The sequence below is a fragment of the Macaca thibetana genome, chromosome 4, assembly GCF_024542745.1.
Source record: "Macaca thibetana thibetana isolate TM-01 chromosome 4, ASM2454274v1, whole genome shotgun sequence".
In the NCBI taxonomy this organism is placed as follows: domain Eukaryota; kingdom Metazoa; phylum Chordata; class Mammalia; order Primates; family Cercopithecidae; genus Macaca; species Macaca thibetana.
The window spans coordinates 165,877,898-165,949,986 of NC_065581.1; the positions used below are offsets into that span (position 1 = coordinate 165,877,898).

Here is a 72,089-nt window from a genome sequence, read left to right on the forward strand (position 1 = left end):
GTGTTTTAAGCTTCTGGAGGACAGAGCCCATGCTTCCTGAATCTTCCTGTTTTCCTCACTTCCTAGGGTGCATCTAGCACATATGGGAAGTTCAAGAATTCTGCAGGCTTCATTTTTCTGGCTTTTTCTGTCACTGAAATGTCTTCCTGAGGGGCACACTTTCCAGGCACGCTTTTGACCTTACAGGGAAAATTGCATCTTGAGGTTGCTCTCTGAGTTCTATTTTTTCCTGGCTTCCTCCTCAATGGGAACTCAGTAAGAAGTGGAGACAGCAGGAGCGCCTCCCTTTCCTCCGAAAAGGAAGTTAACATAGTTAACGACAGAGGCTCCATCCTCTGGGGTAACCTTGAGAGCGAGTGAGGAGCTCTGGCAGTCACCACAGCTACTTGAGCCTCCCAGAGGAATCTTGCCTTTGGGGTGGCAGTGGCCACGTCTTGGATGGCTCTTCCCCAAAGGCCAGGACTGGGGTGAGCCCATACACATGACCCCCATGGCCACCCCATGCCCCAGGGCTCAGGGAGGGCTCCAGGAAGGTTTTGACAGTGTCAGTTGGGGCAGGTGAGGGGAGAAAGGACCCGCGAGTGGGGGTCACCTTTCTCAGCCTCTGCCCTGCACAGGGTGCTGGGAGGACCAGCCTTCTGGCATCCGGTTGTGATGGTACCCGGCGCATCTGCTTCCTGCCCCCCTGCACCTCACCACCCTGGGCACAGAACTGCTAAACGTGACTCAGGAAAAGGAACTTTCCCACATCGCTTCACTTCGTTGATTTTCAACAGCAGGAAAAATTTTACTCACTGATCTGACAAATAAATAAGTGGTTATATCTGAGCGTGTCTGTGTGTGTGTGCAGGTGGGTATACACGTGTGTATCTAGGCATGTGTACATGTGACTGTATGTGTGGGTGTGCATGAGGGTGTGTGTGTGTGTGTGAGGATGTGTGTAGACTGAGTATGTGTGTGTGTGAGCATAAGAGTACATAAGCATGTGTGTGCACATGTATGTATACATTTGTGTGTGCATGTGTGTTTATATTTGTGTAAGTTCAAGTGTATACATTTGTGTGTGCTAATGTTTATATTTATGTGTGTATTTGTGTGCATGTGTGCATGCGTTTGTGTATGTACACATGTGTATATACATTTGTGTGTTCACGTGTGTGTATAGTTGTAAGTGTGCATGTTTATATTTGTGAGTATGTGCATGCATTTGTGTGAATGTTTATATTTATGTGTGTGCACGTGTGTATGCATTTGTGTGTCCATGTTTATATTTGTGTGTATATGTGTATGCATTTGTGTGAGCATGTGTGTGCACGTATGTTTGTGTGTGCACGTGTGTGGATGCATTTGTGTGTGCATGGGTGTGTTTGTGTGCACATATGTACATACAGTTGTGTGTATATTTGTTTGCACATATGTGTATTTTGTAGGTGTACATAGGTGAATACATTTGTGCATGCACATATGTGTATGCATTTATGTGTATTTGTGTATACATATGTGTATATGTTTTGTGTGTGCATGTGTATTTATGTGTGCAAATGTGTGTGCACATGTGTATATACATTTGTGTGTGCATGTGTGTACATGTTTGTGCACATGTGCATTAAAATCTGTGTGGGCACATGTGTGTATGCATTTGTATTTGGTATAATTCTAAGCATATGTGTGAGCAGCGTTAAAATCTGTGTGGGCACATGTGTGTATGCATTTGTATTTGGTATAATTCTAAGCATATGTGTGCGCATGTGTGTGTGCATGTGTATACACTTGTGTTTGCATTTGTGTATTTGTGTATGCATGTGAATATACACTTGTGTGTGCATGTGTGTATTTCGTCAGTGTGTGTATACATTTGTGTACGTGTATTTGTGTGATTGCATGAGCATATGTGTGAAAGTGTGTATGAGGGTGTGTGTGCTTGTGTGTATGTTTGTGTGTGCATGTATATATATTTGTGTGTGCACTTTTGTGTGTATTTGTGTGTATATTCGTGTGCATGTGTGTATACATGTGTGTATACATTTTGGAATATATTTGTATGTGATTGCATGAGCACATGTGTGAGCATGTGTATGTGGGTGTGTGTGCATGTGTGTGTACATTTGTGTGTTTTCATGTGTATATATTTGTGAGTGTGTGTGCATGTATATATTTCTGTGTGTATACATTTGTGTGTATTTGTGTGTGTTGCATGAGCGTATGTGTGATCATGTGTATGAGGATGCGTGTGCATGTGTGTGAGTGGGTGTGTATACGTTTGTGTGTGTATATTAGTGTGTATATGTGTAAGCATGAGTGTGTGTGCATGCGTGTGTATAGACATTTACGTGTGTGCATGTGTGTATGTTTGTGTGATTGTGTGCGTGCATGTGTACATCCATCTTGTCCTTTGTCCCCCACTGGAGGACGCAGTGTGACTGTGGCCTCCATTCTGCCCCTGCTGCTTGCTGGCTGCCCAGGGAAGATCAAATGGCAGCAGATGTCCTGCCTCGTTGTTGGCATTTTGCTCCAATTTGCTGGGTTTTTATTGAAATCACTTCTTTTTATAGCGGTGTGAGATCTGGATTTTGTGATTAAGTGTGAAGCAGATTTATCTCCTTAACAGTGAGAGATACCCCCAGGTGCTGCAGAATTAACTTGGATCCAGGCTCTTCTAGGGGCCAAGTTGCCCGCACCGGGAGAGCTGCACTTCTTTCTTCAGGGTCCTACCCTCCCTGGCTGCAGAATTTACTTGGAAGGTGAAAGGCAGACATTTTCGGGGCCACCAACAGACTTCCTGAACTTTCACTGATGAGAAGTCAAACACTTCTGGGAGAGCGGCCATGTGATCCAAAAAGAGGAGCCAGGAAAAAGGAACAGATGGAGGCATGAGGTAAGTGCTTTTTAGCACTCGAAGAAATCAGGAAGATTTTCAGAAACGGGAATCAGGAATCTGGAAGGAAAGCTCGGAATAACACGGTTGTTTCCTGCACAGTGGAAGGCCCTGGGCTGCGCCTCCCTTCACCTGTGATCTGTGTCAACGGGCCCCTTGCTGCAGGTGTTGGGGGTGGTCGTTTTCTATACGGAACCTCACACCCCGAATGGCTGTCAGTGTGTGTGTGGAGACTCAGGAGTCACCTGTGCAGGGCTTGTGAGTTTCCTAAAGAAAGAGACCGACCATGTTTTCAAAACTGTGCCTCCGGAGTCCACTCCTTCTCCATGGGTGTGCAGGTGCCAAGCCACAACCTCCACCCTGCTCTTCCTCCTGTGTCTCTTCCCCCCATGTCTGTGCAAATACAAGTGTCTTTGCATCTGAGTGGGAGGGTCTTCATGGGTTGACAGCACATCTGAGCTGTTGGTCACCTACAGTGTGCATAATGACTGGCACTGGTCTCCCCTTTCTTGATATGGCAGCAGGTAAGCATCTTCGTTGGAGACACACTGCTGTCAAAAGAGAGAAGGACCCCTGGCTCTAGCAGCCCTACTCACTGGAATCACCAGCTTTGTGCCTGGAATTTGGCTGCAGGAAAACACTCTTCTCTCCCACAGAGAGGGCTGGATGGTGCCCATGGCCAGGGTGCCATGCAGCATGTTCATCTGCCCCAGATCATCTGTGGATGGAGTGTGGGTGATGACCCTTCAGGTTACACCTTCCCCGGATCATCAGTGGATGGAGTGTGGGTGACGATCCTTCAGGTTACACCTGCCCTAGACCATCTGTGGCTGGAGAGTGGGTGATGATCCTTCAGATTACACCTGCCCCGGGTCATCTGTGGGTGGAGTGTGGGTGATGACCTTCAGGTTACGCCTGCCCCGGGTCATCTGTGAGTGGAGTGTGGGTGACGATCCTTCAGGTTACACCTGCCCCAGGTTATCTGTGGATGGAGTGTGGGTGATGATCCTTCAGGTTACACCTGCCTTGGGTCATCTGTGGATGGAGAGTGAGTGATGATCCTTCAGGTTACACCTGCCCCAGGTTATCTGTGGATGGAGTGTGGGTGACGATCCTTCAGGTTACACCTGCCCCAGGTCATTTGTGGGTGGAGCATGGGTGATGATGCTTCATGGGGATCCTCCTGGAGGCACTGCTCACACTGCTCACAGCTATGGTGAAGTTCATTAACTTAAACGCATTTCACGTGTTGGTGCTTGGATTCTCCAACCATGTGACCCTGTTAATGAAGGCACCCTGCAATCAGAACAGAAGCTCTGGGTCTGGACTTGATGACTGTCATCCAGAGTGAGTGCCATCACAGGGGAGCAATGGGCCTCCTTGCAGGGCACCAGGAAAGCGGGACGATGTCAGAACCAGAAGCCGGTCAGCTCCCACTGCACCTTCTCGCTCGCACATTCCTGCACCTTTTGCTGGAAGATATTTGTCATTTAGCTACCTAGAAGGGATGAGATGAGGACAAATGGGGCTTATAAAAGAAAAGTTAAGGGCGGGCACTGTGGCTCATGCCTGTAATCTCAGCACTTTGGGAGGCCGAGGTAGGCAGATCACAAGGTCAACAGATCAAGACCATCCTGGCCAACATGGTGAAACCCCCGTCTCTACTAAAAATACAAAAATTAGCTGGGTGTAGTGGTGCACACCTGTAGTCCCAGCTACTTGGGAGGCTGAGGCAGGAGAATCACTTGAACCTGAGAGGCGGAGGTTGCAGTGAGCCGAAATTGTGCCACTGCACTCCAGCCTGGGTGACAGAACGAGACTCTATCTTACAAAAAAAAAAAGAGAGAAAGAAAAAAGAAGAAGAAAAAAGAACAGAAAAGTTAAACTGCTTTTTTCTTTCCTGCTCTGCATGGCTTTCTAGCTGACTGGTCTCCGGTCAGTTAATGGGCGCTGAGCTGCCACGATGGGTATTTACCCCCCATTCAATCATCCTGCCTCTCGCTTGTGTTTCTTTGAAAGCTTCCTTTCCCCTTCATCCAGGCTCTGATGGTGAGACTTCCTCTTAACCAGAATCCAGAATGGTGGAGCGAATCTCCCAAAACCATTCAGCACTAGCCCAGTGGTCCCTCAGAAACCCTCGTTTTGTAGGGACAGCCTTAGCCTTAAAGACCCCCAACAGCCTCAGAATCAGAGGGGGTGCCTGGTCTTCCTCTGGGGATGCTACCATCCTCACCTGGGAGCCAGGGGCAGCCTACAGCTCAGCTCTTAGTGGAGGCAGCATGGAGTCATTGTGACGCAAAGTGAGGACACAGTCCTTGCCCTGTAACTCATGTGTTGAGAGTTTTACAGATAATAAGGCCACATCTCTACTTCAGAGCTTCCACTCAGTCCCAGGGAGACCCTGCTGCTGGGGCCAGATCCAGCACAAGTGCCCACTCAGCACCCCGCGGCCAGGGGAGGCAGCAAGACTAAGCAGAATCCCATGGGCTCCAGCCAGTAGTTTCTAGGAGCAACTGTCCAGGGCTCCCTCAATATCTAAGAACAGGGAATCCCCCACATCACCAAAGGAAGGCAGTGCTGGCTTCTGAGCTTCTGTGCATTGGGCACAGGAAAGAAGGCACGGTTCCCCTGGTCATGCTTTTCGAGGGGGTCACCCAAGACCTGGCACAGTCCCCATTGTCCCTGAGGGAGGAGACAAAGCTTCACGCTGAGCACCTCCCGGCTATGTGCACTAGTGCGTGGCCCACCTCCTGACCCCACAGGCCAGAACATGGGAAAAGTCAGTATCAGGCAGGGGGGTTTCCTCCCCAGAAGTGGAATGACGAGCCTGCCATTTGGCTCAAGAGTTTCAGGGTTGCAGTTGACTGGGGTTATCTGTGGACTTCATTGCTGCTGTCGTCAACTGAGAATGTTTTGCAGCTTGACTTTCATTGATCACTTAATATCAGACTTTCTGGGTCCATAGTGAAATAAGAAGCTTTAAATGAGAAATCACTTTCTGTGTTTTTGAAGATGATATTTTGTTCTGAGTTTAAATGAACTCTTGTGACATTTGGTTTAGCAGAGAGGAAATAGAGATGTCTGACAAGACACCAAATCACTAAGCTAAAGGGAAAAGCCAAGCTGAGAATTGCTTAGGGCAAAACTGCCTCCCATTTTTTTCAAAGTCATCCCTCTGCAGCTGGGCGTGGTGGCTCGCACCTGCAATCCCAGCACTTTGGGAGCCCAATGCAGGCAAATCACCTGAGGTCAGGAGTTTGAGACCAGCCTGAACAACATGGTGAAACCTCATCTCTACTAAAAACGCAAAAAATTAGCCGGGTGTGGTGGTGGGCACCTGTAATCCCAGCTACTCAGGAGGCTGAGGCAGGAGAATCGCTTGAACCCAGGAGGCGGAGGTTGCAGTGAGCCGAGATCGCACCACTGCAGTCCAGCCTGGGTGACAGAGCAAGACTCTGTCTCAAACAACAACGACGACGACAAAACAAAGTCATCCCTCTGCTCCCTGAAATAAATGCAGATCTGACTGCCTCCTCTGGAGAGGTTAATCAGAAACTCAAAACAATGCAACCATTTGTCTCTTATCTACCCGTGACCTGGAAGCCGCCTCCCCACTTCCAGTCTTCCCACCTTTACTTCCGGTTGTCCCACCTTTCCGGACCAAACCAATGGTCATCTTGCATTTATTGATTGATGTCTCGTCTCCCTAAAATGTATAAAACCAAGCTGTGCTAGGACCTCCCTGAGCACATGTGGTCAGGACCTCCTGAGACTGTGTTACAGGTGCACGTCCTTAACTGTGGCAAAATAAACTTCCTAAATTCACTGAGACCCATCTCAGTTATTCAGCATTCATGGATGTGTGATGCCTCCTGGGTTCTCTGCATTCCTACTGACCCCCTCCCCACGCCTCTCCACTGGTCTTGTTAGATGATAAATGTTGACCTGCTCTAAGTCAGAATTTGTTCCCAGCCTCTGAGAGTTCCTCTCTCTCTCATCCACATGCACACTCTGAACTGAATGAGAGTGCCAGGACCTTCCCCCTGTTGTGCGGCAGTCTGTAATAACAGTGTGCCATCTGCACCATCCAGGGAATTGATTTAGGGACCCGAAATAGCCTGGTGTCATTTGCACTGTCATGATGTGCTGGTCGAAACTGCTGTGAGCTCTAAGCTTGGCTCCTGGTTTAAATAAAGTACCGGATTGAAGCATCTTCACTTTTTGGCATTTACTGTCAATATCTCTAAGGGCCAAAGCTCAAATTTAAAATACCACACTTGGTCTGAAATCATCTTGATAGGATTAATTCATGTTTTTATCACTCTAAAGAAAATAATGTTGAAATATGCCAAATATAAAACTTAGGTACAGAGAGAGGACCTTACTCACTACACCTTCCTGTTTCTCTGGGTTTGTTTGTTTTCTATGCTGTGTTACATCCTTGAAATGGCGTTCCAACGTCTGATCGCTGAACTGCCTGCCTTAAGTCTGTAAATCTTTCTTGAGATACTGTTGTCCTGATCCTTCTCAGGCAGTGGGTGCATGGCCTGAGAGTCCATTTGCAGAAGCTGACCACAGTGAACAGAGCAGGAACGCTGAACACTAACTTACCCAATAGAAGTGTGAGCCCGGGACCCCGCATGACCCAGATGTCCAAACGGCAGACCTAGGAGATTCCTCCACCCAATAGCAGTGTGAGCCAGGGGCCCCATGTGACCCAGATGTCCAAACGGCAGACCTAGGAGTTCCTCTAGCGCACATCTCCTGTGACAAAGGAATCTAGAGGCTTAAGGACTCTGCAGGAACTGTAGCTTCTGCCTGCTACAACAATTCCCAGCAAGAGTTGGCTTAAAAACACAGATTAGAAATTATGAATATGCACTCCACCGACCTTGATCTAAGAGGACAATTCAAATCTGACCCAGGTAAACAAAAGGCAGTCATGAAGAATCCAGCAGTGAAAACATTCCTAGGAAAAGACAGGCCAGAGTAGAACCTCCCCGTTCAAAGATGGATCCAACCCAGCAAGGAACGTGTAGAATGTTCCTGATCAGAAACAGAGGCCGGTAGGGATGGAGAGAGGGAGGGAGCAAGAAGCGGGAAGAGAAAGAGAAGGAAAGGGAGGGAGGGAGGAGAATAGAGGGTATCAGTAGGACATGAGAAACACAGCAATAAAAAGTACTGTGGGAAAGAAGAGATATTTTTAAATAATACAAACATCAAAGCATAACAGACAAAATACTACAGAAGGGAAAATTAAACTAGTTTCAGACTTATCCTCAGTATTCACAATTGCCTAAGACAAAGAAACGAGTGGAAAGAGGGAACGAGATCTCAAATCACACAGGCCCTCTGCACGTCATTTACATGAAAATGCAACAAAGTGACCTGATCGAATAGACAAAAACTTGGGTATTATAGCACTCATGAACCCTTTTAAAACATCTTCTTAATTTGAATAATGTAGTCAAATAAAACAAGTGAAAACAAAGAACTCCTACTTTTTTTCTTCCTCTTCCCTTCTCTCTCTCTCTCTCTCTCTCTTTAATATTTATTAGTTCAGGCTGGGTGCAGTAACTCATGCCTGTAATCCCATCACTTTGGGAGGAGGGTCACTTGAGGACAGTAGTTCAAGACTAGTCTGGGCAACACGGCAAGACCTCGTCTCTAAAACAATAATTTAAAAATGAATTAGCTAGGCATGGTGGCAGATGCCTGTAGTCTCAGCTATTCAGGAGGCTAAGGAGAAAGGATAGGTTGAGCCCAGGAGTCTGAGACTGCAGTTAGCTATGATCGTGCCACTGTACTCTAGCCTGCGTGACAGAGCAAGACCCTGGAGACCCTGTTCCAAAAAAATATTTTAAAATAGGCCGAGCGCCGTGGCTTAACCATGTAATGCCAGCACTTTGGGAGGCTGAGGCGGGTGGATCATGAGGTCAAGAGTTCAAGACCAGCATGGCCAGCATAGTGAAACCCCATCTCTACTAAAAATACGAACAATTAACCAGGCATGGTGGCGGACACCTGTAATCCCTACTGGGGAGGCTGAGGGAGGAAAATTGCTTGAACCTGGGAGGCGGAGATTGCAGTGAATGGAGATCATGCCACTGCACTCCAGCCTGGGAGACAGTGCGAGACTCTGTCTCAAAATAAACCCAGAGTTCCCTTCCCTTCCTTTTCTTTTTCTTCCTTGACACAGTCAGGGTCAGAGGGCTTTACAAGGCCAGAATCTCAGAGGGAGTCAGGACCGAGGAGAAAATTCTAAAATCTATCAGACTTTTCTAAAAGACCAAAGGCTGTAAAAGGAATTCTATTTTAGAAGTGATTGAGATTGCTACCAAACCATTATCTTCTTCTATCATGGGAACAGAGCCCGGGAGAGGACCGGGCTACAGAACTAGGGTGCATTTCCCAACCCCCTTGCTGCTACAGGAGATCATGGGGCCCAGTGCTCACAGGGAAACATGAGGGAAGTGGTACAACCGCTGCTCACTTCCTTAAGAGGAAGACTCCGGCCTTCCCATCGGAAGCCACGTGTTGAAGGTGGTGGAGCCGCCATCATCCAGGTTATTTTAATGACTTCTGGGAGCGGAGCTACCTGAAATTCTAGAACATTACCTTGGACTGTTCATTGAGATGTAGATATATTTGTTGCTGTTGTTCTTTAAGTCCTAATTGTGGTAGATCAATTGGTTACATCAACTTTAACTTTTACCCTATATAGAGGAAAAAATTAACACCATAAACTGCACATGACTTTTCTCTTAATCCAAGGGAATTGCAACCAGGAACTTAAACGTGTCACTGGGTTGGAGAAGAGCCCCTAAAGATAATTCTTCAGATTTACATTTTTCCTTGAGAAAACATCCTTCTTCCATCCTCTGCTTTGCAATCATTTTTGGATAGATCCAGCCCCTGCCCAGAAGAGTTGGCCATCTCCATGACTCATGCTCCCAGATCTGATTGATGGCACCTAAGAAAAATTCTAGTGCTCTTGTTTAACAAAGAATAACTAGAATGTCTGGAAATACAGAATATAGTCAAGGCACCTAAAGACTCAAGGAAAGTATTAAACAGCAGATTAGACCAGCAGCTCAGTGAACTGGAAGACAGACAGAAAAGATTAGTAAGAATGTAGCACAGAGGTAAATGAGAAAATAAAAATGAAAGACTGAGAGATATGGAAGGTAAGATGAGAGGGTCCAATGTATATCATGCATCCCATAGGAAGTTGGAAGATGAGAGAGAAGAAATTAATTCAGTATTAATGGCTGAGAATGTCCCCAAATTAAAGAAAGCCATGGATCTCAGATTGAAGGAAGTCATGAAATACCAATCGAGATCCATTAAAATAGAATTATACCTGGACATATCAAGGAAAAACTGAATAGCATCAAAGACAAAAGAAAAACCTTTAAAACAACCGGAGGCTGGGCACAGTGGCTCACTCTGTAATCCCAAAACTTTGGGAGGCCGAGGTGGGTGGATCACCTGAGGTCAAGAGTTCAAGACTAGCCTGGCCAACATGGTGAAGCCCTGTCTCTACTAAAAATAAAAAATTAGCTGGGCATGGTGCCAGGTGCCTTTAATCCCAGCTACTCCGGAGACTGAGGCAGGAGAATCTCTTGAACCCAGGAGACAGAGGTTGCAGTGAGCCAAGGTCACACACTGCACTCCAGCCTCGGCAACAACAGCAAAACTCAGTCAAAAAAAAAAAAGAGAGAGAGAGAGAGAAAGACATATTACTAGCAAACCAAAAGGCAATATTTTTCCTGTCAATTGGACTGACACCAGATTTCCACAAACTATGTTGAGCTAAACTACTGTTTAATAGGGAGAGAGAGAAAGACATTTTTAGACAATGACTAGAAGAACTTACCACTTGTGGAGCTCTGCTGAAATGACAACTATGGATGAGTTTCCCGAGTAAGAAGCAAACGAAAACCAGAAAGAAAAATGGGATTCACTAGGAATGCTGAGTAATGCAATATACAAAAGTATTGGTAAATGTGAACACTGATGATAAAAAAATCAATAATAATAATAATAACAAATACAACAATGGTGGCCATGAAGACTCTAAGGGCTTAATAACAGCCTGAAACTACAATACCAGCCCAGTAACAAAGAAGGTCAGCCAAGGCTGTAGACACTAAAGTGTTCCGAGGTCCACCTGTTCTTCAGAGGAGGGTACGGAGATTGGTTTTTTAGGTCTTATTATGTGGAATAGGCTAAAATTTTTTGAGTAAGCACTAAAATAATAGATACAACTTCTAGGCCCTGAAGGAAAAGAGGGAATAAAACACAATCATTTCAATCAAAGACGAAAAACTAAATACTAATAAAAAAAAAAAAAAAGCAAGGACAATCATGGCAAATGGAGGGAACAGAATGGCATGGTGGCGGGAAGTCCACAGACACGAAGAACACGGGAAAGACACGCAGTCGCCGCTCGCCGGGTGAGACCGCCGTGGTCTTCCGTCACTGTGCCCAGAGGCATCGTCTGGTAGGAGCCTTCTGGGCCTCAGCATGGACTCGGCAGTGGCAGATCTGACTGGGAACCTGAGAAATCACTGCCCTGGGGATTCTCACTCAGATGGTCTAAAGACCATGCTTTGAGAAACGCTGCTGAAACATGAAAGAAACAGTCTATCCTTCTGTTTGCAAGGCCTTCCACTCACAATAAAATCTGCATTTCACACAATTATACAGAACGAGGTTCGTGTAATGAGTTCATGCTCTCCCTCCCCTCTCTAGTAGTGTGGCGGGTCTGTTGGGAGTAAAAGCCTTGGCCTCCTAAAAGTTGCAACCATAGACCAAGACTAAGCTTTCTGCTTCCTTATAAAGGCCCACCTCAACTCCCCCCGCCCCTTCCCATCCTCTGATGGGGGAGGGCAGAGCAAGGCAGGTGTGGAACCTGGAGGTGCACACTCACGCACATCTCTATGACCACGCTGCTTCACTCCTGAGGATCCATCCAAAGAAATCGTCACGAAGTCCACAAAGATTTACAAAGATCTCTATTGTAGCATGGTTTGTAATAGCAAAAATTGGAAAGAACCCAAATATCAATCAACAGGGATTTCGTTAAATAAATCATGGTGGAGCCATGCAAGGCAGCCGTTAAAAAGAATAAAACAGATCAATAGGCATTGATGTGCAAAGAAGTCTGAGACATATTATTCAGTTAAAAAAAAATGTACCAGAGCCATATGTAGAGCATGATCCAGTTCTTACAGGAATGAACTCATGTGCCCCCTTTGCCTCAGAACAGGCAGAGAGAAACAAAACCTGAAGGGTGTTTAGCAGTCACTGGCTCGAGGGGCAGTGGAGATGATGAAAGTGTTTAATTTCTGATCTTTTCTCCACTGTTTAAGTTTTTTGTTCGATATTTTTAACTGGGCTGTATTTCTTTTACAGACAGGAAAAAAGCAATAAAGAGTTTTTTAATGTAAAGTTATCTTTATATGAGTTTTTAAAATTGCTATTGTTCTTTGTAATAAGAAGGGATTTATCCTGACACCTCCGGCTGTATGTGATTTGTTTCTCTACTGAAAATCTTCGTCTTCAGGATTATTGCTGTTGCACGATCCAACAGGGCCACGTTCTCCTTTTCTCTCTTTTTTTTTTTTTTTTTTTTTTTGGGGGGGCCTTTTATTTGTAGAGGGAGGAGTATGGTCTGTGAAAGACACATTTGGCAAAGGATTCTTTTTGTTTTGGCAAAGAATTACTTTTTAACATATACTAAAAGGTATTCTTATTCAAACAAAGCCCTCAGAAATGCAAAACCAGTTTCATTTATTATAAGATTTGTGTACACGTGATTTATACTGACAGAAAACACTGAGATAATCTAAATAACTTCTTTACACCCTTCACAATCCTTACACAACATTCACATCCCATAAAAACCTTTGTTTCATGAATGAATCACAGAATACTCTCTTGGTGATGGCGAGTCAGTGCTGTGGGTCCGTGAACGTTGGCTGCACCTCTGAGGGCTGTCTCCAGGCGGCCACTCTGGAACTGCTGGCCACTCTCCTCCTTTCAATCACACCATCTGGCTGCACACGGAGCATCTGTTCTGAGCTGCAGACTCAGGACGGTGGCCTTGCCCCTGCCATCATGGCGCACCATCTCCTTCTGTCTGTTCTTTTAATATTTTAAAGAGAGCCATTAATTTTCAGCAGGAAAAGACTTTTTGCTTTTCTACTTTCCTGAGCAATGAGCTAGATGCAAGGGCAGAAATTTCTTTAAAGTGAGGTTCGAAGGTTGTAAACAGGTATATGTCCAAACTACCAGCCTCCAGTTCCTCTGCCACCGGAGTCCGTCCTACAGGTCAGGGCAATGGGGTCTCAGGTGCCTCGGTGCTCACAGACCCTTGTAAGCAGTTCCTCGGCCTGTGCCCACCCCTACCCAGGGAACCACAGGAGGGTAGAAATTGTTACCCACGTAGAGCTCTTATCACCTCCTAAGCACTTTGCAGTCACTATTTAACATAACACGTACACCATAAGATAATTACAATTTCCCCCTCCTTTCAGAATTAGGGCGATTAGAGGGCTTGCAGGGGTCACATGGTCAGTCTACACCGCAGCTGAGGTTTGAACCCAGGCTGTCTGTTTCTGGGTACCAGACGCTCAACCACCAGGCCCCAGGGTATGGGTTGGTGGGCAGCCTGGAATAGGACTAGTAAAAAAACACCTGCTCTCAGACAGGGATGCTCCAGCCTGGATCAGCCACTAAGTGACCCAAGGCAGAAGCGAAAGGCACCTTTAGAAGAAACACGCGAGTCCCAGGAGATGTCATGGCACCTGTGGGAAGAGCCGGGCAGCGTCACGGAGACCCTCACGACACTGTGAGGGCAGTGTGGGCAGCCCAGCACGTGGCAGCTGTGTGGTCCCCATCCCATCTCCATCTATGTCACTCAACCACTGCGAAGGCCTGCGTGTGGAGCAAGAACAGGCGGGGAGAGGAGACCCCTCTGTGGTCAGAGGGTCTGACATCAACAGGGCCACACGTCCCCTGCCAGGCAGCAATATTCCCCACACGGGCAGGAGCAGGCTGTGCATGCCCACAGCTGAGTACCCTGGGGCAGCGTCCAGAACCTGTCCCCACCGGCCTGGACGCCGTGCCTCCAGCCCCTCCCTCTGCAGCAACCAGGTCTAGGGTCGAGGCCACAGTCCACCCTCCAAGCACTGGACAGCCTGCAGGGCCATACAACGTGGAGCCTGCTCTGCAGAACCAACAATTCCCTGGAGCTGGGAGATTGCAGAGGGCCCCCACCCTGGCTGCTGTCGAGGTTCCCAGATCCAGCAATGAAAGCAAGGCCCCGCAGTGGGGGCTCTACGGCCCTAGACATAAAAGCCCCACACTGGGGCCTCTGCCAGACTTGCCCTGTGAGTAGAGCCGGGTCCCCAGCCTCCACCGTCCTTTGCTCTCTTCTTCCCCCATGAGAACACAGACGGAGGGGATGTGAGGAGTCTCCCCCAGCTCCAGTCACAGGGACCACTTCTTCCTGCTGACAGGACCAAGATTGTGTTCCAATTCCCACCCATCCTCACACCCTCTCATCTTGTGGGGTTTCCTCCCCCAGCTGCAGGGAGGCCAGCTGGATTAGCCTGACTGGCTGGTCCCCAGCCTGGCGTGCATCAGAAACACCTGGGGGCCCGGCTTCATGTGGACTGCAGGGCCCACCCCGAGCTCTGCTGCTCTGGGGCTGCGGTTCTAACACGCTCTGCCCTGGCAGGGCCACAGCCGTGCAGCTCTCAGCGCCTGATGGTGCCTCCTCTAAGGAAAGTACTGGGTTCCAGGTGAGGACGGGGCTCACAGCCCAGTTGGGCTAGAGAGAAGGACTCAGGTTCCCCGTGGCTGGGGTTGAGTCCTGTCTCTGACAACACCCAAAACTTCTTCTCATCTCTGACTACAGGAGCCAGCCTGGGGCCAAAGCTGACCCTGGGACAGCAAGGGTGGTGACAGGAGCCCAGCCTGATGCCACGGCTAAGCCCTGGCTCATCGCCCTCCCAGAGTGACGCCCGCCCTGTGCTTCCTGCTTCCTGGTCTGTGAAGTAAGACATTTCCTCTTTTCTTTTAAAACCAGCTTGAGTCAGAGTTTCTGTCTCTTGTAGCTGAAAGCACCACCTATTTCCTTTCATGGCTAAAATCCATTTACCCGCAGTCCTAGAACCATATAATCCAGCATACAACCACTGGAGGAAACTGGAGTCAGCTACAGACCTTCCTCCACACCTCACGGTGGAGGGGACTCTGGACAAGGGGCCGTCCCCGGGGAGCTTGCAGGAGCCTGTGTCATCCGGAACAGAATGCCAGTCAGGGTCTTGAACCCTCACGCTTTTGTTTTAAGATGTCCTTCAGAACCATTAGTACACGGAAATGTTATCTTCTAGGCCTATTAGGAGATTATGGGGGAAACAAAGTACTGTATTTTAAAAGAAAGTACTGCAGGCCTGTGATTTGGTAGTTATTTTTACTTAAGAAAAAATGCTATACTGAGTTTTTAAGTTGAGTTAACTTAAGAAAAAAGTATCAGGTAAATAATGCTGTATGTGGTAAGAAAATACGGCTGAAATTATGGGGATGGAAAAAAATGACTAAAGTCGGAGAATCGTAGAGCATGAGTAACACACCGTAGATGACCGGGTGTCCCCTGTGGAAATGAGACGAGGAGCTCCCAAAAAAGGAGCTGTGGAGAGCAATGCAAATGCATCTCGCCTTGCCTTTACCTCTCCCAGAGTCAGTGTGAGGGAGCGACTCGGCAAAATACTGTCAGCACTCAGGAGAAGACTCACGCACAAAACATGCAGGTGAAGATGGCCTCAGGTTTCCACTGTGCAGTGCTGGGCACCAGAGCCCGATGAACAGCAGGGTCCAGGAAGGAGGGAAAATGGGGTCCTCAGGGCCCAGCCCAGGCAAATCTTCCTCCCTGTGTAGACAGGCTTGCATGTTTAACATCGCATTCTTGCCCACTGGTCAATAAAGAGAACTTAATCAAAAGCAGTAGGAATTATGTCAAATATGCAAGAGCGTACGAAGTATACACCTTCCTGGGAAAATGAACTGCAAAATACATTCAGCCAACTGAGATAAGAAGCAAAGATTAGCTCAAAAATGCAAAAGTCCCACTATAGAAATGTTGGCCAAGTCCACCGAGACTGGTTAAAATAAGTGCTATAAGAGACTTCTACACATAAAAATTAGCTGGCCGTGGTGGCAGGTGCCTGTAGTCCCAGCTACTCGGGAGGCTGAGACAGGAGAATCACTTGAACCTGGGAGGTGGAAGTTGCAGTGAGCCAAGATGGCACCATTGCATTCCAGCCTGGGTGACAGAGCGAGACTCCATCTCAAAAAAAGCAAGGAAGGAAGGAGAGAGGGAGGGAGGGAAGGAAGAAGGAAGGAAGCAAGGAAAGGAAGGAAGGAAGAAAGGAAGGAAGGAAGGAAGGAAGGAAACTTCTAAATCTATTTATGATACTCAGTTCCTATAAAATCTACAAAATAAAAATTTGACTAGAGAAATGATCAGGAACAGGAACCCCAGATTAAATGAGTGCAAGGCCAGACGGGGAGCACGGGAGCGTGAGGAGAGTAAATGTCCTTCCGCAGCCTTTCTCCCAAAACCTACACACACGCCACATCTCATGGAGTGATATTTCACAAATATGTCAGGTAATTATTTTGAAAAGCTTAAACATACCCAGTCGTGTAACTTTAAATAAGCTGCGTGATCTTGTAAAATGACAAAGATAGTGACGGCAGAGAACATAGTCTGTTCACAAATACCAAAGTAAGATATGTCACATGGTAACCTAAAGAAAAAAGACCCCAAAAAAGATGCATGATGTGGAAGATAAGCTCTTCGGTTAGAGAGTATGTTTGATTCATGCTCTCCAATTCTCAAACTTTAGTAATTGTTTTCTATCACCACACTTTAAACCATGTTTTCTTACCATATATAGTATTATTTACCTTATACTTTTTTTAGTTGACTCATTTTTCAACTTAAAAACTCAGCGTAGCATTTTTCTTAAGTAAAATTAATTACCAAAGCATGGGCCTGCAGTACTTTCTTTTAAAATATAGTACTTTCTTTTCTCTAATATCCATTAAAATCAAATTATTCTGCATGCATTACCTGAAATGATTTCTCAAAACACCAATGATCTGTCTTCCACACCTGGGAAACACTTGTCAAGCACTTAATAAATAGTACTTGATAAGTTTAACTTATTTGCTTTCTATTTATCATAGATCACAAAGAACAATGATGGCCGGGCACTGTGGCTCACGCCTGTAATCCCAGCACTTTGGGAGGCCGAGACGGGTGGATCATTTGAGGTCAGGAGTTCACGACCAGCCTGGCCAAATGGTGAAACCCCATCTCTACTAAAAATACAAAAATTAGCCAGGCGGTAGTGGCGCACACCTGTAATCCCAGCTACTCAAGAGGCTGAGGCAGGAGAATTGCTCGAGCCTGGAAGGTGGAGTGAGCCGAGATCACGCCACTGCCTGGGCGACAGAGTGAGATCCTGTCTCAACAACAACAACAACAACAACAACAACAACAAAAGAACAACGATAGTTTTAGCAATTATGTGGCTTTTGAAATTTAAAGCTTTAAACGCAGAGCCGACAATCAACCATGAAGAAGAGTAACACGCTAAAAATTCACACACGAACACTTATACTGAAATACAGTCAGGTGTCACCTAATGAGCCTAATGATGGGGATACATTCTGAGAAATGCGTCATTCAGCAATTTCATCAGAGTGCACCAACGCACAGCTGGGTGGAGCAGCCCACTACACACCGGGGCTGCATGGTGGAGCCTGTTGCTCCAGGGCTGCAGACTTGTGCCCTATGTGACTGTGTGGAATACTGCGGGCAACTGTAACACAATGGTAAGTGTTTGTGTATCTAAACATAAGAAAGGGACAATAAAAATACAGTACCAAAGATTAAAAATGCTGCACCTGTTTAGGGCACTTACCATGAATGGGGCTTGTAGAACGGGAAGTTGCTCTGGGTGAGTCAGTGAGTGTGTGGAGCATGAATATGAAGTCCCAGGTCGTGACCAGAACTACTGCAGGCTTTATAAACACTGTACAATTAGGATATATTAAATGTATGCAAAATGTTTCCTTTCTGAATTAATAGATTAACCTTAGATTACTGTAACTTTTTTATGTTATAAACTTAATTTTTTTAACTTTTTGACTCTTTGATAACACTTGGCTTAAAACACATTATACAGCTGTACAAAATTATTTATTTCTTTATATTCTCATTCTATAAGCTTTTTTCTACTTTTAATTTTTTTAACTTTTAAAATGATTTTGTTAAAAACAAAGACGCAAACACACAGTGGCCTAGGCCCACACGGGTCAGGGTCCTCGGTGTCACTGTCTTCCCCTCCACATCTGGTGCCACCGGAAGGTCTGCAGAGGCAAAGACACGCACGGAGCCATCCCCTCCTGTCAGGACAAGGCCTTCTTCTGGACACCTCCCACAGGACCTGCCTGCAGCTGCTTTACAATTAACTTGTTTTCTAATTAGTAGGAGGAGTACACTCTAAGATAACAATGAAATGTATAGTAGAGTACGCATCATCATTATCAAGTACAATGTGCTATGCACAACTGTACAAGCTATACGTTTATACGACTGGTAACGCAGCAGGTCTGCTTATGCCAGCATCACTGCAGACGTGTGAGAAATGTGTTGTGCGATGACATCACGAGGCAGTAGAAGTCTTCCAGCTTCATGATCATCTCAGAGGCCCACCGTTGTCTGTGCCATCCATGATGGACTGAAACGTTGCTAAGCGACTCACGACTGCACAAAGAATAAGAGCCTCACTGCTTCTTTCTGTTGCCTGCTGGACCCCGGCAATGGGTGTGCAGCCATGGACCCACTCCACGGTGAGTACGGGTGATCACTGCATTCACTGCATGGTGTGTGTGCGGCCATGGACCCACTCCACGGTGAGTACGGGTCATCACTGCATTCACTGCGTGGTGTGTGTGTGGCCATGGACCCACTCCACGGTGAGTACGGGTGATCACTGCATTCACTGCGTGGTGTGTGTACGGCCATGGACCCACTCCACGGTGAGTACGGGTGATCACTGCATTCACTGCGTGGTGTGTGTACGGCCATGGACCCACTCCACGGTGAGTACGGGTCATCACTGCATTCACTGCATGGTGTGTGCGCGGCCATGGACCCACTCCACGGTGAGTACAGGTCATCACTGCGTGGTGTGTGTGTGGCCATGGACCCACTCCACGGTGAGTACAGGTCATCACTGCATTCACTGCATGGTGTGTGTGCAGCCATGGACCCACTCCATAGTGAGTACGGGTCATCACTGCATGGTGTGTGTGTGGCCATGGACCCACTCCACAGTGTGTGTGTAGTCACGGAACCACTCCACAGGGCGTATGTGGCCAATGAAGAAGGTGGGCATGGTTCAGGGCAGAGCTCAGCTCCTGACAGCCTGGGCTTAGCTGTTGAGGAACTGGGCTTGGACACGCTTGGCCTGTGGAGGGCTGACCCACAGCTCCTGGCCTCACTGCCCCCCATGTCCCACTGTTGGCACCCTTTGAAGACATTTCAGGAGGCCCCATGCCTGCCACTCTCCCAGGCCCGTGTCCCAGCTACACCAGCCTCCTCTGTTTCTAAGCAAGCCAGGTCCCTCCAGCCTCAGGCCCCGAGTGTTCCACGCTATTGGTAGCTGCCCCCACCCATGCGATTCCTCCCTCCTAAGACTGTCTCAGGCAGATGTCTCCATCTCCCACACAGCCCAAATGCCCAGGGAAGGCTGAGCCTCTCTCAGTGGAGGGAGCCGGCCTCTGGAAGGCAGCCCCAGGTCCCAGCCCAGACACAGAGTCAGCCCTGGGAGGGGAGGGGGTTCCAGGGAGACTCCTCCTAGTTCTGGAAAGACTCCTCCCAGCTCCGGAGAGACTCCTCCCAGCTCTGGAGAGACTCCTCCCACTTCCAGAGAGACTCCTCCCCCCTTCCAGAGAGACTCCTCCCAGTTCCAGAAAGACTCCTCCTCATTCCGGAGATACTCATCCCAGCTCTGGAGAGACTCCTCCTCGTTCCAGAGAGACTCCTCCTCATTCCAGAGAGACTCCTCTCAGTTCTGGAGAGACTCCTCCCAGTTCCAGAGAGACTCCTCCCAGCTCCAGAGAGACTCCTCCCAGCTCCAGAGAGACTCCTCCTCATTCCAGAGAGACTCCTCTCAGTTCTGGAGAGACTCCTCCCAGCTCCAGAGAGACTCCTCCTCATTCCAGAGAGACTCCTCTCAGTTCTGGAGAGACTCCTCCCAGCTCCAGAGAGACTCCTCCCAGTTCCAGAGAGACTCCTCCCAGCTCCAGAGAGACTCCTCCCAGTTCCGGAGAGACTCGTCCCAGCTCCAGAGAGACTCCTCATCATTCCAGAGAGACTCCTCCCAGCTCCAGAGAGATTCCCCCCAGCTCCGGGAACGCATCTGAACGTGGTTGGCTAGTTTTCCTCTGGCCACTGCCAGGCCCCTGGATGAAGGTTCAGCCAGCAGGGGAAGACATAGCACAGCAGCCCCAGCAGACCCCAGGGTCAGCACAGAGCCCCTGCCCGGGGTCAGCCTGAGGCCCACCCTCCTCTGGCAGCTGTCGCAGGTCCTATTGCTTCAAACCACTATACTCCAAGCTCCTGGTTTTACTGCCAAATGCACAACACCAAGACGGCTTGAAATACTTTTTCACTGGTCTTGATGAGAGTCTTCAGGAAGCTTCCTCAAGCGTGAACTCCTACTCTCTCTTCATGTGGTAGGTCCAATGTCTCCTCCTCAGAGTGGCCTTCTCTGAATCCCCTTTATTTCTCTCCCTCACAGGGAAAGCCCTGTTTATTTTGTGTCTCCACCACCCAAACACAGAAGAAAGGTCTTGAGAGGGGTGTTTGGTAGGCCTCTCTGACCACAGCATCCTCAGAGCCCCTGAACTAGAGCTGGTGGAGGAAGGACCAAACCAGGAATCTACTTTTTCTTCTTTGTTATTTCTTTATTTAATATTAATTGCAAACAAATTTGTAATTACAAGCATACTAAAAAATCTTTTATTAAGAGGCATGCACACTTTGCAGCTTCCAGGTGTCTGAGTTTACTGGTTCCACTTTTCAAAAGGCTGTCACACAACACTGGAGAGAAGCCCCCAGCTGCCGAGCAGGAGTAGGAGGAGGGCCAGGCCACAGGACGGCACCTGGGAGGCGCCAGCCACAGAGAACACGCACACACGCCTGACGGCTCGAGCTACACCAAGTGCATATCCTTAAAGAACGGAGGTGCAGATCTGGGCAGGGCAAGCTCAGTGTTGGTTAGTTAAGAGGTTCTGCGCATCTCAGGCAGCCAGGCCTCTGGGTCGAGAGAGGCTGCGACGGTCCCACCGTCACATTCAGATCTAACCATGGCCAGTGGAAGAGGAAGAGATGTGTCTTCTCGGGCTGTTTTCTTAGGGACTAGCAAACCTTGTTCAGGCCCTGTCCACACAGGTCCTCACAAATACCAGTGCCAGAATTGGGCCACACAAGCCCCCCATGCTGGTACCTGTGGTTGGCAGAGACAGACATGCACCCCAGGAGGAGAACACCATGCAACTGGAGTTAAAATGAAAACCCCTTTCTTCTAGAAGCACAGAGGACGCATTTCAAATGAGGAAGCTTTGTGCTGCTGATGATGCGTGAAACAGAACTCTGCACCCGTGGGATGTGGGCACAGGACCCGGCCCCAGCTTCCTAGAAAGCAGCTGGATGGGTACAGGGCAGGGAGGCTGCCACCTGCCTTTGGCCCAGGACCTCCATCTCTAAGAATACATCTTAAGGAAAGAAGTAAAGTGCATATGAGCAAAAATATTATGTATTGATATGTTCATTGCATTAATATTTTAAAAATTCAAATATCCAAAATTGGAATGCTTATACAAATTTTGAACTATACAAATAACCCAATATTTACATGTTATTACATTGATATTTAAGAACAGTGTTCATTAAAATGAACAACAAACGTATACCCTTCAATGAAAAAAATTACATACCGTATAATGTCGACACTTGAAAAAGGAGTATATAGAAAAATAAAGGCACCCCTGCCAAGTGTTAATAATAGTTTTCTCTGCAGGGTAGACTTCAGAGTGATTTTCTGTATTTACACATCTTTATCCCTCTATTGTTTCCATTATCAGTTATCTATGGCCACAGTGGTAACCACAAGAAATAACCACAAACCTCTGTGCATGTAACCACCACCACCGGTGCCTGCTCACCGTCGAGGTGGTGTTGGGGCAGGGCTGCGATCTGAGCTGGGGCGGAGGAGAATGAATGTATCTGCTCAGCCAGTCGGCGGGGTGGCTTCGCTGAGCTTTGCCAAGCCCCCTCCCATGACAGGTGGGCCCCGCAGAGACTCTCAGCTCGTGACAGTACAGGGCTTTGTGGGAACTGCAAGAGCTCAGGGCGTCTTGAGCGTAGGCTGGGCCAGGCCCCCATCCTACTGGCCAAAGCAAGACAGAGGCTGCCCGGCCTCCAAAGGTGGGGAAGGAGCCCCCTGTTGATGAGAGGGGCTGCAGTTCGTTGCAGGGACGGGGCGGCAGGATGAGGACCTGCAGCTGGCTTTACTTCAGTCCACGATTGAGACCCGGGTGCCGTTCCCAACAGCTGTTCCCACCATAGCCTGAAAACCCAGGTATTTGCTGCCTCAATTTCCATGGCCAGTAGGGTAGTCACGTGGCCAGCTCTGGCCAATGAGACCAAGGGTAAGTCCAGCGGGGTGAGATTCTGGGGATCATTCTTCCTCCATGATTTAAAACAATAACAAAAAAAAAGAAAAAGAAAAAAAAGAGAAAGAAAGAAAAAAGGAGGGAGAGGAAGCAGCGCACAAGACACCCCCAGCCCCTACCGCCCACAGAAGCTTCCCTGCACCTGACCTTCCTATGCGGCCCGGTGAGGGAGGCCATGAGGCCCAGACACAGGCGTGAACGTGCAGCTGAGGAAGCCAGGAGAACAGCCCCCAAGTGTCTCCTCGAGGGTTTTAGGGGAGAAATCAATGCCCGTGGTTGAAGCCACAGTGAGCACGCCTCAGTGACTGGATTCCCTGTGCCTCTCAAGACATAGCACAGCCTACACGTCCATCCGGGAAAGGCATAACTGAAGAAGAAAGCATTTAAGCAAGAAACAGATAAGTCAAAAGTCTTATAAAAGTGGGAAGGCTCTAAATGATTACAACATAACACAGAAGTTGCTTGGCAGTTTAAAATTTCACTCCCAGACAAAACTATAGTCAACCGAAGGGTATGACCTGGCTGACATGTTGTCCTGATTATTTCATGCTCTAAGTCTGCAGAAAGTGACCGTACCTCAGGCAGACATCTTACACAGCTCCTCGTCGGCGGAGTTTCCTGTGAAAACGCAGGCGGCCTGGCACCGGGGCAGACGGGAAAGTCGGCAGCAGGGAAAGGGGCTTCGTGCTTTTCTCTCGTAGGAAGAAAGGAGCAAAGCAATTCTCTGAAACTGGAACGAACACGGTGCCTTAAGGTCACTTTATTTTCAAGTAGAAAATGGTCTCGAACATTGCAAAGGGAAAGGAAGGTAGGATTTGCTGAGAGGGGTATCACATCAAGAACCAAGAACATCCAGGGAAAGTCGGTACTTCCCAAATGCCCACATAATCAGTCACTGAAGAGACGGCGTGATGAGCAAACTCTGGTCTATCCGAGGCCGGGGAAGCTGGCTCAGAAGCAGCAGCTGGAGAACCACACGTATGACAGCTGTGGCATTTTGCTAAATATGCTGTCGTGATGCCCGATGGCAAGAAGGAAAGAGCTTAGCGTGTGATGGGGGGGTGGTAGACACCCCAACAATGCTCAGGGGGGAGGCTGAGCCTCTGCAGCCAGGTGCACCTCTTGACAGGGCAGGGCCAAGCCTCAGCCATTTACATCCAGACAAAGCAAGACGGGGTGCCTGTGTTGGCCTTGACCAAATGAGCATGTTTTATCTGAAACAGAGTCCATAGGGTAGAGGTGCTTGACACTAGCCTGCTTCATGAATACCTTCCAGGTAAGAGGCTACATCTGGGCTGGTCCAGGGCCGCTGGACACTCGCAGTCAGCCCAGCGAGGCAGCAGGAGCGCCAGCAGGACTCAGCGTCGAGCTCCTGGATTCAGAAACGACCAAGAATCGTGAAACATCTACGTATTCACCAAGGACGCAAACAGGGCTGCAGCCATCTCTAGAAAGCTCCTGGAAATCTTCCTGCAGCCTAGAAAAATGTTACCTGAACCACTGCAGGAAGATCCCGGGGCCAAGACAGGGTTCCCGCTCCACTGAGACCCCAGCCCCGCAGGCTCCCATCCCATCCACACCTGCCCTAGGCTGCCCTGGACCCATGAAGGGCCCAGGCACACCCCACAGCTGCAGGCACCCCAAAGCATGGCGCTGCATCCAGGGAGTCCCTTCCCAGGCCAACATCCTTGGGTGACACCTGTTGAATTTTGTTTTGATGATTCTTTCCTTTCAGGGTTATAACTTCTATACCTTTTTCTTGGCATGTTTCTGTAGCCCAGGTCCAGGAATAGATTACGCAAGAGAGCGTTTGGCATCTGCCCAGCAGCCTGTGAATAGCTTATACTTTTTCTGCTGTCCCACAGGAACTGTGTGTACCTCTGCAGGATGCAGACCCACAGGGATGGGGACAGCAGGAAGAGCAAGAGAGGCATAGAAGGGAAGGTCAGTGGAGGGCCTCCAAGCCGTCGCAAGGCAGTCTCCATTGTCACGTTCAGGCTGGGAAGGGAGGGAGAGTGAACAAGGAAGGGGTCCCAAGAGGAGCAGCCGCAGGGGAAGAAGGAAAGGATGTAAAGCTTCCAACAGAATCGTTCAGCAGGGGAAAGACGTCATTCCTCATCCACCCTTGGTTCACGGCTGAAGCTTCTATCACAAAAGACGGATGGACAAGAGGAAAGTGCATGTTTTACTTAATCTAAGTTTTATGTGACACAGGAGTCTTCATAAGGAAATGCCAACCCAAAGAAACAGGTGAGCCTGAGCGTGTTTCATAGGAGGTTTGGTGAAAATGGGACGGTGGAGGGAAAGAACAGAATGAAGCGTCGTGATCTACTGGCAGCAGAGCGGGGGGACCTGGCAGGCCTGTGTGGCCCTCAGCTCCTGAGCTAAGGAAGCTCCACTCCACCCCACGGGGTGGCCACCTCTCACAGGCGGGGCTCCTAGACCAGCTTCCCAGGAGGGCCAGAGACTCCTGCCTGGCTGTTATGATCTAAGTCAGGAGAGGACGAGGGAAGGTGAGTGTGGCTTCCTGCTTCTGCACTTTTCTCAAATTCCTGCAGCTGAGAATGTCGGGGGGTGAACCTCGTCACCCATCACACCCCACAGCCTGTGAACCAGCCTGGCAGTTGCCAGACAGCACAGCTCAGAGGCCAGGGTGGCTGGTCCCCATTCATGTGGAGAGATGGCTCTCATGGGAACGGGTGGGCAGGTGCTCCTGGGGGCAGCTCAGGCTCCTGACAAATGTCCACCTGGGAGGTGGCTCTCGGGTCCAGGGTGCTGCTGGGTGCCCGGCACAGAGCTAAGTCCTCGATATTCATCATCCTGATCCAAAGCTCTCCCTCCTCCAAATAACCTCCCAGATGCACTGGTGAAGGCCCTGGGGAGACAGGAGGAGTTATTTTTTAAAAGAAAAGGAAAAAGAGAACCGGGAACATTGAGGGCAATGCCATCATCCAAGAAGTTCTCTGGGGCTCCAGCAAGCCACGCTGGCCTCATTGTACAGGCATCACATGGTAACTTCAGGCTCTTAAATATTCCTGTCTTCTCTCGTGGAAGCTTATCACAGAGAGAGCGCGGGCGAGCAATTACCTCCTCCTAATTTCCGTCACATCTTGGCACCTTCCATGCAGCTGGAGTTATCTTTGTGATGCACGCTTTTTATGAAGAATGAATCGGAGTCCTCGGGAAGCAAGTGCTCACCAGGGGACAGATGCGAACAAGTTCTCCCTTTCACACATGCATGGCAACCCCAGTGCCTTTGCGGGGTCTTTCCTGGTGGGTTTTGTGGTCACGCAGCCTGTGCTGTAGCGTGTGTGCATGCAGACCCCGCACCCGCCGGAGAGAGCCCAGCAGAGCCATCTTAGTGACGCTGAGAGCCAGCTCCTTCTCCGTGTTTCCAGGAAAAGCTACCAAAGAGGCCCTGCCAAGGAAATGAAGAGTCCTCACCACCTGGAATTTGCATAAAACAAAGGAAGAAAAGTAGAATATTCTAGAAAGTCAGTTGGAAATTTAAGTATAATGACAGGTTTCAGGGGAGTTAGGGATCGTTCTGAACTTTTATAATTCTCAATATGATGGCATTATTATATACTAGGTGAAAAAAAATCATGTGACAAAACCAGAATTTAACAGAAATGTCAGGTTTTGATGTGCAAATTGAATAATGCGCACAAAGAAGTCATGTAATTAGAATTTCTCAATAAAAGGTAGAAAGCTGAGTCCAATTAATATTTTTAATAATTATTTTAAATTCTAGTAAGTGGTGGCCTGTGCCTCTGAGTCCCCTAAGTATGGTCTATTAATAGAAGGTCACAAAAAAAGCGAGGAAGTGAAGAGTAATGATATCAGAAGTCATGATCTGAATATTTCATTTGTATGTTTTGCAGTTGAGGGTTGCTGCGGCGTAGGAGAGCAGGCCGGGCATTTGAGGGGGAAAAAAAGAATTTGGCTCCAGGCTGGCTTCTCAAACAAGCCATGTAATTACCCCCAGCCCGTGTGCTCCTGTGCATGTAGAGACGAAGCTGGCTCGCAGAGCTGCTGGGAAAGAAGCTGAATGACATACAGGTGGTGGGGGGGGCTCCTCTTTCCCTCCTTGGGGGTTGACTGTGCTGAGGTTACTGAGCAAAGTTCTTTACTTTTCCTGTAACCCACTATTTATAAAGCTTTCCACTTCTGGCTATCTTCCCAGCCCAGGTAGCTACTTAATGTATGCAACAGACCTAATCTGGAAGTGGATTTTCATTTCGAGTAACCATGGCAGGCACATCGCCACCATCATTCAAGCTGGTAGCATCCCCACTTGAGGGGTAAGAGACCGAATAACGGAGCGTTTGCATGAGTGGTGGACTCAGGATGGGACCCCAAACCTTTTGCTTCTAATTCCACAGCTTGTTTCCATAAGAATTCACTTACTGAACTTGCACTGATGTGTTTGTTCACTGCCTGTGTGTTGTCTACTAGGTGCTGGGCACACTTGTGAACTGAAGAGAATCAAAACCCTTCCTTTGTGGAATTTGCCTTCTAGCAAGAGAAACAGATAAGGAGCAGGAAATAGGAGCACAGTGTAGGGTGTGAACAGTGACAATAAAACCGGCGGAGGTGCCAGGGAGAGTTGCAATTTGAAATGAAGTGCCAGGGTGGGCCTCACCAGAAGCCGCAGCTGAGCAGGGGAGCCGAGCAGAGATGTGCTTCCAGGAGGACCCTTCTAGGAAGAGGGAGGTCAGCACAGAGAGATGGGGCCTAGGGAGCCGCCTGTTATTCTGAAGGAGAGAGCAAGCCATTGTGGGAATCCCCTTCCTGAGAATAAGCAGAGGTTAAGCAAGGAGACTGAGAAATAATGCATTGCATAATGGAGGGTGAATGAGGGTGGCTGGGACTGGCGGGGAAGCTGGAGCAGCAGCGGGCTCTGGGTCTGAGCTGTGAAAGCGGAGACAGAATTTCCTGACAGGCTGGATGTGGGCGGGGAGAAGGAAAAGGGCCAGGGTGGCTCCCGGGTTGGAAGTTCCTCCCCTGGACAGGCTGGGATAGGGAGGCTGCTGGTGGCACGGGCTGGGTGAGGGTCCTTGGTGGGTGCCAGCAGAGCTGTCCCCATTCCATGGACCCACTGCCTGCTGGCTTCTGCCCTCCCCACCAGCTTCTGCCCACCCCACCCACCCCCAGCACTCAGGGTTCTCCTTGCCTCAGAGCTGGCCTGATTCTGCCAGGCCAGGGGCACTGCCAGGGCTGGGATGTGGATGGCAGGTGGCACGGGCCGGGGTGGACAGGGAACACCTGTGAGCCCTCCCATCAGGCATGCTGAGATGGGGTTCGGAAGACAAGTTTGGAAAAGAGAGGCGTCAAGGTCATCAATGCATGAAGGGGTTTAAACCCACAAGCCTGGACAAGACCACCAAGAAGGGAAAAGCAAGGCCCCAGGGACTGAGGCCTAGACCATGGCCACCGCGAGAGGTCGAAGGACCCAAAGGGGCAGCAGAGGAGGCAGAGGTGGGTGCGCAGGTCAGGAGGCGGCAAGAGCCCTGGAGGGTGGGGCACAGGAAGCCACACAGGCGGGGGTTGGAAGCAGGCTCGCCAGGCACTGGCCTCCACTTCAGCCCACGGCGTCCTGGGCTGCACTCCTACTATTTACCCAAGTCCAGGGAGCCAGGACCCCTCCCACAAGAGCTACGTGAAGCGGGTGACTACTTACAGATAGGCATCGAGGAACCACAGGAGCCCAGGGCTCGTAGCCAGGCAGTCTCCCAGGCTCAGGGAAGTGGCCGGGGCAGAGAGGTCTCACCTGAAAGTGCCCCACTTGCACTGTGGCTGAGGACCCCAGAAAGCATCCCGCCCTGGGTTTTATACCTGGGCGTTCCAGGACTCACTGGGATAAAGCGGGCAAGGCCATCCTGGTTTTAGAAGGGCTGAAACAGAGGGAGGCGATTGCAGCCAGCCCCTCCCATCTCAGGACCATGAATTCCCAGCATATTCTGCCGTGACTCAGGGGAACACAATGAGTGGTAGAGAGGGCTGGGTCTGTCTGAGACCATGCGGGGTCTCCAGGGGCAGAGACCTGTGTGTCAGAGGCTGGTGGAAGTCACCTGGGAGGAAGCCTAGGAATTGAGCATTGTGGGGATGAGCAGTGTGGAAATGACATTTGCATTTTACATTATATTTAAAACACACTAAGGGTCCTTCTCCAAATAAAGCCAGACCACAGAAACATCCTGTAAAACCTAATAAAACTGAACAATAAGCAATCAGTGAAAACCAGTTTTAAAACACAATAGTAACATCCAAAAAAGACTAGCTTCATGTCACCATCTTTTAAAAGTGAAGTCCAGGAGGAAAAAGTATGGGAATCAACAACAGGTTCCTCTCCCTGAGAAACAGAACCTTGGGGAAGAGGGTAAGCGGACAGTATTCTGAGCTTTTTCATGAATAAACCTAAATTCAAAAAGAACTGGTCAGCAGTTGAAGGAGAGTCTCTGGGGTTAAAGCCCTCACCTACCTCTTACCTCCAAGGAGCCCCAGAGATGAGCAGGAGGAAGAGCTGGAGAGGAAAATGGGATGACCAACTGACCACAGTTGTCCAGGGCAGAATATTCTATAGCAGTAAACACATTAGGATAGAGGGAAGAAACTGGAAAGAGAACAAGACTCCTGCAGGCGAAGGGATCCTGCAGGACATCCAGGGGCAGCTCCCCACCTCCCCATCCCCCTCTTTCTCTGCTTCCACTGGATTGGGAGGAGCCCACACAGGGGTCCTTGTCTCTGGCAGAGGACAAATCGGGGCAATAAACGGAAACCCAAGGGCATCGCCTGCAGAACTGGCTGTGCCCTGAACTTGCAAGAGTTCCTCCATCATCCCAGACTACTAACAAAAATTGCACAAAGACGAGAGTTTCCAGCTGTACCTTCAAGCCCCACCAGAGCAGGGAGGACACAGAACCCATCAGTCCCAGGGAAGTTTCACATTCTGTTTAGTCAGAGAGAAGACTCACAGGGCTTCCCACGTTGATTGAGCTCAAAAAGAAGGAAGGCAGGAAGCGAGGGAGGGCGGCTAGAAGAGAGAAAGGCAGCCAGACAGGCACAGGAGTATCTAGACATAGTACAGCTGAGAAGAAAAAAAAAGAGAGAGAGGAAAATGGCATGCAAAATACAAAGGTTAAACCTACTGTTGCAGCATACTGCAAGAAGTAAAAAAAAAAAAAAAAAAAAAAAAAAAAAAAAAAAAAAAAAAAAAAGCTTCCAATAATAAATAATGTGAAAGTTAGCTAAAAATAAAGAGCGTAAGAATTCACTGAGAAAAGAATTCAAAAATAAAATGAGACAACTGGAATAAAATGCAAAGAAAAATTGAAGAGATACAGAAATAAATTGAGGCTAGTAATTCTTCATTAGATAAATAATACCTATATCGGAAACCACAAGGAGCCAGATAAACACAGCTAAATCTTGATTAGGTACGTGCAGGTAGGGCTTATTGATATTCACAGATAATACAATGAAAAAAAGGACAAGGGAAAAGAAAGGAATTTTAATTGGAACCACAAGAACATGTGAGCGGCTCTCTCTGAATTTTTATAGGTTTTAACAAGTGGTCAAAAATAACAATTTCCTATGATTCAACCTAATTAAATATGAAGACGAGCCCAATACAGGGACAACTGGTATATCTGAAACAGAAATAAATAGAACAGAAAAGAATATATGGATAAAATTGGAACAATTTCCCTGAACAAACCAAGTCTGCATCTGCAGATTAAAGGGACATGTTACTCCTGTTCCAGGAACAACTGGTTCACAGCCGTTCCTCATCGAGACACACCCGAGTGGAGTCACTGAGTCTCCAGGGTGAGAAAATGTCGTGTGAGTGTCCAGGCCGGGGAAAAGCCACCTGCGAGGCAGAGGCGTCCGCTGCCCAGCTTCGCCCGCGCCAGGCATTCTGGGTCAGGTGCCAGCTCCTCTTGAGGGAAGAGACACCCAAGAGTGATGGCAGACCCTTGAACAGCTTGTGGGCTAGCAGTGTGGACCCCCATGCAATTAAAACAAATCTGCTTAACTTTTGACTCCTCAAAAATGTAGCTCCTCATAGCCTACGGTTGACCAAAAGCCTTGTTGATAACACACACAGTTGATTAACACCTATTTTGTGTGTTATTGATATCATATACTACGTTCTTATAATAAAGTGAGCTAGAAGAAAGAAAACGTTATTAAGAAAATAGTGAGGAAGAGAAAAGACATTTACTATTCCTGAAGCGGTGATGGATCGTCATAAGGTCTTCATCCTCATCGTCTTCACGCTGGGGAGGCCGTGGAGGAGGAGGAAGAGGAGGGTGGCAGAGGCGGAAGAAAATCCATGTACGAGTGGATCCGCGCAGCTCAAACCCCTGTTGTTTAAGGCTCAACCGTACATAGAACCTGCTAAGGTGGATTCTCAACCACAGAAGAATTCCACCACTATAGCACCCAGGAGCCCTTCTCGAGAAAAAAAGTACTTGATGACAAAAATTTAGCCATACAGCAGTTGAATCATTAAAATGTTAAAATTCAGGCATGAAGAAGCTGGAATGAAAATGCTGAATGCATCTGAATGTGGAAGGGTCTCAAATGAAATACATGGTAATTGTAGCACAGAACAAAACGTAGATGATATAAAATGTAAGTCTGTAAAAATAGTCCACCCAACAAAAGTCATAGGGGAGAAAGAAAAGAGGGTAGGAGATGTAAGTTGTGCAAATTCAAAGGGAAGAAATCAACAGATCTTGTTAAAGTTATAACACTAGATTTAAAAAAAAAAAAAAAAAAAAAAAAAAAGGTTGACCCTAACACCAGCTTTGTAGCTTAACTTTTGAATTTTAGATTTTTAGGAAAAATCACTAATATCACTTATGAAGAAAACACACATATTCACTCATCCATTTCCTTTGCATTCAGTTTTAGATTAATTTTCTTCAGTTAAATACAAGTAATATAAAATCTAATGCATGATGTATTTCATTTGTGTAAAATTATTTCTATCTACTTTTCTGGTAGAAGGTACGCATTGCAAAAGCTCTAAAATGATGTTTATGAAACATTAACCGTAGTGATTCCCAAGAAGTGTGGTGATTCATCAAGAGCTGAAAACAGAACTACCATTCGACCCAGCAATCCCGTTACTGGATATATCCCCAAAGGAATATAAATCATTCAGCCATAAAGACACATGTGCATCTATGTTCAGAGCAGTACCATTCACAGTAGCAAAGATATGGAGTCAACCTAAATGCCCATCAGTGACAGACTGGACTTTACAGATGTGGTACATGTACAGCATGGAATACTACGCAGACAGAGTAAAGAACAAGATCATGTCTTTTGCAGGAACATGGATGGAGCCAGAGGCCATTATCCTTAGCAAACTAATGCTGAGCAGAAAACCAAATGCCACATGTTCTCACTTATAAGTGGGAGCTAAAGGATGAGAATTCATGGACACAACAAGGGGAACAACAGACACTGGGGCCTGTCAGAGAGTGGAGGGTGGGAGGAGGGAGAGGAGCAGAGAAAAGAACTATTGGGTACTAGGCTTAGTACCTGGGTGATGAAATAATCTATGCCACAAACCCCCATGACGGGTTCACCTATATAATAGACCAGCACGTGTACCCCTGAACCTAAAATAAGAGTTTAAAAAAAAAGTAGTGATTTCCAGATGACGAGACTGGGAATAAACTTTTGACTTTTTGTACTTTCTGTTTTCTTGATCCACCCCTGTCCTCTGCCTCCAAACAAATGTTAGGAGATAACATTCTCCTAAGCAATAACGCAATAGTTATTTCCTAATGAGAAGACAAGGAAGTCCCCTAGCAGCAGCCCGGGTCCGCCGCTCCTCGTGCTCACCTGGGCTCATCTCCTCCAGGATCAATGCACTCATCACTGCGGTCAGCGGCTGGGCTGCTTCTCCCTCTCCATCTTCTTTTTTTAACACAGACCCTGTCCTCTCCAGCCAATTGACATAGTCTGGGAAGATACCTCTTAGTCAAAAATGTCCTTTTGTTTAGCAAAAGACAATAATTACACCAATGGAATACTCATCAGTGAAGAGGTGGCCTGGCTAAATTACAGTGTTTAAAACAAAACTAAACACAGCAACCAAAAGGACTTCGGTAAAGTAATTATGATCATCCACAGAGGTCTGACCTGGACACTGGTCAACTCTTCCTTCTGCCTCCACCTCACCTGGGTGCTTGCACCTGAGGGCACCTGCACAGAACAGGCAACGCATGCAGCACTGAACCTTCATCCCCCAGAGTCCTGTGGAAACCTTGCTATGTGCCAGGCCCTGCACTCAGCTCTGGATACACCAGGGCAAATGAAGCAGCCTAGCTAGGCAGACAACCAGACTGTCCAGGTGAACAGGCTGCCTTGTGGAAGCATATAACACACATGGAGTCGAGGCATCTTGCACCAGGCTAGTCTAAGATGAGTCCGGGGCTGTGGAAAGAGGGTAGAGTGGAGAGAAAGAGGAGACATGGCAGATGGAACAAGGGGAGAAGCTTTGTACCTCACAGTCAGGTACTCTCTACCATGTATCCAATAGCTATTCTTCTCTGTTAGTCACAAAACTCCTATATGTTAGAAACAGCAAGGTGCCCTTCTTAAGAAACTAAATTTCCTGGCTCCCTGGCAATAGAAAGTTGTTGGGAGGGGATCCCAGAAAGGCCACGTGAAGGGGACAGATTCAGCTAGAAGGAATGCAGACGTGATGGCTACAGCTGTGGCAGCCATTTTGCAACCATGAGGAAATTTGGAGGCTAGAAGCTACACATGAGGGACTATGGAGCAGAAAGACAGAAAAAGTCTGGATCCCTGAAAACAGGCGATGGGAGTGAGATGAAGGGCAACAAGCCGACCCCAGACTTCCTACCTCCGGGTTTATTCTAGGTAAAGGGAATATCAACGTTTATCCAGCTGAAGACGCTCTGACTTGGCTCTGACTCTAGAACATGTTTTTTTAATTAGTATCATTATTAGTGGTCATATTAATTTCCAGAATGGTCAATGTTCTGCCAAGCTTAAAATTTAATAATAGCCTTTGGAGCAGAGGTTCGAATTCTTTCTCCGAGTCCTCTGGGACCCCTGACATGGATGCCCCATGCCCGTGGAGTTCCATCTCCCACTCTCTTTCCGCCTGGGACTGCACCGGGTTTTCTTAGATGGGATTTCTGCTACCTGCAGCTGAACCGAATCCTGAGTGATCCAGCTTAAAAGCCCTATAAAAAGTTAGCTATTTTTAGCATGTTCACTGCTACCTTAACTCCTCATCAATTTCCCTTTCCTTAGGCTCCTACAGAATTTATACTTTGCACTAAATAATTTACACTGGAATTATCTGTATATTTATTATTTATTAACTAACTGCATGACAGAGTATTGCCACCCTATAACAGGCTCATAAACTCCATGCATGGAAATAAACATAATTTATCCAAGCCTAGCTCAGGGCCGAGCACATGATGGTGACATGGTTTGGCTGTGTCCCCACCCAAAGCTCCTCTTGAATTGTACCCTCATGATTCCCTCATGTTGTGGGACGGACCCGGTGGGAGATAGTTGAATCATGGTGGCAGTTTCCCCCATACTGTTCTCGTGGTAGTGAATAAGTCTCTCAAGATCTGATGGTTTTATTAGGAGTTTCCGTTTTTGTGTCTTCCTCATTCTCTCTTTGCCTGCTGCCATCCATGTAAGATGGGACTTGCTCCTCCTTGCCTTCTACCATGATTGTGAGGCTTCCTCAGCCACGTGGAACTGTAAGTCCATTAAACCTCTTTATGTCTGTATCAGCAGAGTGGAAACGGACTAATACAATGAGCTACTCCCTAAGTGCTGGCAGAACTGACACCACCATTCCCCTTCCTTTATCTGTCTTGTTGGTGACAGCCGTTGTGCTAAGAGGAGAGGAAAGCACATCTTGTGATCTGCTCACCAGCCCCGTGATGAGGGCCTTATATCCACGTGTTACAGGTGAGGAAGCTGAGGCTCAGAGATATCAAGTCACAGACCCAGGGTCATTCGGCAAGAAAACAGCAGAGCTGAGTTTCACAGCCCTGAGCATGCTGGCCTGTCCTCGCCACCACAGGGGCCTCATGGAATTGGTGGTGTCCATGCCCCTAGGGAACTAGTTTTACTCTGAGGAAGAGGTTTGCTGGGTGCACATTTCATTAGAGGGTAGAAACATGAAGATTATTTTTGTTTTGCTATTTTATGTTCAATCTAAAACAGATGGAAAGTCTAATTAATTCCCACATCTTGCCTTGCCAGCCCCAGGCAGTGGTCGCCTCACGGAGGAACAAGAACCTAAGACTACATGGAATACTATGCAGCCATAAAAAAGAATGAGTTCATGTCCTTTGCAGGAAGGACATGAAGCTGGAAGCCATCATTCTCAGCAAACTAACACAGGAACAGAAAACCAAACACCACATGTTCTCACTCATAAGTGGGAGTTGAACAATGAGAACACATGGACACAGGGAGGGAAATATCACACACTGGGGCCTGTCCGTGGGTTGGGGGCAAGGGGAGGGAGAGACTAAGGACAAATACCTAATGCATATGGGGCTTAAAACCTAGAAAAGTTGATAAGTGCAGCAAACCACCATGGCACAGGTATACCTAGGTAACAAACCTGCACATTCTGCACTTGTATCCCAGAACTTAAAGTAAAATTTTAAAAAAAGAACTGGGGACTTGCACCTCCGTCCCTCCTGCCCATCGCCTGGCAGACCCCATTGCTGAAGGCAGCAGCTGGATTTGTCTTGTTTAGCCACTGCCTTTCTCCTCCCTCCGATGGATGAGCTGAGAGGTTCGAGTTCCACTGAGGCCTGACTGCTGTCTGGCCACCTTCCTGGGAATGCACGCCGCATGGAATGAGCTGGGTTTCTCTCACCCTTCTCCAGCACTGCCAGGACCAGAGGCTCATAGAGAGGAGGGGAGAGGAGGGGTCAGCGGTTCCGGGATCACTCCTCACGCTGTCCCTGCTCTCCAGCCTCTGCCTCTGCAGGAGCCCGCGGGAGCTGCCCCGGGCCCTCTGTCCCCACCTGTGGGTCCCATCCTGGTCCACCTCCTGGGGCTGTGCCTGCTCCCACACAGCGCTGCCAGTGCTGGAGGGTAAGACTCTATCTGCCATCTCTGCAGGTCTCCCGGTTCGCCTATAGCAATGGTTTAACAAAATATCTGTTCTTTTTTTTATTTATTTATTCTTTTTTTGATTTTTTTTATTATACTTTAAGTTCTAGGGTACATGTGCATAACGTGCAGGTTTGTTACATATGTATACTTGTGCCATGTTGGTGTGCTGCACCCATCAACTCGTCAGCACCCATCAACTCGTCAGCACCCATCAACTCGTCATTTACATCAGGTATAACTCCCAATGCAATCCCTCCCTCATCCCCCATCCTAAGTCAAAAGAACAAAGCTGGAGGCATCACACTACCTGACTTCAAACTATACTACAAGGCTACAGTAACCAAAACAGCATGGTACTGGTACCAAAACAGAGATATAGACCAATGGAACAGAACAGAGTCCTCAGAAATAATACCACACATCTACAGCCATATCTGTTCTTTTTAATTAAACTTAGACACATCCTAAAGAATGCACCAAGACCAACTACCTACAGTTCCGGGCTCTGCACTTCCCCGCATGGTTTGGCTCTGACTCTAGAACATGTTTTTTTAATTAGTATCATTATTAGTGGCCATATTAATTTCCAGAATGGTCAATGTTCTGCCAAGCTTAAAATTTAGTAATAGCCTTTGGAGCGGAGGTTCGAATTCTTTCTCCGCATCCTCCGGGACCCCTGACATGGACGCCCCATGCCCGTGGAGTTCCGTCTCCCACTTTCTTTCCTCCTGGGACCGCACTCGGGGCCTGTGGACAGATTTACAAAATGGGAGAAAGGAATGTTACTGCTGACCCAGAAGAATTCTGTTCTAACACAGGAAAATAACTAAAATGTCAGAAACTCTTTCAACAGTAAGAGACCCGGCCCAGGGACCCTGGCCTCCAGCACAGAGCTGCTTTGTGGGTTTTAGATGGATGGGATTTTGTCCTCCAGTTGCCAGGCAAGGATGACGCACCATGGCCCAGGAGTCTGCGCGGTTTTGTCCAGCCAGCGAGGTATCCCTTGCACTGTATCCTGGCAGGAGAACTCTCTTCCTGCAGGGAGCACATTGCGAGTCATTTGAGTGGGGCCAACTCACTTTCCCATCACAACATTCTGCTTCGAACCATACGCTCCATACTGCAGCCCCCGTTGTGAGTTCAGGGGTGGGCACAGGCCGTGCCCCCTGAAATTCAGCACACAACCCCGAGAACAGAAGAGTCCTCTCTTTCTCTGGAAAGGTACACAGCACAACCACAACTGCAGACATGAACAGAACAAAACCCATCCGGCAGGGAGAGAAGCCTGCAAGAGAGGAGTGAGGGGCAGAGTTAACCATTATCTCAACCCTTGGATTCAGGTTGCCAGATGAGATCCTGGGTGCCCGCTTAAAGTGGAATTTTAGATAGAGAATGAAAGGGGGGCATATTTGAACTACAAAAAGGTCATTCTTTATGTGAAATTCAAATTTAATTGGGTGCCCTGTTTCTTTGTTTTGTTTTTTGTTAAGTCTGGCCATCTTAACCTGGACTCATCCGTGCCTGAAGCCAAATGCACCCTGGGCGTCCCAGGAAGGAGCATGTTTCCTGCACTCCCAGCTGAAAGACTGTTACTCCTGGGTCTCCTCTCCACAAACAAGCTAGGGGAGAGAAAATGGCCCCAAGGCTCCGTGAGCGCCAGCCCGAAGTGGCAGCAATGGCAGGGCATTGCGGAGCTGGTTTTCTCATACATGAAGAAGCATTAACTCCTCCAGAAGGCTTTTGCAGAGAAGTCAAAGTATTTTTTTAAAAAGAAGAGGAGACAGGAAGACGGTCTTTAAAGTGAAACTCCTAATCATCCTATGATAACAATGAAACCTGATTTTCCTGTCAACCGCTACCTGCTGGGTTACATGCTGCATTTTAACTCCTTGTAATCCTCAGAAGGCAAAGGATTTTTAAATCAATGTTTTAAAATTGTATTTGCAAATCACTTTCTTCTGTCAAGTGTTTTGTCGCCTCTGTGGTCCCTGAGCAAACACACAGACAGCCCACATGGTGTTTGCAAGTCTGCACATTGAGGATCTGGCATTTAAGTTTAACATTGATTCTGCCGTGATTAACATGAATGCCACTTCGAGTACCTCATTGCCCTCTGCCAGCCTCGGTTTCCTCATCTGTACAATGGAGACAATAACATTACCATTGTCATTTTGTGTAGCTCTGGGATTTTGTGCCTGGCCTGTCACAAGTCAGTACATAGTATTTATTGTTAAATGGCAGCTGCTCACACCTGCCACCACTTAGGAAGTTCTTGTCATGCTCAATATGACCTGAAGACTAGGGGCGGAGGTGGGAGGCTGGGAGAGAACCCGGCCCAGTTGCTTCCTGAGGAGCTGACGCCTCTGCTGACAGAGCACACCAGCCCGCAAGCCGCCCCTCGCTCAGCCTCACAGCAGCGCAGGATGTCTGCGTCATCTGCAGATTTGATTTTGTTTGTGACACAATTTTTATTAGCTGGAAATTTCAAACGCTGTCATTCTTTTATATTCTTTATCAGTATCCTGTTAAAAAACCAAAGCATTGAGCCACCCATTTCACAGAGAATGGAGACAAAGAGTGAGTGAGTGTCTAGTACACACATCAACCACTTCTTGGAGTACAAGGAGGGCTGGACCCCAGCTCTGCCACATTCTCATTCAGGCATTTGAGATAAAAACTCAGCCTTCCACTGCCTAAGTTCGGAGGGGAACGTGTGGCCCCACACACCTGGGGAACTGACTAGGGCCACAGGCTCCAGGTCGCCTGGAACACGCGGCTCCACAGAAGCTGCCGGGGTCCCACCCCTGCGCCTCCCTCCACTCTGTGCACCTCCCTTGGTTTGGTTCTTGAGACAGGCACCTGCAAGCACAGGCACAGGCTCCCCAGACTCCATCTCCCCAGGGCAGAGGGGCCGCCTTTTCCTGAACCTTCCAGAGGACTGACCCAGGGGAGGGTTCCGATTGCTCCTCCTGGATCACACACTCAGCTGCGGCCGGCTCTGGGACCCAGAGGAGGTGGCAGGAGTGACCCACCAGGGCCCAGGTCGGCCTTGCTCTCGGCCTTGCTCTCGGGAAGTGGAGGAAGCCCCACCCTAACTGCTTACGGAAGCTTCCTCTGGGGAAGAAAGCTGAGGTCCCTGGTCTTGGAGGACAGGAGGGGGAGGTGGGGCCTGGATAAAGGATGGCCACTACCCAAGCAGACCAGTGCAGGTATCTAGGGACCGCTGTTCCTGGGCACCCACAAGAACGTTTTTATTATGCAAGTTACACATGGAGTCATTTCCTTGTCAAAAGAAAACCTCACTTCACAGATGACTGACAATGCTGGTTCGCCCTGCACCCCACCTCCACGGCACCCCAGCGCTGCAGCTGGTCTGGTTTGCTGTGTCTTCACTACCCCTCTCCACACTGACACACAGAAACCAACAGGATTAGAAAATAAACAGCACCATACTGGGGCTCGGTGCTACACGTTTTCAGTAGATTCGGACTAAACACATTGCTCTGAAAATTACTTTATTTAATTAAAAAGATGCTGGGGTTGTCCCTTGTCATAAAAACTTAGGTTGTTTCCAATTTTTCCCTGTTCAAAAAAATGCACGGAAATTAATATCCCTGCATATAATTCACAGTACACATAGGGTAATCTTTTTGCCTATGACAGACATTGACAATAATTTCTGGCTTATATAGTATATTGTTAAATAAACTGACTTTATAATTTCAAAACTCAGAACAGAGAAAGCTCCAGGCCTTGACGTCTTTTTTAATAAATTCTACTGAACATTTAAAAAAGAAACAACACTAAACTTACAATTAAACTCTTCCAGGGACAGAAAAAGAGAGAAAACTTCTTTTCTTTTTTTTTCAGACGGAGTTTTGCTCTTGTTGCCCAGGCTGGAGTGCAATGGCACGATCTCAGCTCACTGAAACCTCCACCTCCCGAGTTCAAGCAATTCTCCTGCCTCATCCACCCAAGTAGCTGAAATTACAGGCACCCGTCACACCCAGCTAATTTTTTTGTATTTTTAGTAGAGACAGGGTTTCACCATGTTGGCCAGGCTGGTCCTGAACTCCTGACCTCAGGTGATCTGCCCACCTCTCAAAGTGCTGGGATTACAGGCATAAGCCACTGCACCCAGCCAAGAAAATTTCTTAATGTGTGCTTATAAGGCCAGCACAGCCATTACACTAAACATCAGGTAAGAATATTACAAAAAGAAAAATTATGGGTCAATCTCTCTTTAAAACATAGACACCAGAAAGAACCTGAATGTAACAACATAGAAAAAGAAAATACATGGCAACCAAATTAGATGTACACCAGGAAGGCAAGGCTGGTTTAACATTTGAAAATCAATGAATATAATTCAACCTATTACTAGAATAAAGAGAAAGCCATAGCATCATCTCAAATGTGCAATAAAAAAAATGTAATAAAATGTAGCAAACACTTATAATTTAAAAATTCTTGGCCAATTAGAAATAAAAGGTAATGTCCATAATCTGATAAAATGTATCTACAAAGGGAAAAAGCAACCTTCACCCAATGTCATAGATAAAATGGAATACTGAAAACTTGCCCTCTGAGTCTGGCAGTAAGGGGGATGCCTCCTTTGACGCTTCTATTCAACACTGTCCTGGAGGTCCTCGCCAGTTCTATTAAAAACAAAACAAAACAAAAAAGGCAACCATAAGGATTAGAAAGAAAAAAAAAAAAAAACCTCTAGTTTTGGCAGATGACATAATGGCATATTCAGGAAATACAAAAGGAATAAATCAAATAAAATGTGCAAGAACTCTACATAGAGAACTTCAACATGTTCCTGAGGTAAAGAGATCCAAGTAAATTCTGTGGTATTGGTGGACTGGAGCAATGGAACAGGAGAGCCCTGAACAAGACTCTCCTTGCAATGCTTGGTTTATGCTAAAAGTGATTCTGCACAGCCGTGAAGAAAGAAGTATTTCTGTTATCTGTTACTGCATAACAAAGCATTCTAAAACTTAGTGGCTTAAAACAATAAGATTCCACCTTATGTTCTGAGAGTTGGCTCCACTGCACTAGGCTGCAATCCTCGGGACTGACCATGCTGGAAAGTTCAAGATGGCGTGCTCACATACAGGAAGCCGAATACTGGCTGGGAACTCAGTGCCTCAGTTATCCTCATGAGACTTGAGTTTCTCACAGTTTGCTTTTAAGAGGGAGGATCCCAAGCCTTGGGTAGCAGAAACTGCAGCTATCCCAAGCCCTAGCTGTGAAATCACCTAGCATCACTTATGCACCATTCTGCCAGTCAAAGGAAGTCACAGATTTGTCTTCTTTTCTGCTTGTATATGACACTCCAATAAAAGTTATTTTAAAAATTTTAAACATCAAAAACTTTAGGAGGTCAAATTTATCAATCTTTTATTTCTTTGTCTTTTTGGATCTTAAGAAGACCCGTTCCCACCTCTGAAAACTGAAACATATTTTCATGTGTAAGTTTTTGAATTTTTGATATAACATTCGGTTCTCTGAAAAATATTTTTGTCAATACCGTGAATTGGGATCTCTTCTTCTCAAACACATAAATGATTGTCCTGATAGCATTTATTAAATAACCCATAATTCCCCTTACTAATTTGAATGAGTCTGGACTCTTGACGTTAAACAATGAAAATGATTTTTTGCACCTGTATCACACTGATTCCAATCACTTCTCACTGTGTTTTGATATCTGATAGGGCCAATTTTTCACCTCAGTTCTTTTTCTTGACTATTCTGACAACTTAAGGGTGCCTTGTCTTTGGTTTTACCAATCTTCAGCAACAGCACAATAGAAAAATATTTCATCATATGGTTTTACCTTTAATGTACATATACTTTGCATAGAGAGTGTGACTCCTGCAAAGTGTTTTCAGGTTCGTGACCTTGTTTGATTTTCGGCAAACGGGGCATCATCACAGTCCTCTGGTTCACAGGTGGGAAAACAGAGAGAGCAGCTGCATGAATTGCCTGTGGTCCTACAAAGGAGACTCGGGACTTTGGGCCATTTGGTGGGTTCATGTCATGGCAGAGCTGCCCTTTCCCGCCCTCTGCCACATGCTGGTCAATGCAGCCCAGCTCTGCTTCAGATGGAAATGCTCACCAGCATCCAATTTTCTGTCTCTTGGTAAATTGTACTTTGCTCTGTGTTCAGCTGGTCTCCAGGTAGGAGTGCCCTGACGGAGAATTAGGGCCCTAAGACCACATTCTCATTCCCTGCCACTGCTCAGGAGCTGTCCAAGTCTGCGAGATAACATGGAAATCCAGCCCCTGGGTCGCGATGCCAAGAGCGCTCTGACGTGAGGTGCTGTTTGACGTTGCTCTTCCAACCCATTTGAAAGGACCTGGCCCGAGCCGACACTGTAGGTTCCCGAGCCAGCGCAGAAGGTTGCTCAGCCATTTAAAATCTGTCGGTCTTGATAGGAGATACAAAGAGAAAATGGGGGGTGATTGGCAGAGCAAATTGGATCTTCACTTGCCAATTCTCTTCTCATTTGCAAATATATTAGTGAAAAGCCCAAAGCAGCCCTGGGCCGGTTTCATGAATCCAGCACTCCTGGCTGACAATGAGAAGCCCTCATCTGAAAATACTAACAAAGGAATCCAGGCTTCTCAGCTGTTCACTCAGTTAGAATTTGCCTTGGGATCAAGAGAAGAAAATAAATCCTGCTTTGGAAATGACAATTTGAGAGAACGACACCTTTCCAATTGTAACAAGACAGTGTCATTGACCCAGTTTTGATATTATTATTATCAAATATAATTTAAGGCTGACACAAGAGTTCAGCTGAGGACAGGTCCTTGCTAGGGTGGCTAAATTTTTGTGTTTAGATAATCTTTTAAAGTAATTTCTAGAACATATTCTTTAAATAGGATTGACTATAAATCAACACTGAAAATGTTGAAATAGAGTTGGGATGTGATGCTGAGGCCTAGACATTCCAAAATATCTGCATCATTCCCAGCTGTGGCACCAGCAAGCCAGACCCCAAGGGCCACTGGAATACTGGGGAAGGGACAGCAGCAGGATGCGGAAGAGGCTGTGGGAGGGAGATAAGGAGACAGAAACAGGTCCTCTTCCCTTTTTTGTCTCTTTCTTGCTGTCCTTTTTAAAGAAGAAAAGAAATGGAAAACACTCGCAAAGTGTTTCTCATAAATTAGGTGGTGAAGTTCATTCACTCATCCATAGCTCGGAGGCTCCGGAGACACGGCAGGACCTCACAGAACGGATGTCTCTCGGGACAGAATTAAACCAGATGCAGAAGGCCAACACAGGAGCGTTATCCCCACTCCCACGCTGTCCCTGCCATGAGGGTTCCCCAGTTTAGTCATCCTTCCTCTGACACCCACCCCCACTGCATTGGTACCTAAAGATGAAGCTCTTCAAAGAAGGTCTGGAAAGACAGGCCTCTTGGTGTTTTCCACCCCACACTCCAGGGCGGCTCTGGGGCCTCTCTCTGGTTTTGTTCTTCATCTGAAACCGAAGGGCCATAACCATAGGCTCTGGACTGTGCAATGCACGGAAACCTCACAGAGATGGTGCCTTAACCAGCTTTGAACAGGAACTCGATGTAATACCTTTTATTCAGCTCTGAAAAATGATAACTGAGCTAGATGAGAACTTCCCCCAACTTGATAAAGGATATCTACACAAACCCTACAGCTAACATCACACTTGCTGGAGAGAAACTCAAACCTTTTCCCACTAAGACCAGGAATGAGGCACGGGGGTCGCCTCTCCAGACTCCTTTGCAATGTCATACTAAAAGTTCCAGCTAATGCAATAAACAAGGAAATAAAATATAAAGTATATAGATGGGAAGAAATAAATAAAGTTGTCTTTGTTTCCAGACGATGTAATTGTCTATGTAGAAAATCTGAGAGAACTGACCAGAGAAAAAACATCTGAAACTAATAAGTGATTACATTAATAGCAAGGTGGCAGACTACAAGATTAATATGCAAAAGTCAATCATTTTCCTATGTAACAGCAATGAACAAGTGGGATCTGAAATTTAAAACACAATGCCATTGATATTAGAGCACTTGAAAAAAAAGAAATACCTTAAGAATAAATCTAACAAAATATGCAAAAGATCTTTATGAGGAAAACTGCAAAACTTTGATGAAAGGAATCAAAGAAAAACTAAATAAGAAGGAAAATATTTCATGTCCCTGAATAGAAAGGCTCAATATTGTCAAGCTATCAAGATTCTTCCCAACTTAATCTGTAGATTTAATGCAACCCCAGTCAAAATCCCAGCAAGTTATTTTGGGGATATTGATGAACTGATTCTAAAGGTTATAAAAAGGGGCAAAAGACCCAGACTAGCCAACATAATATTCAAGGAGAAGAACAAACTTGGAGGACGGACACTACCTGACTTCAAGACTTACTTTAAAGCTACATCTTACTCTAAAAACACTGTGGTATGGGAAAAAAAAAAAAAAATATATATATATATATATATATGTGTGTGTGCATGTATGTATGTATTACAGAGAGAGACAAATAGATCAATGGAACAGAATAGAGTCTGAAAATATATCCACATAAATATAGCCAACTGGTCTTTGACAAAAGAACAAAGGCAATAAAATGAAGCAAAGCTAATCTTTTCAATAAACAATGCTGGAACAACTGAACATCCTATAAATGAATGAATCTAGACAAAGATCTCCCACCATTCACAAACATTAACTCAAAGTGGATCATAGACATAACTGTAAAATGCAAAAAACTACAAAATTCCTAGAAGGTAACAGAAGAAAACCTAGATGACCTTGGGTTTGGCAGACTTTTAGATACAACAAATCCATGATTTATGAAAGAAATAATTGATAAACTGGACATGATTTTAAAACTTCTGGTCTGCAAAAGACACTGTGAAGAAAATGAAACAATAAGCCACAAGCTGAGAAAAAATATTGGCAGAGACATATTTAATAAAGAACTGTTATTCAAAATATACAGAAACTTTTAAAATTCAACAATAAGAAAATAAACACCTCGATTAAAAAATGGGCCAAAGACCTTAATAAGTACCTCACTAGAGGAGATATACGGATGGCTAATAAGCAAATGAAAAGATGTTCAACATCACATGTCATCAGGAAAATGCAAATCTCAACAGTGACACACTTTACACACGTACTAAAGCAGCCCAAGCCCAAAGCGCTGACAACACAAGGATGTAGAGTGAAAGGAATTCCTTCATTGCACTCTAGCAAGTTTCTTACAGAAGGAAACATACTGTTCCCATGCAATTCAGCAGTCCCACTCCTTCGTATTTACCCAAAGAAGTTGAAAATTGATGTCCACACAAAAACCTGCGCAGGGATGTTTATACTGGCTTTCTACATAATTGCCTAAAATTAGAAGCAACCAAGACATCCTTCAATGGGTGAATAAACAAACTGGAATACATCCAGATGGTAAAATATTTTTCAGCACTAAAAAGAAATGAGCTATCAGTTCATAAAGAGACATGAAGGAAAATTACATGCATATTCCTATGGGAAATAAGCCAATCCCAAAAGATTACAAACTGCATGATTCCAACTGTATGACATTCTGGAAAAGGCAAAACTATGAAGACAGTCAAAAGTGGTTGCCAGGGCTTTCAGGGGAAGGAATGAATCGGCAAAGCACAGACAATTTTTAGGGCGGTGAAAATACCCTGTATAAAACTAAAAAGATAGATACCTGCCATTATCTGCTCATCCAAACCCATATAATGTACAACACCAAGAATGAGCCCTAATGTAAACTAGGGACTTTGGGTGAAAATGACGTGTCAATGTAGACTCATTGACTGGAACAAACGTACCCCTCTGGTCGGGGATGTGGATAGCCCGGGAGGCTGTGCCTGCGTGAGGGCAGGAGGTAGACCGGAATTATTTGTACCTTCTGCTCAATTTTGCTGCGAACCTAAAACTGTTCCTTTAAAAAAAAAAAAAAAAGTCTTGGCCAGGCACAGTGGCTCACACCTGTGATCCCAGCACTTTGGGAGGCTGAGGCGGGTGGATGACCTGAGGTCAGGAGTTCGAGACAAGCCTGGCCAACATGGTAAAACCTCGTCTCCACTAAAAATACAAAAAAATAGCCAGGTGTGGTGGTGGGCGCCTGTAGTCTCAGCTACCCAGGAGGCTGAGGCAGGATAATTGCTTGAACCTGGGAAGTAGAGGTTGCAGTGAGCCGAGATCTTGCTGCTGCACTCCAACCTGGGTGACAGAGCAAGACTCCATGTCAAAAATAAAAATAAAAAATAGTCTTTTTAAAAATCTGTTATTTGTTGAAGGCCTATTTTGTGCAGGTCACCAGGAGAGAACTGTGCATGCAGCATCTCAATTAATACACACTCAGTCTGATACTATTAGATACCCTGTGTGTTTTGCAGACTGGAGAATTGAGATTGAGGGACGTTAGACTCAGCGTCTAAAGTGTGCGTGTTCGTCATTCCTTTTGCCGAGGCCCTACAGTGCTATGCGGGGCCGTCACCACATAGGTTTGGGGCTCCACTTCCTCCACTGGGGATATCGCAAGCAAGACCCAAGTTAGACTCATTCAGAGAGAGTTTTCTCTTCTTTCTGGTGTGAGGAGCTCGGGGTCCTGAAAGGTGGTGCCCTGGGTGGTGGTCTCTCCCCAGCCGCGGAGCAAGACTGCTGAGAGCAAAGTCAGAGGAGAGGCAAGAAGAGGGCGAGAGACAGACCCTGTGATCTTGCCTGAGCCCACGTGTTACAGGGATCAGACATGAGCAAGGCAGGAAGGGATCTCCCCCACCTACCAGGAATGTCAGGCCACCGTAGGGTGATGGTTCACCATTACTGGCCGGGCACGGTGGCTCACGCCTGTAATCCCAGCACTCTGGGAGGCCAAGGCGAGCGAATCACGAGGTCAGGAGATCGAGACCATCCTGGCTAACACGGTGAAACCTCATCTCTACTACATATACAAAAAATTAGCCGGGCGTGGTGGAGGGCGCCTGTGGTCCCAGCTACTCTGGAGGCTGAGGCAGGAGAATGGCGTGAACCCGGGAGGCAGAGCTTGCAGTGAGCTGAGATCTGGCCACTGCACTCCAGCCTGGGGGACAGAGCGAGACTCCGTCTCAAAAATCAGTAAATAAATAAATAAAAGGCAGCTGAAGCTAGGGAGAGACAATCTCCTGATGGTCCGCAGCTGTCACACTAAAGTGTCAATTGAATGCAGGCACCGGGAAGAAGCAACTTCCCAAACAGATAAAAAGGGCTTCCAATAAAATCGCCGGTAGTGGGCAAGTGAACCTGGGTGTGCACAAAGCGACAACACAGTGGAGTCTGACCTTCCCAGGACACTCACCGGAAAAGGGCAGAAGGCCTCGGATGGGCCTGCGTCCCACTTCCTAGCCCACTGTGCACGCTCACTTCCCTAGTGTGAGGAGGGCTCTGCGCAGGCGGGCAGCCCACCCTCAGGGAAGACTCACGGGAAAGGGGGCACAGAACGCCAGAGGTGGACCAGCCTATAAAGTCCTAGGGATCAAGGTTAAACACTACCCTTGACCTTCACGGTACCCGCTTGGATCTCTTCCAAGTGTACTTTCCTTTCTTTCCTGCACCAAGGCTTTGTAATAAACTTCCACTCCTGCTCTGAAACTTGCCTCCGTCTTTTTCTGCCTCATGCCCCTCCTTCGAATTATTTCTTCTAAGGAGGCAAGAATTGAGGTTGCTGCATACCCGTGCGGATTCGCTGCCAGTAACTCGGACACTTTCCACCCCTAACACACGGACACAATGTGCCTGCGACCACAGTCCTCCTCTTGGCATGCAGCTGCACGAGCCACTAAAGTCTTCCCTTCTTGAGCTAGTTGGAGTTGGCTGCTGTGCCTTGTGCCCATGCTGACTAACACTGCTCCTTGCGCAGCAGCCAGAAGCAGAGCTGGCACCTGCACCAAGCCCGGCCCTCTGTGCCCAAGATTGCCACCTCTCCCAGGGGGCACTTGGTTATTTGACCCCTCTTCACCCCACGGGCTCTGTTACCCAATGAACTATATTTAATCAATGGATGATTTGCATTCACAGCTTTTCTTCATCACACTTTCTAAACTAATTCAATGAGTCCTCTAGGGACACAGGCTCAGATCACGGAACACACCAGCGGACTCGCTGCAGCCAGATGAAGTCGGTCATGGCGGCCTGGATGTCACAGCTCTGCAGGCAGCTCTGGGGCTGCCGTGTCAGCAGGGGGACTCCTCTCACCTCCCGCTCTGTGGCTTGCTGACCCCCGGCCTCGCTGGCCCACTGTCCCCACTGTATCCCAACCTCCTCCAAGAGCACCCACCTCTTCCTGCGCCTCACTCTGCGAGTTGGTCCAGGGCTAACTTCTATCCCTGCCTCCTGCTTCCTCCCTGCCTGGTCTGCTCTTGCCCCTCTTGAACTTCTTTCTAAGTACTGCTGAGTCTCAAGTCAGTAACACTCGGCCCCATCCCTGCAAGGAGCTTCAGCCTCACACACACACACTTGCTACCCAACCATCCTCTCAAGCAGCCCATGATGCTGCAAATCCCACCAGGTCAAAACTGAACCCATCATCGACCATGACCCCAAGGTAGCTCCCGCCTGTGCCAGGTTTCTTGTCCTAAACCGTTTTGTTGCTAGAAGCAGAGGACACCCCTAACTCACCTTCTCCTTCACCATCCAACCCGCTCGGTGGTCAAGTTTTATCATTTCCACATCTTAACAATTTACATGCATTAACTTGTCTTTATTCCCTTAGCCACTGTAGGGAACGATCTCCAACACCTCTCACCTGAGTTCCTGTCTCTCCATATCTCACCTGAGTTCCTGTCTCTCCTTTTCTCACCTGAGTTCCTGTCTCTCCACACCCTCACCTGAGTTCCTGTCTCTCCACACCCTCACCTGAGTTCCTGTCTCTCCACCTCTCACCTGAGTTTCCCGTCTCTCCACCTCTCACCTGAGTTCCTGTCTCTCCACCTCTCACCTGAGTTCCTGTCTCTCCATCTCTCACCTGAGTTCCTGTCTCTCCACCTCTCACCTGAGTTCCTGTCTCTCCACCTCTCACCTGAGTTCCTGTCTCTCCACACCCTCACCTGAGTTCCTGTCTGTTTCCATCTCTCATCTGAGTTCCTGTCTCTCCACCTCTCACCTGAGTTCCTGTCTCTCCACCTCTCACCTGAGTTCCTGTCTCTCCACACCCTCACCTGAGTTCCTGTCTCTCCTTTTCTCACCTGAGTTCCTGTCTCTCCACCTCTCACCTGAGTTCCTGTCTCTCACACCCTCACCTGAGTTCCTGTCTGTTTCCATCTCTCATCTGAGTTCCTGTCTCTCCACCTCTCACCTGAGTTCCTGTGTCCTTTTCTCACCTGAGTTCCTGTCTCTCCACCTCTCACCTGAGTTCCTGTCTCTCCACACCCTCACCTGAGTTCCTGTCTCTCTTTTCTCACCTGAGTTCCTGTCTCTCCACACCCTCACCTGAGTTCCTGTCTCTCCACACCCTCACCTGAGTTCCTGTCTGTTTCCATCTCTCATCTGAGTTCCTGTCTCTCCACCTCTCACCTGAGTTCCTGTCTCTCCATCTCTCACCTGAGTTCCTGTCTCTCCACCTCTCACCTGAGTTCCTGTCTCTCCACACCCTCACCTGAGTTCCTGTCTCTCCACCTCTCACCTGAGTTCCTGTCTCTCCATCTCTCACCTGAGTTCCTGTCTCTCCACCTCTCACCTGAGTTCCTGTCTCTCCACCTCTCACCTGAGTTCCTGTCTCTCCACACCCTCACCTGAGTTCCTGTCTCTCCACCTCTCACCTGAGTTCCTGTCTCTCCACCTCTCACCTGAGTTCCTGTCTCTCCACCTCTCACCTGAGTTCCTGTCTCTCCACCTCTCTCACCTGAGTTCCTGTCTCTCCACCTCTCACCTGAGTTCCTGTCTCTCCACCTCTCACCTGAGTTCCTGTCTCTCACCTCTCACCTGAGTTCCTGTCTCTCCACCTCTCACCTGAGTTCCTGTCTCTCCACCTCTCACCTGAGTTCCTGTCTCTCCACACCCTCACCTGAGTTCCTGTCTCTCCACCTCTCACCTGAGTTCCTGTCTCTCCACCTCTCACCTGAGTTCCTGTCTCTCCACACCTCTCACCTGAGTTCCTGTCTCTCCACACTCTCACCTGAGTTCCTGTCTCTCCACCTCTCACCTGAGTTCCTGTCTGTTTCCACCTCTCACCTGAGTTCCTGTCTCTCCACCTCTCACCTGAGTTCCTGTCTCTCCTGAGTTCCTGTCTCTCCACCTCTCACCTGAGTTCCTGTCTCTCCACCTCTCACCTGAGTTCCTGTCTCTCCACACCCTCACCTGAGTTCCTGTCTGTTTCCATCTCTCATCTGAGTTCCTGTCTCTCCACCTCTCACCCTCCACCTCTCACCTGAGTTCCTGTCTCTCCACCTCTCACCTGAGTTCCTGTCTCTCCACCTCTCACCTGAGTTCCTGTCTCTCCACCTCTCACCTGAGTTCCTGTCTCTCCACCTCTCACCTGAGTTCCTGTCTCTCCACCTCTCACCTGAGTTCCTGTCTCACCTGAGTTCCTGTCTCCACCTCTCACCTGAGTTCCTGTCTCTCCACACCCTCACCTGAGTTCCTGTCTGTTTCCATCTCTCATCTGAGTTCCTGTCTCTCCACCTCTCACCTGAGTTCCTGTCTCTCCTTTTCTCACCTGAGTTCCTGTCTCTCCACCTCTCACCTGAGTTCCTGTCTCTCCACACCCTCACCTGAGTTCCTTTTCTCACCTGAGTTCCTGTCTCTCCACCTCTCACCTGAGTTCCTGTCTCTCCACACCCTCACCTGAGTTCCTGTCTGTTTCCATCTCTCATCTGAGTTCCTGTCTCTCCACCTCTCACCTGAGTTCCTGTCTCTCCTTTTCTCACCTGAGTTCCTGTCTCTCCACCTCACCTCAGTTCTTGTCTCTCCACACCCTCAGTTCCTGTCTCTCTCCACCTCTCACCTGAGTTCCTGTCTCTCCACCTCTCACCTGAGTTCCTGTCTCTCCACCTCTCACCTGAGTTCCTGTCTCTCCACCTCTCACCTGAGTTCCTGTCTCTCCACCTCTCACCTGAGTTCCTGTCTCTCCACCTCTCACCTGAGTTCCTGTCTCTCCACCTCTCACCTGAGTTCCTGTCTCTCCACCTCTCACCTGAGTTCCTGTCTCTCCACCTCTCACCTGACCTGTCTCTCACCTCTCACCTGAGTTCCTGTCTCTCCACCTCTCACCTGAGTTCCTGTCTCTCCACCTCTCACCTGAGTTCCTGTCTCTCCACACTCTCACCTGAGTTCCTGTCTCTCCACACCCTCACCTGAGTTCCTGTCTCTCCACCTCTCACCTGAGTTCCTGTCTCTCCACCTCTCACCTGAGTTCCTGTCTCTTCCACCTCTCACCTGAGTTCCTGTCTCTCCACCTCTCACCTGAGTTCCTGTCTCTCCACCTCTCACCTGAGTTCCTGTCTCTCCACCTCTCACCTGAGTTCCTGTCTCTCTCCACCTCTCACCTGAGTTCCTGTCTCTCCACCTCTCACCTGAGTTCCTGTCTGTTTCCACCTCTCACCTGAGTTCCTGTCTCTCTCTCCTGAGTTTCCTGTCTCTCCATATCTCACCTGAGTTCCTGTCTCTCCACCTCTCACCTGAGTTCCTGTCTCTCCACACCCTCACCTGAGTTCCTGTCTCTCTCCACCTCTCACCTGAGTTCCTGTCTCTCCACCTCTCACCTGAGTTCCTGTCTCTCCACACCCTCACCTGAGTTCCTGTCTCTCCACCTCTCACCTGAGTTCCTGTCTCTCCACCTCTCACCTGAGTTCCTGTCTCTCCACCTCTCACCTGAGTTCCTGTCTCTCCACTCTCACCTGAGTTCCTGTCTCTCCACACCCTCACCTGAGTTCCTGTCTCTCCACCTCTCACCTGAGTTCCTGTCTCTCCACCTCTCACCTGAGTTCCTGTCTGTTTCCATCTCTCACCTGAGTTCCTGTCTCTCCACCTCTCACCTGAGTTCCTGTCTCTCTCCACCTCTCACCTGAGTTCCTGTCTCTCCACCTCTCACCTGAGTTCCTGTCTCTCCACACCTCTCACCTGAGTTCCTGTCTCTCCACACCCTCACCTGAGTTCCTGTCTCTCCACCTCTCACCTGAGTTCCTGTCTGTTTCCATCTCTCATCTGAGTTCCTGTCTCTCCACCTCTCACCTGAGTTCCTGTCTCTCCACCTCTCACCTGAGTTCCTGTCTCTCCACCTCTCACCTGAGTTCCTGTCTCTCCACACCCTCACCTGAGTTCCTGTCTCTCCACACCCTCACCTGAGTTCCTGTCTCTCCACCTCTCACCTGAGTTCCTGTCTGTTTCCATCTCTCACCTGAGTTCCTGTCTCTCCACCTCTCACCTGAGTTCCTGTCTCTCCACCTCTCACCTGAGTTCCTGTCTGTTTCCATCTCTCACCTGAGTTCCTGTCTCTCCACCTCTCACCTGAGTTCCTGTCTCTCCACACCCTCACCTGAGTTTCCTGTGTCACCTGTTGTACCAGCCCTCTCTTAAGAGGTCAGCTGGTTAGTGAGCTCCAGTGTGAAAACCGTCCATAGGCATTGGTGGTTTACGGGACATTTTCTTTGGTGGAAACTTCAGTTTTACGGAGAACTGAGCTGGAAATGTATGTGTAAGCACAAGAGACCTCCCAGAGCCTTTGACCCAAATCCAGCACCAGTGTTGGATCCTCTTGCCGTAAAATAGGACATTTTTTCAAAAGGAGTGCGAAGTATTGATTCACAAAGTACCCTGAAGTCCTTGGACACTCCTGTCCCTGAATTCCCTCAGTGGATTCCCCGCCCCGTCTCTCAGTGTTTGGACAAGTGTGGGTTTTCTGCCCAAACATTTTATTCTAAAACATGGCCTAAATTCATCCCCGAGAGGCTGGCATTCAGCCTTCTGTTTTCAATCTTTTTGAACTCAACTGTGTACTTGGACTGAGATTTTACATTGTGCAACTTCCTGACAGTAACGTGCCATTACCCCGGGGGGTAAAGGGCTATTTAAGTCCAGACTCAGCCATTCCCATCAGCCACAACAGAACCAGACCTCTCCGTGCCCCGGGAGGGTGCCCTGAACTCAAAATGCCCCTTGGTGATTGGGTTTAATGACAGCATTTTCAAAGGCACTCCCCAGTCCACCATAGAATGTGAAGGCTGCCTCCTCTCCTGCCTCCGCTCTGCGGCACAGCTGCGGCTCTGGGTCCCACATGACTGCACAGAGTCAATGCCAAGGGCGTGACCAGGGTGCCTGAGACCTCGCTGTGGTCTGGGTTGAGCCCCAGCACTCAGACTGCAGGCGCCTCTCCTGGGGCCTCAGCTTGTAAATGTCCTTCAGATGTTGGGATGGGACACCTGACTCCTCAGCAGGGCACAAGGGGCCACTGCACGAATAAAACTCAGAAAATCCCCCTGCTCAGACTCAGCAACAGCCAAGCCCCCTTCAGTGTGATGCTGTGGGTGCTGACCTACAAATCCTCACCCGGATACCTGCCACCCCTGGACCCCACAGAACGGGCAAGACCAAGATCCTCCCGGTTTGGGGCGAGGAAGTGACACCCTTGTCCCAGGACATCTCCAGGGTCCTCTGTCAGATACACACCCTTACCAAACTGGCAAATAGTATGTGTCCCCATTTCACAGATGTGGAAAGTGGAGCCCAGAGAGCTTCCACGACTTTCCCAGGGCTGCAACAGAACGAGGAGGGTCAAAAGAAGGATGGAACGGGCGTGATCCCCAGCCCATCCTTGGCCACCACTTCCTTCCTCTGTCTCCAGTTCCGAAGGGGTCATTGCAAAGCACTTTGAAAACCCCAGGGCTTCCCCCACTGACCTTCCCCGCTGACCTCCGCCGCTGACCTCCCCTGCTGACCTCCGCTGCTGACCTCCCCTGCTGACCTCTGCCGCTGACCTCCCCCTCTGATCTCTGCCATTGACCTCTGCCACTGACCTCCACCACTGATCTCCCCTGCTGACCTTCCCCACTGACCTCTGCCTCTGACCTCCACTACTGACCTATGCCGCTGACCTCCACTGCTGACCTATGCCGCTGACCTCCACTGCTGACCTCCTCTGCTGACCCTCCCCACTGACCTCTGCCGCTGACCTCCTCCTCTGACCTCCGCCACAGACCTCTGCCGCTGACTTCCAGCACTGACCTCTGCCGCTGACCTCCCCCACTGACCTCCCCCTCTGACCTCCCCCACTGACCTCTGCTGCTGACCTCTGCCGCTGACCTCCCCCACTGACCTCCCCCTCTGACCTCCCCCACTGACCTCTGCTGCTGACTTCTGCTGCTGACCTCCCCCACTGACCTCTGCTGCTGACCTCCCCCACTGACCTCTGCTGCTGACCTCCCCCACTGACCTCCACCACTAACCTCCCCCACTGACCTCTGCTGCTGACTTCCACTGCTGACCTCTGCCGCTGACCTCTGCTGCTGATCTCCCCCACTGACCTCTGCTGCTGATCTCCCCCACTGACCTCTGCCGCTGACCTCCCCCACTGACCTCTGCCGCTGACCTGTGCTCCCTCTGTTTGTCCAGCTCCAGCCACTCAAGAGCCCCTGCGACCCTGAGACCACCCCCTCTCTGCCAAACCCCATGTACAAAGCGAGCTCCTTCCCCAGCTAGAGAGGCCTGCACCCCCACCTGGCTTGGTGTCTGCTTTCTTGTGTGTTTTTGTTTGCTTTTCTCTCCTCAGTCTTTCTCATGGATATTACTCATATTCCTTAACTCCATTTCTAGTCCCTAAGACACTCTGGAAACACATTATCCTTGCCTGAAAGATTCCACTCACAATAAAGTGCCTTGCACTGAATGTGCTGTTAGAATCGCAGGAAAACAGGTGTCACTGGGAGCTGCCCCGCTGGCTGGAGCCCTGGAATAGGGCAACACCCGGAATGGGCCTTTGTTGGCTCCAGAGAATAGAAGCCAGTGGCGGTCATGTGTGCCGGTCATCACTTACATTCGGGCATCGGCATCTCACAGCAGTGGAAGATTCGTGCTTGAAAGTGAACGAACAGTCTTTCTTTCAGCCTTCTACTCCTTAGCCCCTTCAGTAAGGTCTGTGATTTGAAGATCTGTGTCATATTTCACACGGCTGCTTGGTGGGTTTTGTAGAATGACCTGAATCTTAACCTTTTCCAGCCAAAGAACAGGCATTTCTAGAAGAGCTTATTGATGACAAAAAGGAAGAAAAAAACCTTCACCAGGATATTCCCCCTGAGGAAATGACCTTTTAAAGCTTTTGCAATGCCTAAAAAATACAAATGTGTGGAGATCACTTACATTTCCAACAAAAGATGACAGCAATGTGGACTCATCAAGTGGATGCCATGGTCTCCAGGTGAAGCTACTTTCTGTTCAGCAAAAGAGAGGAAATGGAGGGTGATAGCTGTCAGCACCCACAGTGCTCCAGACACGGCCTGGGGCAGATGTGCGCTCCCTTGCAGCTTCACACTGAGTGAGGCAAACACTGCTATGCAACTCTTTTGAGATTAAACCACTAAGAATCTGAGAAACCAGATGGCCCAAGGCAAACTCAGCTCCTCCTCGCATGAGATCAGGGCGGAACCCAGACTGACTCCACAGCCCGCGCCTTCCTTCCCTCTCACGGCATCTTCTAGAGTTCTCCGGAATCCCTCTACTGAAGCTGAGCAGGAAACCTCCCTTGAGTGGAAGTGGAGCTGGTCCCAGGTGTGCCAAGCAGGAAGCGAGGTGGCTGGAAATAAGAATTAGGCCACGGTCTCCCGGGAAGCAGGTGGGGAGTCTGCCCACTCCTGACTGCCACGTGCACCCCGACTCCAGGGAATGGATAGCGCCGACCCTGTTCCAAGGGTGCCCTGCTCCTGGTCTGGTGCCAGCACCTTGCCTGGGCCTTGCCCTCTGCCTGCTGGGCTGGGATCTGACACTGCGGCCCAGCCCAGCACACCCAGTTCTGCTGCCCGCATGGCCAGAGGACTAGCGGCCTTTGTGTGATGTGGCTGCTTCCTGACCCCCATTCAGAGAGGCTGGCAGAGTGCAAGGGGCATGGCCCACGGGCCGACTGTGGGGTTGCAGGGCCAGGGCGCTGCCTGGCCTGGGCTGAGTGAGCTGCTGGGGCAGTGGGGGCTGCAGCAGAGACCCAGGGTGCCTCTGAGCATGGCCGGGGCACCCTCTCCCAAGCCGGGCCACTGGAGGGGATGGCAGCGGAGACCTTTCCATCCTGCAGCATTCCCGACACTGCACCTGCTGCCACGGGCACATGCTGCAAGCCAGGCGATGGGGACAGAGCCCGCTCAGACTGAGCTTCCTTCCCAAGCTTCAGCCTGGGACTCATAAGGCTAAAGTTGAGCTTTCACCGTCAGCCCCAGTGCGGAGCCCCAGTGGGCTGCAGAGTCGGCCCAGCACCCCTAGTCATCAGGTGCCCGGTGCCTGGTCCAGGACGAGAGCCACCCTGTCTCCATGCAGCCACGACCCCGAGTGTCAGGGCCTTATGTGGGCTGTGTCCTCCCTCTCCCAGTGCACCCCGCCAGGTTCCCCGAGTCGTCCGTCCTCCACGGGTTGTGCTGTGAGCTGGCCCCAAAACAAACCCTGAGGTGGAAGGGGCTGAAAGTCACCCGGGCTCCGTCTGGCCTCCTCCTCTCTCACCCTCCACTCCATGCTCCTGGAGCTCTGGGCCCTCCCTGCTTTACCTGCCCCCACTCCTCATTTGCCCGACTGGCTTGTTTTCATTCTTCGTCTGTCCATGTAGCTGTCATTTTCTCCGGGGTCTGCATGAACTGCCCCTTCTTCTGGGCTTTACATCATTTCTCGTCAGTGCAGGCTTGTGTGCTCGTCTTCCCTATGGGACTAGAAATTCCTCCAGAATAAGGACCAGGCAGTGTTCATCTGTGTATCCAGAACCCAGACCTACACTGAGAAGGAGATAGGCATCTGATAAATATTTGCCAAGCGAGCGAATGAGAACGCCACCTCTGATTGGCTAGCAGATATACCTTTTCTTCTTCCAATGGGTGAGGATAATGAGCAGGAGAGGTTTCCCAGGAACAGGTCCCCGGCCATGCTTCTCATCATTACCCTCTTCCTCCTCATCATGGCAGCCCTTTTGGTCCGGTGGGCCGTCCTCTTCCCTTACCTCACCGGCATGGAAGATCTGTTGAGATGTATGCACTCTAGTTTCCATTGTTAAAACAAGAGTTGCTTATGTTTCTAGATAGAAAAGTACAATTGTTGGATAGATTTTTCAAAATACATTTTCCTGCCCAAGGGAATCACGGACCCGGTGCTGCCTGACAAGGGCCCACGTGTGCCCGGCACTGTGCTGCCTCTCACATTTGGCAGCCGGGTCCTGCTGGCGCCTCTGCCCAGGGCTCTCCCACCCAATGCCTGTGCTGTGAAGGCTCTCAGAGCCCACCTGGCCCATTCCTCCCGGGGCACCCTGAAAAGCAGCCCCGCCCAGCATGTGCTAGCACCGTGGGGTGGCACACAAAGGGAAGAAATCAGTGTCTCGTTCCTTAAGAGGCACTTTAAAGTGTGTGAAAAGCATGCACTTGTGAGAGGAATCACAAAGAAAGCAACACAATGGGGCCTCTGCCTCCTCTTGCCAGAGAAACGTGTGCACGCACACACAAACACAGTTTTACAGATGATGCAAACGAATTTTCATCAGCACAGATATAGCTTAATAAATTGTAGTGTCTTCGTATGGCAGAACATAATGCATTGAATGGTGTGGGAAAGTGTTTTCAGTATATGTTGAGTGGAAAAGCATGGACATAGTATATACATGGCAGTCACAATTTGGGCGGGGTGAAACAGCCAGGAATACCTGCGATGACGGTGGGAGCTGTGTCCAGGGTCATGGGCACCTGTAGTTTTCTTCTTGTGCTTTTGTGCATTTAAATTTTTTTTCTGCAATGAATTTGCACCATATAAAAATTAGGACCGGTCGGGCGTGGTGGCTCAAGCGTGTAATCCCAGCACTTTGGAAGGCCAAGGCCGGTGGATCACGAGGTCAGGAGATTGAGACCATCCTGGCTAACATGGGAAAACCCGGTCTCTACTAAAAATACAAAAAATAAAAATTAGCCAGGCATGGTGGTGGGCGCCTGTAGTCCCAGCTACTTGGGAGGCTGAGGCAGGAGAATGGCACGAACCCGGAAGGCGGAGCTTGCAGTGAGCCTAGATCGCGCCACTGCACTCCAGCCTGGGCAGCAGAGCAAGACTCCGTCTCAAAAAAAAAAAAAAATTAGGACAATGACCATATGACGTGAGAGACAGAGTGAGCCAACTTACCTGTCAGGCCCAGCACTGCACGACTGCTTTGGGGTACGAGACATGTCTTCACATCTTGGTATCCACAGGGCTCAGCCCAATATGTATTTTTGAATAAATATATGTTATCCAAGGTCATCCTCTAAATATACCAACAAAATATGCAAAGCAAGTCTTACCCCATTTAACATTTGGAGAAACTTTGATTCAAAAGCGCTAGCCCAGGGCCAGAGGGAGCAAAACTGAGAGTTTATGAGGGCCTGGCCCAGAGAGGTCTTTCCTTGACTGGGAGATTGTGGTTTCCAGGCCACAGAAGGAAAAGTCGTCTGGAGTCAAACCCAAAGATGACAAAAAGAGCAAAACACTCACGTGTTCCCTTTTCTTTTTTTAAATCAATATATAATTGATGTAAAATAAAACATGGAGATCATATATGTTCAGCTCAATGTGTTCTCACACTTGCACAGGCCCATGTCACACCACACAAGGGAAGGCATTAAATACACTTTCCACCAAGCTGGAAAGTTCCTTTGGGCCTTTCTGATCAAATGCCCCTGATTTCTATCCTTATGACTTCATTTTCCTGTTCTTGGACTTCCCACTCAATGGGCTCACACAGCGTACGGTCTTTTGCCTCGGACCTCTTTTGTTTACCGTCATGTTCTGAGGTGCGTCCACCCCGTTGCCTGGATTGGCATCCATCCCCTTGCTCCTGGGTAGCCCACCATGGTGTGGCTGCTGCACAATTTGTTGTCCACATCCCGTGATTTGACATGTGGATGGCTCCCGGTCTGGACTGCTTTGCATGTTCCTGAACGAGTTTTTCCAGGGATGTATATGTTCATTCCTCCCGAGGAAGTGAGTACCCAGAAGGGGATTGCCAGGTCACAGGAAAGATGTGTTTGAGTAGAAACCGCAAAGAGTTCCCCAAAGTGGCTGTCTCACCGTACGCTCCTCACAGTACTTCAGTCCTACTAATGGGTGTGAAATGGTATTTCCTTATGGCTCTGATTTGCATGTCTACGGTAGCTCCATGCTGAGCGTGTTTTCATGCTCGCTGCTCAGGCACCATGCTCAGGTCTTCTGCTCCTTCCCCGCCGGCTGTTCACGCTGTTCTGTTGAGTTGCAGGGTGCTTCACACTGGACTTGTGCTTCACACAAGTCCCTTGCCAGCTGCGTCTGCTGCAGGTATTTCCTCCCAGTCTGTGGTTTGCCTGTTCCTTTTCTTAATGCTGTCTTTCCATGAACAGAAAATTTTAATGTTCATGAAGTTCAATGTATCGTGTTTTCCTTTTATATTTAGTATGTTTATGTCTTGTCTAAGAAATCTTAGCTTATCTCGGGGTCACGCATACAGATTTGTCTTCTGTATTTTCTTCTCGAAGCATTAGGGTTTCAAAATTTAGGTTTAGGTCTATGCTCCATGTCAATTAATTTTTGTGTGGAGAGAAAGGGTTCAAACTTCTTTTCTGTTTCCATACAGATACCTAGTTTTCCCAACAACATGTGTTTTAAAAGACTTTGCTTTCTTTATCTAATTGACTTGACACCTAAGTTAAAAATAAATTGGTCTTACATGCATGGGTCTATTTCTGGACTATTTTGTTGCAGTGATGTATATGTCCATCTTTTTGCCAATACCCAGCTGTCTTAATAATTGTAGCTTTATAGTAAATTGTAAACTCAGGTAAGCTAATGCTCCAACTTTGTTCTTTTTCAAAAATGTTTTGACTATTTTAGGTCCTTTGAGTCTCCAAATAACATTTAGAATCATATTGTCAATTTCTACAGAAAAAACCTTCCAGAATTTTGGGAAAGATTTCATTGAGTCTATATCAATTTGGAGAAATTGACATCTTAACAATATGGAGTCTTCTGGTCCATTAACGTAATCTACATTCCATTTATTTAGGTCTTTTTCAATTTTTATTGGCAATGCTTTCTATTTTCCAGTGTAGAGATGTTACATGTATTTCACTAGATTTATTTTCAGTCATATAATGTTTTCAATGCTATTTTAAATGGCAAAGTGGTTTTTAAATTTTATTTTGTAACTGTTTATTCTTAACGTATGTAAAATACAATTAATTTTTATTGTTTATTTTGTACACCATGACGTTGTTGAATTTATTTATTCTAGAGAAGGATTTTTATATATTCAATAGGGATTTTTACACGTGCCATAATGTGATTTGTGAATAATGACAGTTTTACTTTGTTTCTAACCTTCATTCCTTTTTACCTAACTGTCTAGATCCTCTAACATGTTTCTAACCTTTATCCCTTTTTACCTAACTGTCTAGATTCTCTAACATAATATTAAATAGAAGTGATGACAACAGCCTTGTTCCCAGTCTCTGGAGAAAACAACTGTTATTTCACAATTAAGTAGAACGTCTATTGTAGATTTTTAAAATTTAATGATTATTACTAAAGATGGAGTCTCACTACGTTGCCCAAGCTGGTCTCGAACTCCTGAACTCAAGCAATCCTCCAGCCTCAGCCTCCCGAGTGGCTGAGATTACAGGCGGGCACCACTGGGCCTGGCTCATGGTAGATCTTTTACAGATTCTCTTTATCACCTTGAGGAAATTTTCTTCTAAGTTTGCCAAACATTTTTATTAGGAAGTTTGCCAAATGCTTTTTCTTCATCTGTGATAAGATCATATGGTTTCTCTCTTTTATTCTGTTAATGTATTTCCTTTACTTCAAGTAAAAACATATTGTTCTGCTTCTCGAGGAGCTGAGATAATTTTTGGTAAGCTTGTATATCAGAGCTAAAGTTCCTGTCAGAAACGTTCTTTAAGGAGAGAGGCTAACATACAGCTCCAAAAAGATGGTATCGCCACTATGCTGGAGTTTGCCCTTTCTTGCTGACTGCATTTTCTTTCAAGTAAAAGTGCAGGTGAGAATGAAAGCCTCTCTTCCTTTCCCTGTAGATCACGGGGTCGGAAACCTGGGGTTACTTGGCCCACCATGTTCTCTAAAATGCACCCAATTATGAGCTCTGTGAGAGCCGAGCTATGTCTGTGCCTCGCTCAGAGGGATGTCTCCTGTACCTAACACAGTGCTTGGCATGTTGTTTGGTTTAATCAATATTTGTTACATAAATGAATGTGTAAATGAATGAGTTAACGATCGTGTGAATGAAAGATTATGATTAAGTGGGTAAAATGCAAATTATCTACTTGGGACACAAGCATGTAACTGAATAGATCCAAGCACCATAGGCACGTGTGGTTGGGAGACTCAGGAGAGCCACCTCGCAGTTAGATGCAGGGAAGAGCAGGCACCCAAAGGGCTCCTGCTGCCTTCTTGGGTTTGAGGATGCCCATATATCCATTATTTTTAGTTAACCCTAACTCTTTCTGCCTTAAGAAAATAAAAAAAAGGTCAAATGTGCTTATCCTCATCCACAGCAAGAGAAAGGGGAGTCAGGGGACTTTCCTACTTTGCACCAAGAGAGTGGAGTAGGAGTGACTCCACTCACTATCACCCCTAGTGACTCACAAGCAAAATGTTTGCTTCTCAGCTCTGACCTTAGGCTCTGCCAGACCAGAAGTTCTCATTCCAGAGGGAGGAGAACTCCCACCAGGAGACACAACAATGATTCCATTGAACTGGAAGTTAAGACTGCCTGGCTACTCTCAGCTCCTGATGCTTCTCAATCAACAAGCTAAGAAGGGGCTCTACTAGTTGGGTGATAGTCCTGAATACCAGGGGAAATTGAGCTGCTGCTCCACAATGGAGGGAAAGAAGAGTGTGTCTGAAACACAGAAAATTCCTTAGGGCATCTCATGGTACTACCATGTCCTGAGCTTAAGTTAATGGAAAACTATAGCAACCCAATTCAGATAGGGCTACTTGATGGCCCAGACCCTTTGGGGATGAACTAGGTAAAGAATTGTGACCAACTGAGGTGCTTGGTAAGGGCACAGGAAATACCTAGGTAAAGGATGAGGGCTGTTACAAATATTAGCTATGACCTTGGGACCAGTTACAGCTAAAGGATAACAGGAGTCTGTGTATTTCTTCCTTATTTTGTTATGCATATGTTTGCATGTATGTTAACCCAATATTTTTGTTTTCTTCCTTTCCTTCCCTTTTTATAATGTAACATAAGATGATTTAATAATAATTAACTTTACTTGACAGTATTTAAGTTACAAGATGTCAAAAAAAGAGTAAACATCAACCAAGAACTTAGTGTCCTCTTCTGGGGAAAGAGCTAGTGTATTGTTGGTTGTATGAAATTGCACCACTGGGTGCAGAAATATGACTTCTTGTTGTCTTTATTTGAAAATTAAGTGTGGTTTAAAGAGGTGTGCATGAGTGCCAGGTTGACAAGGGGAGGACTGCGATGGTCAGTTTTCTATGTCAACCTGGCAAGGCTACCATCCCTATTAATTCACTCTATCAAACAACAAGTGTTGCTGTGAAGAAAACCAACGTGATTAAAGTCCATAATCAGTTGACTTGAATTAAAAAAATTATGACAGACAACCTGGGTGGGCCTGATTCAGTCAAAAGGACTTCTGGGGCGACCAGGGGCCTCTCAGGTGAGGAGAGGCCCCTGTGGACGGCCACTCCAGCCTGCTCAGCCTCTGCCCTAAGATGCCAGACTCACTGCACCCCTTATTGCCCAAGTTAGCTCTCTGTGCCGAGTCAGTGTGTGCTTCCTACTGGCTCTATTTCTCTCATTGAACTCTGACTGACACAGATTTTGGCACCAGAAGTGTAGAGGAAAGCAAAAGGACTGAAAGCTGAGAACCCATGACAAAAAAGCAAGGACACTGAGCTCCATTTCACATCAGAGAAATGACCTGGGGACCCCCAAGCAGTAAGGATGGGGAGGTTTCAGCATCATGTGGCAGAACAATTTTGGAACAATGTTTAAACATCCCTGTTATTGAAGCCACAGTGGTCAATAGCATTGGACTCAGGTGGTCTTGAACCTGGACCCAGGCTCAACTTGGACAGAGGCACCATCTCCAGCAGGCAGTACTCAGTCGGTGATGGCTGCCCTTGATGATTGGTACCCCCGGGGATACCATCTGTACTTGCTCTGTTGACAGGGGCGTCTGAAGACAGGATCTGTGACCCTCTAAAGAGACATGGATGGTGGCAGAGAAACCTCCCTGGGCTCCCGAAACCGCCCTCAGCTAAGCCCACGCCTTCGGGAGAGTCTGCTGGGCGGCATCTCCTTCAAGTGAGTCCCAGCCGTGCTCCCCAGGAAGCCTCTGCGTAGCCAACCGTTCCTCAGCCTCCTTTTACTTGAGGAGAAACTTCCAAAGCCATAAGTATTCAGGAATGGGTTTCCTAAAGTCCATGAAACGTGCAGGTTTGAATACAGAATTCAATGTATGTAAGCATATGTGCCTCTTTCTGGGGCAGGTTATATAGTTTTCATCACATCCTCAATTGGAACCGTGAAGCTGCCCAAGTCCCAGAAAAAAAAAGTGAAGAACTGTTGTTGTTGTTGTTTATTCTCAGAGGGAACATGATTCGCCCAATTCCCCACCTACAAGCTTCAAACCCTTCAGACTCTTCTGTGGTTTCCACTGTACAACACTAATGTTTCCAGGCAGGCTTAGCATGTCCTGGTGGTTGTGAGTTTTCAAGCCCTGTGCATCCTGACTGCCACGTTAGATCCCAGGCTGTTATTCCGCAGTCAGTTTTTCTTTGGGGCAAGTGCTGTGCTAGGTGAAGACACACTGGTAGAGGGTGGGGAGCTTATCTTAAGAATGCTCACATTATCTCAAGGAATCCTAACTGGCTTATCTCACCGATAAGAAAATTGAAGGACACAGGGGTTAAATAATCTGCCCCAGGTAACACGCAGTCTGGGACTTCCAACTGGGGCTCCAAGATTCCAGAGATTATATGCTTTGGATCTGGGCGAGAACAATCCAGCCTTCACATTTTAGAAATGCCAAAGGCTAAGGACCTGAAAGCACCCCTGCACAGGACGTCACTCAGTGTGACAGAGACGAAGCTATGACCAGAGCCCCCCATCCAGAGCTCTCCCCAACCAGCTGCTCCCCATGTGAGCAGTTCTGAGGTGGCTCCAGGCTTCAGGAGAGGAAGCACTTGCTGATTCTCTCCTTAGATGTGGACATGCTAAAGCGAATTCCAGGCATTTTTTTTGAGATCTCCATGGACAGCCTGGATCAGAGGGTGGGGTAGTTATCTCTGCTTGAAGTATCCGTGGTGGAAGCCTTCCAGGGCTCCTCCCTTCATCTTGAAAGAATCCCAGGGCATCTGGTGGCTGGCCTCCCTCCGATGACGCGGGGAGACTAAAGCCCCTGGGACACGCATTTTCTTCAGGGGCGGCCAGCTCTAAGAGACATTATCCAATCCGAGGGGCGGCAAGCTCGTTGAGCACAATAACCCAACTCTGCCACTGAGTGTGAAAGTTAGCACCCTGCCTCCACCAGGTCACAACTGTCTCTGAGGACGGTTGTCAAATGGCACTGTGGGAAGATTTGAGGACCGATCACCTGGAGCTCGGAGGTCATGTCCCGGCTTCCCCGTGAAGTGCCTGCGGCACCCTGGACAAGCCATTCCACGCACGTCTGTCAGATGTGGGACTGGGCTCAAGCACAAGCTAGGAATTCCATCCCACGGGTCGACTGGACTGCCAATATTTTAAATTATGACATTTCATTTAAAAATCCAAATTGCTGGTTTCTGCTTTAAAACAGAAGCAGGAGCAGCTCCAGCAGCCCAGGCCCTTCCCTCCTGCCTCTCCCCCTGGGCATTCCAGCCCCAGAGTCCTCCCAGGCTCCACACTCGTGCCTGCTGGGTGCTGGCAGGCCATACCCATCGGAGTCTCACCCACACATCCTCGGCCCTCCCGGCCAGAGCTGGCCTTTCATGACAGACTGGCATCGGTCCCACACAGCGTCCATCTCCTGCTAAAGAAAATGTTCCCTTGGCTTTGGGGAAGCAAAGTTGCTCAGACCAGCAAAAAAGAGCAACTCAACTTTCAGGGGAAATATGTACCCTGTCTTTTCCACATTCAACCATAAAAATGTCTGGATGTACTCAAAGTCTGCCACTAAACCATGGAAACGGAGCCAGGCATCTTTTGAATGACACAAACCAGGAGCCATCCCTGATGGCTGTGCGTTTCCCTGCGCTTTTCTGAAGCCAAATACCAACGGCGTCTCCTCTTGGGATGGTGATAAAGGCAAGAGTCTCAAAACAGGACCCACAACTGCAGCCTCTGCTGAACAAGCCAGCCCCACCCCGGCCTTTCTGTCTCTACCTGGCCGCACCTCCCACCTCCCCCAGCGGGCGTCTCGGACGCAGGCGGACCCTGCCACTGGAGAGTGGCAAAGTGTGTGCCGTGCCAGGCCTCCTTTCTCAAAACTGGCACAGGCCAGGGGAGGCTGGAAAGATGGCGGAGCCATTTTAACCTGACTCTAAGAGACTCCAGGTTGTCTCTATTATTTTAATAATTGGATTTTATAAGACCTGTGCTCTGGGGCTTTTTCAGTGAAGAACAATAATTTTTAAATGAACCTTGAAAACTTCTATAATAGGTGGAGAGTAAAGAGTCAGCTCTCCAAGTACATTCCTTTTCCTGCTTCATCCCGTACAACCTAATCCTGCTGCTGTGCTTCCTCCTCGAGTCCTTCCGAGAACACATAAGATATTTATTCACAAAGGACCTTAATCCCTTTTCGAGACTGCTTTGCAAACTTCCAGTCTTCAAGAGCTAAGTCTCTTAGGTTTCTTCTTGGCCACAAACTGTGCCCACAACGTACATGGAATCCTTGGGGAGCCGTTGCTGCCGGATGGGCTGGATGGGCACAGGGACTGCTGTGTTTGGGCCAAACTGGGCTGGACCTGGCCTCATGTCTTTGGACGGACTCTGGGAACGTGCTGATGAGAGAATGAAGGAGGGAGACGCTAAGCCAGGCGCTATTAGCTGCAGTAAATTGATGTCCTCCTGCTGGGTCTATTATTGATGGCCAAGACATGCATTTTTAAACAAAATAAATAATGTATTTTGAACAATGTCTATTTGTGCCTATTTACCAATTGGATAGGTGAACTGTTGTACTAAAACAATTTGAAAATACTTTTTTTGAATTAACACAATGTTTCAGTAAAGAGACAACAAATTCTTACCTTTAAACACTTCTTATTGTGTTGTGTGTTACTGTGTTGACTCGTGTCCATGCTGTGGAAGGGAGGGAGGGAGGGAGGGAAGAGGGAAGGAAGGGAGGCAGAGTGGGAAGGAGGAAGGGAGGGAGGAAGGAGGGAAGGAAGGGAGGAAGGAAAGCAGTAAAGCAGGAAGGAAGGAAGGAAGGAAGGAAGGAAGGAAGGAAGGAAGGAAGGAAGGAAGGAAGGAAGGAAGGAAGGAAGGAAGGAAAGGAAAGGAGGGAGGGAGGGAGGGAGGGAAGGAGGGAAGGAGGTGGGAGGGGGAGGGGAGGGAGGAAGGGAGCCGAGGAAGGGAGGGAGGGAAGGGAGGAGGGAGGGGAGGGAGGCAGGCAGTCACACTTAATTTCTACACTCAGACTCAGTGGTGTGTGTGTGTGTTCATGTGTGTGTATTGTGTGCACATGTGTGTACATGTGTGAGTGCTGGGAAGAAAGGGGAATGCATGAAAGAGACAGTGACCAACTCCCTCTCCCCAGCAAAACTCTCCCTCCCTCCAGGTGGAGAACAACCCTACACTATGCCTACAGGTGCTTGTCACGACCCCGGTGCCCGGCACTGGGCAGACCCCAAACTCTTTCTCTGCTTGGCTTTCCCGTCTGTACTCCAGGCCTCACCCGTGAATCAAACTGAACTCACCACACACATCCAGCAAGTGCCTACTCCTGACTTTCAGTCCTGGCTGGGGTGATGCGGTTTTATTCACCTCACTGAACATGAAAATGTAGCAATGGTGTGCCAGGCCTGGGTGCACAGAAGGAAGGGAAGCAGAGCCAATTCCACGCTCCCGGGGTGGAGCCCATCAGCTCCAGGCACTGGGGAGACAACGACCTTGTGCCAGCGCTGCAGGGGACATCCCCAAACCACCAAGACGCTGAGGTCCCCGAGCCAGGACTGCGGGGGACCTCCCCAAACCACCAAGACGCTGAGGTCCCCGATGCCAGGACTGCAGGGGACCTCCCCAAACCACCAAGACGCTGAGGTCCTCGATCTGAAGTCCCCAGCCTGAGCCTGGGGCTGGGGGTCCAATGGGAAGGGGATGCCCCAGGATTTTCCCTCTCAGAGCCCTCTGACCTACAGGCCTCTCCCAGGAGGTGAGGAGCCTGGGGTTCCCTCTGGAATGAGAAATGCTGAGTCCCCCGCAGACAGTGGACTCTGAAAGGCTGAGAAGCATGTGTGGTTTGTTGCACGAGCCGTGTGTTGCATCCTCCGCAACCAATGCTCTTAGCCATGGAGCAGAGGCTGCCGGGTCGGGCCCCACTTACAAGCACTGACCGTGTAGATGAGCAGGCACAGGGTCAGCGCTGCCGCAGCCCCAGGCCCCAGGGAGCAGAGCTGGCCTACCAGGGTCACACTGCAACCAGCTCCCCAGGCCCCAGGGAGCAGAGCTGGCCTGCCAGGGTCACGCTGCAACCGGCTGCAGCCCTTTGCTCCCAAACACCATTAATCACCCTGAAGAGAGCCTTTCTTCCACTTGGAAAGATGAATCATTTTCATGGCAGTGGAAAAGAACACTCCCTCAGTTTACTGGATTACTTGAAAACACAGGCGAGGCTTGGCTGATGAGAAATGCTCAGGGAGTAAACCCGGCCTCCGTGGGCACAGCAAGGTGCGCCCACACGGAAAGCTATTACAGAGGAGGCCAGGGCCTCCTCTGCCAGGGCCACGCACTCGGGGTGGGTGAGCGTGGGGCTCGGACAGGCTCCAGGGGCACCCGAAAAGCTCCTGCAAGTTGATTTACAATGATGCCGTTATGTTTGTGTGCATGTTTCTGAAGAGAGGGCTGGTAGCTTTTCAGATTTTCAAAGACTTTTGCCATCCCAAAAGGTTAAGAACCAGTTATAAAACATTTTCTTATGTGTCATGCAACAGGGAACATTTTAAACATATAGAAGACATAGTCTTAATTCTAAAAACATTTCAGAGCAGACTTCTAAACACTCCTGTAAGGGGTAAAAGTGAAGCCGCGAGGGAGCATCTGTGTACACAGAGGTTCGTTAAAAATCCGTCATATTCCGAGAATTTTGAAGCAAGAAAAGCTCACAATTCAATTTTTTTTAAAATGACTACATAAATAGCCATATGATTTCATTTTACACTCACCTTGGGATTCCAAGTTTATATTGAAAGTTTCCTTTTCTTTCCTTTATTTTCTACTGAAAATCCACATCCCCATTTATCCAACCACACGCAGTGCTCTAGCTTTCAGACTCGCACATACTGTTGCAATAGAACCTGTATATTTACTATATCTAAATGAAATGTCATATTGGTAACCTGTAAAAATATGTATATATATTTTATATATATATATATTTTCTTTTTTAATTTTTCTTTGAGACAGAATTTTGCTCTCTTTCCCAGGTTGGAGTGCAATGGTGTGATCTCGGCTCACTGCAACCTCCACATCCTGGGCTCAAGAAATTCTCCTGCCTCAGCCTCCCAAGTAGCTGGGATTACAGGGGTGCACTACCACACTTGGCTAATTTTTGTATTTTTAGTAGAGATGGGGTTTCGCCATGTTGGCCAGGCTGGTCTCGAACTCAGGTGATCTGCCCGCCTCAGCCTCCCAAAATGCTGGGATTACAGGCATGAGCCACCGTGCCCAGCCCAGCCTTAGTACATTTTTTATTAACAATGCAAAATGTGTGGCAATATGTAAGCCACTCGAAGTCAGGAAAATGACTTGGCCTTGCTGAATGTTGCCTTTCGGGGAAAATGAGGGTGCTCCTGCCTCCTGGGGTTGGTTCCGAGGCTACATTGGGTGTGACTGATGTGAGAGCCTGACCCTGTGCACAGCAGATAAACAGAAAATGTTTGCTTGCGTTCCTTGTGAATCTGGTAATTTTCCACCTTTTCTCTAGGAATGCTGGACCCCAAATTGCTGCAACAACCTAATTTTTCCATCTTTTGTCAAGTTTAAATGCATAAACAAAAAATAAAATGTTAAGCTCCCCCCACCCCAAACATCTGAATGAACCCAGCCAAGGGCACTCCAGAGTTAATCTGAAAAGCTGGTTCCGGTTGTGATGGGAAGGGGGGTGGGACAGTCTTCATCATGCCCACCTCCCTTTCGGAATTCAAGAAAAGCTGACCAGCATGAACATCAGTACAGGCCTGAAGTTTGGTAAGAAATGTTTACCATCTCTTCTCTCTGAAGCCTGCTACCTGCTACTGGCAGGGAGCTTTCATCTGCATGATAAAATCTTAAGTTGCCCGAGCTTTCTGGATGAACCAAGGTATTTCTTAAATGTATGTGATTGAAGTCTCACATCTCCCTACAACGTGTATAACCAAGCTGTGCTCCCACCACCTTGGGCAACATGTCACAGGCCATGGTCACTCCTATTTGGCTCAGAATAAATCTCTTCAAATATTTTACAGAGTTTGACTCTTTTCACCAGCAAATGGCAAATGTGTTGTGCTTGCATGAGTAGCCCCTTGTTGAGAGCGAGTTCCCTGCAGGTTCTGCGCTCAGGTTCTTGGTGGCGGGAGACATTCCCCAGGGCGGGCAGCCAGTCTGGTGCTGGCCAGGGCTGTGCTGCTCAGCAAGGCCACAGAAGGGACGGAGCTGCCCTGCCTGCCAAGCCTGGGAAGCCGGCTCAGGTTGTTTACTGCTGGCCTTTCAGGAAGTGCTTTGGGAACAACCTCACACCTTTTAGGTCATCCCGACTCTCGGTCCTGCTGGGAGGGCAGCTTAACCTGTTTGTCCGCTTGTTGCTCGTTAGGCTGTGCAAGCAGTGAGGCTGGATTGTTGCCTCAGGAGTAAGTTACATAAGAGACTCTACATTACATTTCATTGCATTACATTACATTACATTACATTACATTACATTACATTACATTACATTACATTACATTACATTACATTACAGCTCTACAATGCAGCAGACAGACCCGTCTGGATTCTTCCAGGGCTCTCATTTCTTCAAATTGGTGTGTCCTCCTGTCTAAAATCAGGATGCAGAGAGTTGGTGCAAGGCATGGCGCAGTTATACTGTGGGAGCAGCCCTCTCCATTCATGCCAGAATTCTGGGTGGTTAATTCAAGTCCCTCCAACAAGAGTGTTGACAGCTTTGTTCTCTCCTTTATCCCTTTTCTCTCCTCTTCCTCCTTCTGACTGCAGGATGCCTGGGAGAGCCTGTGGCCAGCCTGGGTCCAGGAAGTGGGCAGCTGCCACAGAGCAGACTCCAAGGCTAGCTGCCTCCAGACTTCCTCACAGCACACCATTCTGAGTCTTCTCAAGGAAGGTGCCCAGATCCAGGAAGATAGTGCTGGCTCTTTGGTGGCTGTGGAGTGTCCAGACAGATGAGCTGGAATTCTTGGGTTTCTCTGCCTCTCTTGTCAAGTTGGGGTAGCACTGCTTGGACTCTTGCCCCTGCTGCATTGACCAAGCCTTGATGTTACCTTCTTTGCCAAACCACTGGCCACTATGTTGCTGCCACAGCAACTCAAAGGCAGCTGCTTGTCCATCTCTGCCTGCCCCAGCCTTCCTGCTGGCTCCATCTCAGCCACTGTAAAGCAAGCACCTAGTTTTAGTTCTCCTCCCCAACAAATTTTATTGCTAAATAAACAATGAAGCTACCCCATTAAATAGTAAAAAAAAAAAAAAAAGAAAAAGAAAGAAAGAATACAGACAAGATCTAAACCCATCACAAGAGTTTATAAACCAGGTCAGGCACAGTGGCATGCACCTGTAGTGTAGTCCCAGCTATTCAGGAGGCTGAGGCTGAAGGATCAGTTACGCCCAGGTTGGAATCCAGCCTGGGCAACATAGTTGTATTAGTCCATTTTTATGCTGCTGATAAAGACATACTCGAGACTGGGAAGAAAAAGAGACTTAATTGGATTCACAGTTCCACATGGCTGTGGAGCCCTCATAATCATGGCAGAGGGCAAAAGGCACTTCATACATGGCGGCAGCAAGAAAGAATGGGAAGAAATCAAAGCAGAAGCCCCTGATAAACCCATCAGATCTCGTGAGACTTATTCACCATCACAAGAATAGCATGGAAAAGACAGAACCCCGGGATTCAGTTACCTCCCCCTGGGTCCCTCCCACAACATGTAAGAATTCTAGGAGATATCATTGAAGTTGAGATTTGAATGGGGACACAGCCAAACCATAGCATTCTTTCCCTGGTCCCTCCAAATCTCATGTCCTCACATTTCAAAACCAATCATGCCTTCCCAACTGTCCCCCAAAGTCTTAACTTTAGCATTAACCCAAAAGTCCAGAGTCCAGAGTCTCATCTAAGACAAGGCAAGTTCCTTCCACCTATGAGCCTGTAAAATCAAAAGCAAGCTAGTTCCTTCCTAGATACAATAGGGGTACAGGTATTACGTAAATACAGCTGTTCCAAATGAGAGAAATTGGCCAAAACAAAGGGGCTACGGGGCCCATACAGGTCTGAAACCCAGTGGAGTTGTCAAATTTTAAAGCTCCAAAATTATCTCCTTTGACTCCATGTCTCACATCCAGGTCATGCTGATGCAAGAGGTGGGTTCCCATGGTCTTTGGCAGCTCTGCCCCTGTGGCTTTGCAGGGTACAGCCTCCCTCCTGGCTGCTTTCATGGGTTGGCGTTGAGTGTCTGTGACTTTTCCAGGCACACAGTGCAAGCTGTTGGTGGATCTACCATTCTGGGATCTGGTGGACAATGGCCCTCTTCTCACAGCTCTACTAGCCAGTACCCCAGTAAGGACTCTGTGTGAGGGCTCCAACCCCACGTTTCCCTTCTGCACTGC

At 48.1% G+C, this 72,089-nt stretch overlaps 1 long non-coding RNA gene across 1 annotated transcript; it reads right to left on the bottom strand.

Annotated features, from left to right (window-relative positions):
- Positions 1-41,301: 41,301 nt before the first annotated feature.
- On the bottom strand, positions 41,302-55,370 carry LOC126952458 (uncharacterized). The gene is made up of 3 exons (XR_007724896.1): positions 55,208-55,370; positions 54,885-55,092; positions 41,302-42,296 (listed from the first exon to the last, which is right to left on the bottom strand). It is a non-coding gene; the product is annotated as an uncharacterized LOC126952458 (long non-coding RNA).
- Positions 55,371-72,089: the final 16,719 nt, after the last annotated feature.